This window comes from Phyllobates terribilis, unplaced genomic scaffold (assembly GCF_046119375.1).
Source record: "Phyllobates terribilis strain yellow unplaced genomic scaffold, ASM4611937v1 Scaffold_7__3_contigs__length_470593459, whole genome shotgun sequence".
Taxonomy (NCBI): Eukaryota; Metazoa; Chordata; class Amphibia; order Anura; family Dendrobatidae; genus Phyllobates; species Phyllobates terribilis.
Window position 1 is genome coordinate 183251392 of NW_027362767.1, and position 72089 is coordinate 183323480.

Genomic DNA, 72089 nt, shown 5'->3' on the forward strand with positions numbered 1-72089 from the left:
TTTAATCATCCTGATTAATAATGAATAAATTATTAACTACATAGTTTCCTAGAACTACAAGGACGTCACGATTTTGCAGAAAAAAAATTAAGTAAATGCGTGTAAAATTATGTGGTCATTGGAAACTGCATACACTGTAAAAATGTTTGTTATAATAACTGTTCACTTAAAAGGGCCCAAAATCATAATTATGTATGAAAAAAATGAAGACCATATTTATTTGTGTATGCCAATTCAACTCATATATAAATCTCCCCCTTATAGCAAATCCCCCTCATGTTCCATCCCATGGCTCCAATGCTGTCAGTCGAGCATGCGCCCTGCTGTCTCTAAAATCCTCCATAGACTGTTTGGCCGAGTATAAATGGTGAGCTGGCCTGAAGCACCAAGGAGAAGCCGTGTGCTGCTGGGAAATAAATGTGGGAAGAATAGGACGGTCCGCTCAGCCCTGTTAAGCGGGATACACGGAGGGGCTGAGGGAGAATAAAAAAAACTCACAAAAGATGCAAAAAAGAAATCTCCTGTTGGGCCTTTCTGTATATTAACAATAACTATACAGATCTGGAGCTTTGTGTAAAACGTTGTCATTGGGGGAATGATGTGTTAAATGCCCAAATGCAGACAAAGAACAGCAGACATAGAAAACTGTTTCAGATCCACATTGACAACCATGAATTATACCAGCTAGTTATAAGTTAGTAAAAGTTTAGAGTACTAGAAATGTCAATCTTAAAGCTGGAGGCAACATATTACAGAATGACGGTGAGACCTGGGGGTGACATGTAAGAAAGGATCTTGTATACTCACTGCTTTACATTCTGCAGCAGAAATAGAAGAAGAAGGATCGAAGCCTAAAAGAAAGATAGAAACAAGGTAACATGAGTGTTAAGAAAAGCATCCTCCATTCCCTGAGATCCCATGATACTGAGTGCACTCGCTTACTCTACATCCTCCATTCCCAGAGATCCCATGATATTGAGTGCACTAGCTTACTCTATATCCTCCATTCCCAGAGATCCCATGATATTGAGTGCACTCGCTTACTCTACATCCTCCATTCCCAGAGATCCCATGATATTGAGTGGACTCACTTACTCTACATCCTCCATTCCCAGAGATCCCATGATATTGAGTGCACTCGCTTACTCTACATCCTCCATTCCCAGAGATCCCATGATATTGAGTGCACTCGCTTACTCTACATCCTCCATTCCCAGAGATCCCATGATATTGAGTGGACTCACTTACTCTATATCCTCCATTCCCAGAGATCCCATGATATTGAGTGCACTCGCTTACTCTACATCCTCCATTCCCAGAGATCCCATGATATTGAGTGCACTAGCTTACTCTACATCCTCCATTCCCAGAGATCCCATGATATTGAGTGCACTAGCTTACTCTACATCCTCCATTCCCAGAGATCCTATGAAATTGAGTGCACTCGCTTACTCTGCATCCTCCATTCCCAGAGATCTCATGATATTGAGTGCACTCGCTTACTCTACATCCTCTATTCCCAGAGATCCCATGATATTGAGTGCACTCGCTTACTCTACATCCTCCATTCCCAGAGATCCCATGATATTGAGTGCACTAGCTTACTCTACATCCTCCATTCCCAGAGATCTCATGATATTGAGTGGACTCACTTACTCTACATCCTCCATTCCCAGAGATCCCATGATATTGAGTGCACTCGCTTACTCTACATCCTCCATTCCCAGAGATCCCATGATATTGAGTGCACTAGCTTACTCTATATCCTCCATTCCCAGAGATCCCATGATATTGAGTGCACTAGCTTACTCTACATCCTCCATTCCCAGAGATCCTATGAAATTGAGTGCACTCGCTTACTCTGCATCCTCCATTCCCAGAGATCTCATGATATTGAGTGCACTCGCTTACTCTACATCCTCTATTCCCAGAGATCCCATGATATTGAGTGCACTCGCTTACTCTACATCCTCCATTCCCAGAGATCCCATGATATTGAGTGCACTAGCTTACTCTACATCCTCCATTCCCAGAGATCCCATGATATTGAGTGCACTCGCTTACTCTACATCCTCCATTCCCAGAGATCCTATGAAATTGAGTGCACTCGCTTACTCTGCATCCTCCATTCCCAGAGATCTCATGATATTGAGTGCACTCGCTTACTCTATATCCTCCATTCCCAGAGATCCCATGATATTGAGTGCACTCGCTTACTCTACATCTTCCATTCTCAGAGATCCCATGATATTGAATGCACTCGCTTGCTCTACATCCTCCATTCCCAGAGATCCCATGATATTGAGTGCACTCGCTTACTCTACATCCTCCATTCCCAGAGATCCCATGATATTGAGTGCACTCGCTTACTCTACATCCTCCATTCCCAGAGATCTCATGATATTGAGTGCACTCGCTTACTCTACATCCTCCATTCCCAGAGATCCCATGATATTGAGTGCACTCGCTTACTCTACATCCTCCATTCCCAGAGATCCCATGATATTGAGTGCACTCGTTTACTCTACATCTTCCATTCTCAGAGATCCCATGATATTGAGTGCACTCGCTTACTCTACATCCTCCATTCCCAGAGATCCCATGATATTGAGTGCACTCGCTTACTCTACATCCTCCATTCCCAGAGATCCCATGATATTGAGTGCACTCGCTTACTCTACATCCTCCATTCCCAGAGATCTCATGATATTGAGTGCACTCGCTTACTCTACATCCTCCATTCCCAGAGATCCCATGATATTGAGTGCACTCGCTTACTCTACATCTTCCATTCCCAGAGATCCCATGATATTGAGTGCACTCGCTTACTCTACATCCTCCATTCCCAGAGATCCCATGATATTGAGTGCACTCGCTTATTCTACATCCTCCATTCCCAGAGATCCTATGAAATTGAGTGCACTCGCTTACTCTACATCCTCCATTCCCAGAGATCCCATGATATTGAGTGCACTCGCTTATTCTACATCCTCCATTCCCAGAGATCCTATGAAATTGAGTGCACTCGCTTACTCTGCATCCTCCATTCCCAGAGATCCCATGATATTGAGTGCACTCGCTAACTCTACAGATATGAAATGTGAGCAGATCTCCTGATCTTCTGGGACAGTAGGCAAGTAGCACAGTTTATAGTCTGTTCTGGTCACCGTCCAAACGAATGGAAGTGCCCGGTACTGCAGCTCGCACCATTCAAGGGAATAAAACCGCCATCGATTAACTCTTTACCGCCATCCACTATACATATACGGTGCAAGTCGGTAGCGGGTGTATGGAGCAGGCTCATTAGGTGAGCACACCCTTACCCCGGCAAATAATGGCTGTGACACACAGTCAGAACCTACCTCTAACAGCTGAGACTGTTAACCTATTAAATGCTGTGGTCAAACTCTGACAGTGTCATTAATATTGCGTCGGCATTGGGTGCGCATCATTATATGCCCCCATATAAAGTGATCGCAGGACGCTGATGAAGACCTCCATGCCCATCATCATGGAGCTCCTCTGAAACCCAGCCAGTCCGTTGTGGTAAAATAAATGGTGTCATTCAAAAGTACAACTTGTCCCATATAAACTCACACCCTCATAAGTCTATGGGGACAGAAAAAAGTTATGGCTCTTGGGAGAAGGGGAGGAAAATACAAAAACGCAAAAAATGGAAACTGGCCACGTCCAGAAGTGGTTAAACAATGCTTTTCTATAATAGGGATAGGACAAGAACGTTATAGTCCTGGAGAAGCCACACGCAGTTCTGCTACATCACTAAGCACACCTCTACTGCACACTGTGTATATGCTAGCACAATAAGAAGTTCCTTCTATGCACATATGTAACCTGAAAGATGGTTCCTATGGTCAGGACCTGCAGCATCTGTGCAGCGCTAGTGATGTGCAGGTCCCAGGACCTTCCTATTCTGCCCTGCACAGATCACACTGCTCAGTGTTGGGCAGGAGGAGAGAGAGCTGTGCTGCTGCATAGTTTCCTCACTACCCGGGAATGATGCTGTGTCCGCGTTCTCCGGCTTCTGAGCTATAAGACGCACCGACTTTTTTAAGCATGCTTTTTTTCTTGCTAAAACAATGCATCTTACGGTCCAGAAAATACAGCATACGTCTTATAGGGATTAGAAACAATGATATATCATGTGGCTTTAGAAAAATATATTAGTTTGTAAAAAAAAAAAAAAAGGTTGTCTTGTCACTGTAATTGTGCTTGGCTTATAGAATAACGTTATCATGTAATACAGGGGGTACGGAAAGCATTCAGACCCCTTTACATTTTTCACTCTTTGATTCATTGCAGCCATTTGGTAAATTCTAAAAAGTTTTTTTTTTCTCATTAAAGTACACTCTGCACCCCATCTTGTCTGAAAAAAACAGAAATGTAGAAATTTTTGCAAATTTATTAAAAAAGAAAAACTGAAATATCACATGGTCATAAGTATTCAGACCCTTTGCTCAGACACTCATATTTAAGTCACAAGCTGTCCATTTCCTTGTGATCCTCCTTGAGATGCTTCTACTCCTTCATTGGAGTCCAGCTGTGTTTAATTAAACTGATAGGACTTGATTTGGAAAGGCACACACCTGTCTATATAAGACCTCACAGCTCACAGTGCATGTCAGACCAAATGAGAATCATGAGCTCAAAGGAACTGCCCAAGGAGCTCAGAGACAGAATTGTGGCAAGGCACAGATCTGGCCAAGGTTACAAAAGAATTTCTGCATTACTTAAGGTTCCTAAGAGCATAGTGGCCTCCATAATCCTTAAATGGAAGAAGTTTGGAACCACCAGAAGTCTTCCTAGACCTGGCCGCCCAGCCAAACTGAGCAATCATGGGAGAAGAGTCTTGGTGAGAGAGGTAAAGAAGAACCCCAAGATCACTGTGGCTGAGCTCCAGAGATGCAGTAGGGAGATGGGAGAAAGTTCCACAAAGTCAACTTTCACTGCAGCCTTCCACCAGTCGGGCCTTTATGGCAGAGTGGCCCCACGGAAGTCTCTCCTCAGTGCAAGACATATGAAAGCCCGCATAGAGTTTGCTCAAAAACACATTAAGGACTCCCAGACTATGAGAAATAAGATTCTCTGGTCTGATGAGATGAAGATAGAACTTTTTGGTGAAAATTCTAAGCTGTATGTGTGGAGAAAACCAGGCACTGCTCATCACCTGCCCAATACAATCCCAATAGTGAAACATGGTGGTGGCAGCATCATGCTATGAGGGTGTTTTTCAGCGGTAGGGACAGGACGATTGGTTGCAATTGAAAGAAACATGAATGCGGCCAAGTACAGATATATCCTGGATGAAAACCTCTTTCAGAGTGCTCTGGACCTCAGAGTTGGCCGAAGGTTCACCTTCCAACAAGACAATGACCCTAAGCACACAGCTAAAATAACAAAGGAGTGGCTTCAGAACAACTCTGTGACCATTCTTGACTGGCCCAATTGAGCATCTCTGGAGAGACCTGAAAATGGCTGTCCACCAACGTTCACCATCCAACCTGACGGAACTGGAGAGGATCTGCAAGGAAGAATGGCAGAGGACCCCCAAATCCAGGTGTGAAAAACTTGTTGCATCATTCCCAAGAAGACTCATGGCTGTACTAGCTCAAAAGGGGGCTTCTACTCCATACTGAGGAAAGGGTCTGAATACTTATGACTATGTGATATTTCAGTTTTCCTTTTTAAATAAATTTGCAAAAATTTCCACATTTCTGTTTTTTTCAGACAAGATGGGGGCAGAGTGTACATTAATGAGAAAAAAATGAACTTTTTAGAATTTACCAAATGGCTTTAATGAAACAAAGAGTGAAAAATGTAAAGGGGTCTGAATACTTTCTGTACCCACTGTATATACTGAACGGTGATTGCTGCGACTGTAAATCCCAATAAGTAATGGGGAAATTATTGCTGATTTAATTTTATTCCCTAAAAAACGTACATGAGGAATCATCTCTATCATTGTGTCATCTAGAAGGTTCGCTCAGTGATCTCTGCCCTTACCTGCTCCTGATGGTCTTCTTCTTCTTGTTGGTGGTCTTCTCTCTACAGAACATGAAACATATCTCATCTCATGTAAATGTGCAGTAACAGGGGGGATTAGGATCTGTAAGAGGTTCCTTCTCAGGAGCGCGACAGACAAAGGAAAATCCCCAGTTTCTCTCTCCAACCCAAATACTTTCTAAGCAAAATGTGTCCATTTCCTCCATCACAGATAAAGGGGTCTTCCAGGATTAGAACACTGATGACCAATCATTAGGATCTGCCCCCAATACCAGGGAAGCAGACGTCCGAATCCAGATGGAGACCCCACTGATTGGCTGACCCTGACTGTTACCTAGTAGCGGCTGTGCAGATCGGGGGCTGCGGGGGCTACAATTTATTACAAGACATTAATTCCTCAGTCAGATGTCCGTGGAGCGCGGTCCAAGTACAGACCCCGATCACTGACCGGCCCAAACCTGACCGCCCCATAAGCAAACAGAAGACTAGTGTGAAATAATAAAAGAGCCATTGTTCACATGATAAATCATGTGCTGCAGAAATGAAGTGAGTGACTACCCACGTGACCGCTGCAGCTAATCACTGTCCTTGTGACATTTCCCATTTTTGGCCAAATTTCTTTATATTGGAAAACCACAGAAATGCGACTGATCTGGGTTATGGAGGGGATGAGAATAAATGATGTTGGCAACTACATTCTGTTTCTCTTATAGGAACACATCTATATCTTCTTCTATTACAGTAAATATCTGCACTTACAGAACTGCAATGTTACCGCTCTCTGTGTCCTCCTCCATTATCTGCTCGGGGGTCTCCTCTCTATAGGAAATTAAACAGATATTATTCAATATGTTAGGCGAGAACTTCATTCATAAAACTAATTGATTTCTACTATATACTGTTCAATACATACTATATACTGTATACATACACATATACACACTATATACATATACACTATATATACATATGCATTCTATATACTGTATACCTAAGTACTCTATATACTATATACATAGGCACACTAGCATACCATATACATACACACACTTAATACTGTATACACACATATATATATACACTATATACATATACACACATATATACACACTATATACATATACACTATATATACATATGCATTCTATATACTGTATACCTAAGTACTCTATATACTGTATACATATGCACACTATATATACATACGCATTCTATATACTGTATACCTAAGTACTCTATATACTGTATACATAGGCACACTAGCATACCATATACATACACACACTTAATACTGTATACACACATATATACACACTATATACTGTATACATACACATATACACACTATATACATATGCACACTATATATACATACGCATTCTATATACTGTATACATAAGTACTCTACATACTGTATACATAGGCACACTAGCATACCATATACATACACACACTTAATACTGTATACACACATATATATATATATACACTATATACATATACACACATATATACACACTATATACATATACACTATATATACATATGCATTCTATATACTGTATACCTAAGTACTCTATATACTGTATACATAGGCACACTAGCATACCATATACATACACACACTTAATACTGTATACACACATATATATACACTATATACATATACACACATATATACACACTATATACATATACACTATATATACATACGCATTCTATATACTGTATACATAAGTACTCTATATACTGTATACATAGGCACACTAGCATACCATATACATACACACACTTAATACTGTATACACACATATATACACACTATATACATATTGTAGCATCGACGTCTCTGCCCCGTTCTAGGCAGAGACGCCGTCCCTCTCACCTCCCCGCTCCTGGCGCGGCGTCCTCCAGCGCTGCTCTCCCCGCTGCTTCCGGCGCGCGCTCCTTCCCCGGCAGTGTGCTTAGGGCGCGCGCGCGCGCTCCCCCTCTCTTAAAGGGACCGAGCGCCGTCCTAAGGAGTCCCCGGCCAATTGCCGGAGGACCTCCCATATAAAGGGCACCTCCTCCAAAATGGAGGTGCCCGAGCAATGTTGTTTGCACCTGTGTCTCACCTGTGCTTCAGCCCTCAGGTCCTGTTGCCAGTTACCTGCCAGTTACCTGCCAGATTCCTGCCAGCTTGCTGCCTTTGTCCTGCCTGATATCCAGTCACCTGCCTGCTAGCCTGAGGTCCAACGGTCTGCCTTCCAACTCCTGTCAGTCTGTCTATGGACCAGCTTGCCCGCTCACCTGGGAGCGCACACCTGTTACCTGCCTGCTAGCCTACCTGGAGGCTCCGCCGTCACGTGCTGTGACCATCTGCCTTTCCAGAGACTCCTGCCCGCTCACCTGGGAGCGCCCACCTGTTACCTGCCTGCTAGCCTACCTGGAGGCTTCGCTGTCACGTGCTGTGACCACCTACCATTCCAGAGACTCTCGCTTGCTCACCTGGGAGCACACATCTACCATCTGCCTGCTAGCCTACCCGGAGGCTCTGCCATCACAGGTCGTACCTACCCTTTACCCAGAGACTGCCCCGGTCACTTGCCGTAACTCCCTGCCCGTTCATCCAGAGACTGCCCCGGTCACTTGCCGTAACTCCCTGCCCGTTTATCCAGAGACTGCCCCGGTCACTTTCCGTGACCTCCAGCCCGTCCACTCAGAGACTGTCCCGGTCACCTGCTGTGACTGCCTGCCCGTCATCCCTGATTGCCACCCGCTCCCTTACAAGGACCGCCCCCTTGTATAGTAGCTCAGAGGTTCCGCCTCCCAGACCCGTTACAGTTTGCTCGGGCCATGGAACCCGGTGGCACCCAAGCTCCCTCGCTCTCGGACCTGTGTCATGAACTGTCCCGCCAGAGGTCCCAACAGGAGTCCATCCTGGGTCACCTGCGGAATGTCAATTCTCGCCTGGACACTCTGACTGCTCCGCCAGCAACCTCCACCAGCGCTATGATTCGCAATCCGACAGCTCCGCTGTCCACCAACACTATGGTATCCTACCCCGGACCCCGGCTTTCTGCACCTCCTCGCTTCGGAGGCGACTCCGCTCAGGCTCGGGGCTTCATAAATCAGTGCACCCTGCACTTTGAACTCCTGTCCCACCAGTTTAACTCCGACCGGGCCAAAATTGCCTTCATCATGTCCCATCTCACCGGAGAGGCTCTGGCCTGGCTAAATCCTCTATGGGAGAGAGGAGACCCCCTGGTGTCCAACTTGCCTGCCTTTCTCACGGCCTTCCGGAAAGTCTTCGACGAACCCGGACGGAAGACCTCATCCGCATCGTCACTGCTACGCCTCCGTCAGGGAAGCCTCACCATGGGCCAATATGCCATACGGTTCCGTACCCTTGCCTCGGAGCTGGCCTGGGATAATGACGCTCTGGTTTCAGTCTTCTGGGAGGGTCTGTCCGGCCGTATTAAAGATGAACTTGCCGGTCGGGACATTCCTACCACCCTCGATGACCTGATAGCTCTTGCCACCCGGATTGACCTGCGGTTCCAGGAGCGTGCCAAAGAGGTCACCCGTGAGAGGAGGTTTCCACGCCTAGCTCCTACTTTTCAGCAACCCGTCACTCCCTCCGTCTCTCCTGAGCCTATGCAGGTCGACCAGACCAAGATGGTCGGTTCTCGCCAAGAATCTCGCCGAGCCGAGGGAAGCTGTTTCTATTGTGGCAGTAAGAAGCACTTCATCCGTTCCTGCCCGGAAAAGCCGGGAAACGCCAGTGTCTAGGACCACTCGGAGAGGTCGTCCTAGACAAAAGTAAGTCCTCTCCGTCTCTGACCTTACCGGTCTCTATTGCTTGGGGAGAAAACCGTCTCTTCGAACTCGCCCATCTGGATTCTGGAGCTGCTGGAAACCTCATCACCCAGTCTCTGGTAGAGAGATACCATATTCCCACCAAGTCCATGGCGGAGCCATTGTCAGTTGCTTCCGTGGATGGAAGACTTCTCTCGGAGACCATCCTGCTCGTCACCGAACCTATAACCCTACAGGTGGGAATGCTGCACTCTGAGGAGATCTCATTCCATGTGCTGTCCGGACTTTCTCACTCCTTGTTGCTAGGTCTACCTTGGCTCCAGACACATGAACTCGTATTGAACTGGCGGTCCGGTGAAGTACTCCGATGGGGTCCTGACTGCCATAGGACCTGCCTGGTTCCGGTCCGTCCACTTCGCCCTCAGCCTACTCCAGCTAACTTACCTGGTCTCCCGGCTCCCTACTGGCCCTATGCGGACGTCTTCGGTAAGAAGGAAGCTGAGACGTTGCCGCCCCATAGGCCATACGATTGCCCGATCGACCTGGTACCTGGCACCACTCCTCCCCGTGGGCGTATCTACCCGTTATCTGCAGCCGAGACCCGAGCCATGTCTGAGTACATTGAAGAGAATCTGGCTAGGGGATTTATCCGAAAATCTACCTCCCCGGCTGGAGCCGGATTCTTCTTTGTCAAAAAGAAAGACGGCTCGCTACGTCCCTGTATTGACTACAGAGGACTCAATCTCATTACGGTAAAAAACAAATATCCCCTGCCACTCATCTCCGAATTGTTTGACCGGCTCAAGGGCGCCAGGATCTTCTCCAAGCTGGATCTTCGAGGAGCATATAATCTGGTCCGTATCCGTCAAGGAGACGAGTGGAAGACGGCATTCAATACCCGGGACGGTCACTACGAGTACCTTGTGATGCCCTTCGGTCTCTGTAATGCTCCCGCGGTCTTTCAGGAACTAGTCAATGACATCTTCCGTGACCTCCTGTACTCCTGCGTAGTGGTATACCTGGACGATATCTTGGTCTTCTCTCCGGATCTCCCCACACACCGGAGGGATGTTCGTCAGGTCCTGCTTAGGCTTCGGCAGAACCACCTTTACGCCAAATACGAGAAGTGCCTCTTCGATCAGACCTCCCTTCCGTTCTTGGGCTATGTCATCTCCCAAACAGGTCTGCAAATGGATCCCGAGAAGCTCTCTTCCGTTCTAAAATGGCCTCGTCCTGAAGGTTTGAAGGCGATACAGCGATTCCTGGGCTTCGCTAATTATTATCGTCTTTTCATCCCACACTTCTCGTCTCGGACTGCTCCCATATCTGCACTTACCCGTAAGGGGGCTAACCCCAGGATATGGTCGCCTGAAGCCGAGGAGGCCTTCCTTTCCCTAAAGAAAGCCTTCGCCTCTGCTCCCGTCCTGCACCGTCCGGACTGTAATAAACAATTCTACCTGGAGGTTGATGCTTCCTCCTCCGGAGCCGGAGCGGTGCTCACCCAAAAGTCTTCTACCGGGAGAATGGTAACGTGCGGCTTCTTCTCCAAAATCTTCTCCTCGTCGGAGCGCAACTACTCCATTGGAGACCGGGAATTGCTAGCCATCAAATTGGCACTAGGAGAGTGGCGCTATCTGCTTGAAGGGGCTCTCTACCCGGTAATTATCTACACGGATCACAAAAACCTGGCATATCTCCAAAATGCCCAGAGGCTCAATCCTCGCCAGGCCCGGTGGTCGTTGTTTTTTGCCCGCTTTGACTTCACTCTTCATTTCCGTCCGGCGGACAAGAACGTCAAAGCTGATGCCTTGTCTCGGTCTTTCCTGTCCTCCGATCAAGAGGAGGAACCTACGCACATCATCGACTCCTCCAAGGTGATGAATGTGGCTCCCTTGGATCTAACTTGTCTTCCACCCGGTAAGACGTTCATAGCTGTGCCAGATCGGGAGAGGGTTCTTCGCTGGGGACATTCTTCTAAACTAGCTGGCCATGCTGGCCAAAAAAAGACCTTTCAACTTATTGCCCGGCATTACTGGTGGCCTACCCTACGTAAGGACGTGGTAGACTTCGTCGCGGCCTGTTCATCCTGTGCTCGTAACAAAGTTCCCCGACAACTACCTGCCGGCCATCTCCTGCCCCTTCCCGTACCTGCTGCTCCTTGGCAACACATCGCTATGGACTTTATCACCGACCTTCCAGTTTCTGCCGGTTGTACCGTCATTTGGGTTGTCGCTGACCGTTTTTCTAAGATGGCCCACTTCATTCCCCTGCCTGGTCTTCCGTCTGCACCCGAGTTGGCTAAAGACTTTATCCGCCACATCTTCCGTCTCCATGGTCTGCCCCTCCACATCGTGTCGGATCGTGGGGTTCAGTTCACCTCTCGTTTCTGGAGAGCCACTTGTAAGCTGCTGGACATTACCCTGGATTTCTCCTCCGCTTACCACCCTCAGTCCAATGGTCAAGTGGAGCAGATCAATCAGATCTTGTCCAGCTACCTCCGGCACTTCGTGGATGCTCACCACTCGGACTGGGTGGATCTTCTACCGTGGGCCGAGTTCTCTTATAACAACCATGAGAGCGAGTCCTCTTCCAAATCCCCGTTCTTTATAGTTGGTGGCCAACATCCCCGGATTCCACTTCCTGTCTCCGTTTCTGTGGACAACCCTGCTGCGGAGTCTCTTGTCAGCGAATTTTCTACTATTTGGGAGAGCACCAGGTCCGCTCTTCTTCTCTCCTCTGAGCGGATGAAGAGATATGCTGATAAGAGACGTCTGGATCCGCCCCAATTCCGTCCGGGAGACAAGGTTTGGCTCTCATCCAAAAATGTGCGGCTCAAAATACCCTCCTACAAGTTGGGTCCTCGATTCATCGGCCCCTTCGAAGTCCTCAGGCAAATTAACCCTGTGGCCTACAAATTAAAACTCCCGGCCACCCTACGGATCCCCAACTCCTTCCACGTATCTCTCCTCAAACCCGTTGTCTTTAACTCTTTTTCCAAAAATCCAGGTGCCCCTCCTGCTCCGGTTTCCGCTGATGACATCTTTGAGGTAGAGAGTATTCTGACCTCCAAGAGGGTAAGAGGAAAAACCTTTTTTCTGGTAGATTGGAAGGGGTTTGGTCCTGAGGAGAGAACTTGGGAACCCAGGGAGAACATCAACGCCCCGCTTCTCCTTGAAAAATTTCTTTCTGGCCTAAAAAAGAGGGGGCCTAAAGGGGGGGGTACTGTAGCATCGACGTCTCTGCCCCGTTCTAGGCAGAGACGCCGTCCCTCTCACCTGCCCGCTCCTGGCGCGGCGTCCTCCAGCGCTGCTCTCCCCGCTGCTTCCGGCGCACGCTCCTTCCCCGGCAGTGTGCTTAGGGCGCGCGCGCGCGCGCTCCCCCTCTCTTAAAGGGACCGGGCGCGCCGTCCTAAGGAGTCCCCGGCCAATTGCCGGAGGACCTCCCATATAAAGGGCACCTCCTCCAAAATGGAGGTGCCCGAGCAATGTTGTTTGCACCTGTGTCTCACCTGTGCTTCAGCCCTCAGGTCCCGTTGCCAGTTACCTGCCAGTTACCTGCCAGATTCCTGCCAGCTTGCTGCCTTTGTCCTGCCTGATATCCAGTCACCTGCCTGCTAGCCTGAGGTCCGACGGTCTGCCTTCCAACTCCTGTCAGTCTGTCTATGGACCAGCTTGCCCGCTCACCTGGGAGCGCACACCTGTTACCTGCCTGCTAGCCTACCTGGAGGCTCCGCCGTCACGTGCTGTGACCATCTGCCTTTCCAGAGACTCCTGCCCGCTCACCTGGGAGCGCCCACCTGTTACCTGCCTGCTAGCCTACCTGGAGGCTTCGCCGTCACGTGCTGTGACCACCTACCATTCCAGAGACTCTCGCTTGCTCACCTGGGAGCACACATCTACCATCTGCCTGCTAGCCTACCCGGAGGCTCTGCCATCACAGGTCGTACCTACCCTTTACCCAGAGACTGCCCCGGTCACTTGCCGTAACTCCCTGCCCGTTCATCCAGAGACTGCCCCGGTCACTTGCCGTAACTCCCTGCCCGTTTATCCAGAGACTGCCCCGGTCACTTTCCGTGACCTCCAGCCCGTCCACTCAGAGACTGTCCCGGTCACCTGCTGTGACTGCCTGCCCGTCATCCCTGATTGCCACCCGCTCCCTTACAAGGACCGCCCCCTTGTATAGTAGCTCAGAGGTTCTGCCTCCCAGACCCGTTACACATATACACACAGCGAACCACAGTGAGAGCCATTATCCACAAATGGTGAAAACATGGAACAGTGGTGAACCTTCCCAGGAGTGGCCAGCCAACCAAAATTACCCCAAGAGCGCAGCAACGACTCCTCCAAGGGGTCACAAAAGACCCCACAACAACATTCAAAGAACTGCAAGCCTCACTTAAGGTCAGTGTTCATGACTCAACCATAAGAAAGAAACTGGGCAAAAATGGCATGTATGGAAGAGTTCCAAGATGAAAATCACTGCTGAGCAAAAAGATCATAAAGGCTCCTCTCAGTTTTACAAGAAAACATCTTGATGATCGCCAAGGCTTTTGAGAGAATACTCTGTGGACTGACGAGACAAAAGTTGAACTTTTTGGAAGGTGTATGTCCCATTACATCTAGAGTAAATGTAACACAGCCTTGCAGAAAAGGAACATCATGCCAACAGTAAAATGTGGTGGTGGCAGTGTGCTGGTCTTGGGCTGTTTTGCTGCTTCAGGACCTGGAAGACTTGCTGTGGTAAATGGAACCATGAATTCTGCCGTCTACCAAAAAATCCAGAAAGAGAAAGTCCGGCCATCTGTTCGTGACCTCAAGCTGAAGCGCACTTGGGTAATGCAGCAGAACAATGATCCAAAACACACCAGCAAGTCCACCTCTGAATGGCTTAAGAAAAATAAAATTAAGACTTTGGAGTGGCCTAGGCAAAGTCTTGACCTTAATCCGATTGAGATGCCGTGGCATGACCTTAAAAAGGCGGTTCATGTTCCTAAACCCTCCAATGTGGCTGAATTGCAACAATTTTGCAAAGATGAGTGGGCCGACATTCCTGCAGAATGTTGTAAAAGACTCAATGGCAGCTATCACAATTGCTTGATTGCAGTTGTTGCTGCTAAGGGCGACATCAACCAGTTATTAGGCTTAGGGAGCAATCACTTTTCCACACAGGGCCCTGTAGGTTTGGATTTCTTTTTCACTTAATAATAAAGAGCTTCATTTAAAAACTGCATTTTGTGGTTACTTGTGTTATCTTTGTCTAATATTTCAATTTGTTTTGTGATCGGAAACATTTAAGTGAGACAAAGATGCAAAACAATAAGAAATCAGGAAGGGGCAAACACTTTGTCACACCAATGTATATATACACACTATATACTGTATACATAAGTACTCTATATACTGTATGCATAGGAACACTAGTGTACTGTATACATGCACACTATATACTGTATACATACACATATACACACTATATACTATATATATACATGCACTCACTCACTATATACTGTATACATAAGTACTCTATATACTGTATGCATAGGAACACTAGTGTACTGTATACATGCACACTATATACTGTATACATACACATATACACACTATATACATATACACACTATATACTATATATATACATGCACTCACTCACTATATACTGTATACATAAGTACTCTATATACTGTATGCATAGGAACACTAGTGTACTGTATACATGCACACTATATACTGTATACATACACATATACACATATATACATATACACACTATATACTATATATATACATGCACTCACTCACTATATACTGTATACATAAGTACTCTATATAATGTATGCATAGGAACACTAGTGTACTGTATACATGCACACTATATACTGTATACATACACAGATACACACTATATACATATACACACTATATACTATATATATACATGCACTCACTCACTATATACTGTATACATAAGTACTCTATATACTGTATACGTACACACACTATGTACATATACACACACACTATATACTACATATATACATACGCACACTATATACTACATACACACATATATAGGCCACACATATTCACACACTATATACTGTGTATATAGACGCACATACATTCATTCATTCAGCTTTGTTCTATCTGCCGCTCTTCACTTCCAAGACCCTTCTGTATACCCCCTCATCCCAGGACAGTGGTGGAGGGGTGACATCATGAAGAGGAGGGGGACGCAGTACGGATAGGACTGAAGGCTGTGCCTGTCCTGTCTGCACACTGCTGTCTTGTGGACCCTTCCCCTCCGCACACTTTTAGCTTCTGATCCGATGTTGGCAGGAAGATGAGAATGAAGTGACGAGACAGTGGAGGATGCGCAGCATAAACCGGAAGTAATGCTGTGCATCCTCTGCTCACTTTATGCAGCAGATGCAGATTTTGACACCCTTAACGCTGACCCATAATAATAATAATAATAATAATAATAATAATAATAATGATAAGCAGAATCAATTTTAGCCTATTGGTTAAACCCTCCACAACAGTCTAGGGTCTATCATGTGGCCCCTTGGAAAATGTAATTGTCCACCTCTGGGATAAAGAAATCAAAACAATTGATATAGGAGAGTATATATTCCATATGAGTGATATATCCCGGCCATTTCTACTCACAGTTGGAAGCAGGCCCTTGAATATAAATTCCTGTGAAAGCGGGCATGCTATTATTAAGCTGAGCCACTAGAAGTAACCAGGTGGATCGCCTGTGATGGTGACACTACTGGATAACTAGGGAGGAATAGAAAGCACTGGAGCAGCGGGTGTGAGCAATAAATAGTTGTGTCACTACAAATACTGTCCTCCACCAGTGACCCAGAGGAAACACAGCCTTGTATAATAGATCACGCTGGTCACATAGTGTTATATTTCCAGAAATAACATACGTACTGGATGGTTTCCGGGGATGGACGCCGGGGATTTTTCCCCCTTATGTTTGCTCTGAATGCCGGTGCTGCAGCCGTGATCTCTAGAATCCATCTTTTGGAGAAGTGAAGAAAAGAAAAGTAGTGATAAAGATTCCACAAGAGCGAATGTATCACAGCGACCTCAGACCCGCAATGATCCGACAAAGGTGACATAGCGGAGAGATCGCAACACTCAGGGGTATTGGGACTGCAGGGGGCGCCACTATCTAATAGCAGTTTCCTCTCCCTGCAGCTTCTTTCTCAGCCCAGGATGATGGAGGGGTGAGTAATGGGTTTTTTTTTACTGGACCCTTTAGTTTTTGATCCAGTCTAAGGCCCAAATTCATCAAAGTAATTTAACTGGAATTCTGCCATGAATTGCTTTGAAAAGTTGCAAAATTTTGGCACAAATTGGAGTTGAGCAAAAATTTTGCAACTTTTGGTGTTTTTACATCAGTTTCTCCCAGCACCGCCAAAATGGGGGTAGCTGTGACAGGACAGGGGTGCAGCAGGGGCGTCACACCACAGCTCGTCTAATACATGACAAGCGGTGGAATTCCCTCCTCCAGGAATCTTACTCCAGTCTGAGACTGCAGTAACATTTCTGGATTTTGGCACAGAGGTGCACGCCACTTGTCAGATGCTCCTGATTCATGAAGAGGCCGACAGCCCTTCATAGATCAGGAGAGTCTGACGCCACCGCGTCCCCTCATCAAGACCAGCTTCATGTTTCAGGGCCTTAGTTTTTCTTTCTTAATATAACTAATATAGTTTTTTTTGCTCTATTAACAAAAGTAACTGTTTCTGAAAGTTAAAATGAGTCCCGTCATTAAGGGGTTAAATGCCCTTAAGACCCCTGAGTAATGCGCTCACTATGATTACTTGGGGTATAAATTCAGATGAATAAAATGAATGTGAATCATGTGTCTTCTAAACCTTCTAGACGGAGAAATGACTTTCACACCCTGAATGACAATGATCAGTGTAGACAGATAGAAAGTATGTGCAGACAGGTGTAATATCATCTCTACCCGGAAAAAGCCACTTACGAAGTTTCCTCCATCAGGTTCAGTTGTTTCTCTTCCTTCTGTATTTTCTCCTCTATCAGTTGTTTGATTTCCCATCTGTTGTACCAGGAACATATATCATTATCTCATAGGTAAATGTAGAAATATCAGCAATTTGAAGAGCATTAGTGAACAAATTCCGCCCCTTCGCCTCCATCCAAAATACTTTGCCAACATTTTCCATCTACATCACACAAATGATACAATTTTGTCTTGGTGGAGCTACCACTAGAGGGCGCTCACTGTATATGGACAGACGAAACCTATAAGGCTGGTGGCATAAAGAGACCTCATGGTCCATCTGCCCGAATTAATGATTCATTAATTATATTAATTAATGATATAATGACTGGGAAATTTTCCAATTTTGAGCCTGAATTTTTTACTCCCCGTCTTCCAGGAATGATGACCTTATACTTTTTGGTCTACATAGTCATTTGAGGACTTGAGTTTTTGCGGATCGAGTTGTAGTTTTGAAGTATACAATCACTTTATGATATAATGTACTGAAAAACGGGAAAAAAATTCCAAAAGTGGCAAAATATTGAAAAAACCGCAATTGATTACAGCATTGATTATTTGGTAAAAATGACCTGGCGGTGTTATTCTTTAGATCAGTTAGAATACGGTGACGGCAATCTTATAAGGATTTTTTTGTAGAATTTAGTGGTTAGAAATCATTTAACACTTTGTAAATAAATCATTTGCTTTGTGACCCCATTTTCTGAGACCTGGAACTGTAGACCTGAGCTTTCCTTTTTATGGAAACCATTTTGGCACAAACAACGTTTCTTTTTATTTTTCCTGCATTTTTGATGTTCGGTGCAGCAGCTGAGAAAATGATATTCTTGTGTTTCCACTCTTTTCTTTTTGCTGTTTTACGTCTGGTTAAAATAATTTTATATCTTGACACATCGGACTTTTACGGACGCGGTGATATCAAATGTTTTTTCTAAAAAAAAATGTAAATATCAAAAGGGGGATGATTGAAAGTTTTTATTATTTTATACATATATATTTTTAAAAACGACTCTTGGAAAATGGCGACAAGGGGAATTTTTTTTCCCCAAATTTGTGAATTTTTTTTCAGCACTTAAATAATAAAGAAACTTTGGGTGTTTTGGTATCTCCATAATCATAATGACCTGGAGAATCATACACTAAGTAAAAAATTCCCCCAAATAATTGCATGGTGCCAGTCATTTTACATCCATGTAGAGAGGAGTGGGAATCAGAAGAACAGCACCAGAAACACCAAAAAGGAGAGCACTGGAGATGTAACCCGTCAATCATGTATCTGATGTTTTTATTGTGATGTAGAGGGCTGTTCTCATTCATTTACTGATGATTTTCTAACCACATACTGCACACTAAATGTCCTAAAAATAAATTGCAACAAAAAAATAGTAATTTTTTTTTTGTATGCGCCCTAACATGGTTCCTATAGAAACAAAAACTTGTCCAGCATAATACAAGGCTGCATAAAGCCCCAGGAAGAAGAAAGGCGAAACGCGCGTCGGGGTTAAAGGACACCCTGTCTGAGTTCCATAGCCAACAATACTATTTATTACAGAAGCACTCCCACCAAAATGTTTATCCCATTAATATATAGCAATCATCATGTTATATAGCACTGTGTACTTACAATTGCTCATTTTGACTTTCTACCCAGCTAATTCATCTCTTTTCCAATGGGTGTATGATATCACATGATTCAAAACTGACTAGCTGAATCCTTCTAAGCTCTATGTAGAAACAGGAGGTCAATTTTCCCTGTATGACTCATAAGTCACTGCAAAAGATCCTGGCAGGGGGGAGGAGGGAGCAGTGGGGGAGGGGGATGATTTCTGCAGGGAAAATTGACTTCATGTTCCTACATAGAGCAGAGAAAAGAGAAGAATTAACTGGGTAGAAAGGAAAAATGAGCAATTGTAAGTTCACAGTGCTGTATAGTATGATGACTGCAATATAGTAAGAAGATAGAAACCTTGATGGGAGGAGGATGAGAAGGAGGAGGAGGAAGAGGAGGAGGGTTTCTGTAAGGTAACGTTACCTAGTCGCACTGTCTTGTCTATACTCACTGCTATTGGGGGTTTTGGAATCGTTGGTGATCTCAGTAAATCTTTTAATATTTGTCTTCAAAAAAAAATATGACTTTAAATATTGATCTTCTCATGCAGCTTCTCTTATTATCCTGGGATTTTATACTTACACTTGGATTGTGATCTATTGCATATTTTGTGACGTGTCCTGCACTTACTGTGGTGTTTAGGATTATTTGCATGATCTGATCCTTAAAGGGGTTGTCCATCTCTGGAGGACATTTTTTTTCTTACTTGAATGCATCTTTTTTTGGCGAAAAATATTTTTGCCAATTGGGTTTCATTAAATGTTTGCACCGTTTGCCTTCTATAGCTTCTGTGTTGCAATATGTATTAGTGACTGCAAAAATGAGTTAACTGAAAATCTGTCAGTGAACTTCTAATGGTCAAATGGGAGCGTTTGCAACTTTATAATCTGTCTTTTTTCAGCTCCCCTCAGCCAATTTATGAACACAGACCAAATCAAAGTTGAATGTATAAGGAAACAGATCCTATAAAGCCAAATGGTGAAAAAATTGTAATGAAACCAAATTACAAAAATGGTGTTTAGCAACTAAATATATGGATGTAAAAAGTAATAAAAAATGTTCTCACAGGTGGAAAATGTATATTTTTATTTATTTTCAAATATATTGTATACCTGTGTAACCATGCCATACATCAGTGGGGGTCCGGGGCATTGAGGAGTCATCCCCCATCTCCTGGAATAACCCTTCATCTCCTGGATTGTTTGTCTTTATGATATTTTATCCATGGAGGAATAAATGTTATGTTTTATGGGGTTATCTTTGCTTTACTGGAATATTGAATTGAAAAGTCCGGGGCTCCTGGCAGATGTATTAACCTGCAGATATGGGGGTAACTTCTAGATTAACCCCATATATGCAGGTTCATAGAGGTTTTTCAGGTGACCGGTTCCCTTTACCATATCGGCTCATTTTTGTTTTTTTTCTCACTTCTATTTAATAAGTCAAATAACAATTCCTCTAATATCTGTAACCTATAAAAAACACTTTGGCATCTTTTTAAATAAAATAAGACACATGAGCGGCTCCCAGTAATGGCAGCTATCTGTGTATATACAGTATATATATATATATATATATATATATATATATATATATATATATACAGAGTGGGCCATTTATATGGATACACCTAAATTAAATGGGAATGGTTGGTGATATCAACTTCCTGTTTGTGGCACATTAGTATATGAGAGGGGAAAAACTTTTCCAGATGGGTGGTGACCATGGCGGCCATTTTGAAGTCGGCCATTTTGGATCCAGCTTTATTTTTTTCAATGGGAAGAGGGTCATGTGACACATCAAACGTATTGAGAATTTCATAAGATAAACAATGGTGTGCTCGGTTTTAACGTAACTTTATTCTTTCATGGGTTTTTTACAAGTTTATGACCACTTATAATGGTATAATGTATCTTGATGGTATGGTGTGGTATATGGGGGACAAAGATAGTGGGGCCGTTCTTCATCAATGGAAACCTCAATGCCACTGGATATCTGTAATTGCTCCATGATGATGTGTTGCCCTCTTTATGCACTGAAGATGGCACGTTCCCTGAGGTTTTCCAACAAGATGGTCACCACCACATTATGGGTGTCAGGTCCGAGCATTCCTACATGAACAGTTTCCTGGAAAGTGGATTGGTCGTCGTGGGCCAGTTGAATGGCCACCAAGGTCTCCCGATCTGACCCCCTTACACTTTTATCTTTGGGGTCATCTGAAGGCAATTGTCTATGCTGTGAAGATACGAGATGTGCAGCATCTGAAACAAGGGATACTGGAAGCCTGTGCTAGCATTTCTTCTGCGGTGTTGCTATCAGTGTGTGAAGAGTGGGAGAAGAGGGCGGCATTGACAATACAACACAATGGGCAGCACTTTGAACACATTTTATAAGTGGTCATGAACTTGTAAAAAACTTGTGAAAGAATAAAGTTACGTTAAAACCAAGCACACCATTGTTTTTCTTATGAAATTCTCAATAAGTTTCATGTGTCACATGACGCTCTTCCCATTGAAAACAATAAAGTTGGATCCAAAATGGCCAACTTCAAAATGGCCACCATGCTCACCACCCATCTGGAAAATATACTAATGTACCACAAACAGGAAGTTGATATCACCAACCATTCCCATTTAATTTAGGTGTATCCATATAAATGGCCCACCCTGAATATATATATATATACAGTACAGACCAAAAGTTTGGACACACCTTCTCATTTAAAGATTTTTCTGTATTTTCATGACTTTGAAAATTGTACATTCACACTGAAGGCATCAAAACTATGAATTAGCACATGTGGAATTATATACTTAGCAAAAAAGTGTGAAACAACTGAAAATATGTCTTATATTCTAGGTTCTTCAAAGTAGCCACCTTTTGCTTTGATGACTGCTTTGCACACTCTTGGCATTCTCTTGATGAGCTACAAGAGGTAGTCACCAGAAATTGTTTTCACTTCACAGGTGTGCCCTGTCAGGTTTAATAAGTGGGATTTCTTGCCTTATAAATGCGGTTGGGACCATCAGTTGTGTTGTGCAGAAGTCAGGTGGATACACAGCTGATAGTCCTACTGAATAGACTGTTAGAATTTGTATTATGGCAAGAAAAAAGCAGCTAAGTAAAGAAAAACGAGTGGCCATCATTACTTTAAGAAATGAAGGTCAGTCAGTCCGAAAAATTGGGCAAACTTTGAATGTGTCCCCAAGTGCAGTTGCAAAAACCATCAAGTGCTACAAAGAAACTGGCTCACATGAGGACCGCCCCAGGAAAGGAAGACCAAGAGTCACCTCTGCTTCTGAGGATAAGTTTATCCGAGTCACCAGCCTCAGAAATCGCAGGTTAACAGCAGCTCAGATTAGAGACCAGGTCAATGCCACACAGAGTTCTAGCAGCAGACACATCTCTACAACAACTGTTAAGAGGAAACTTTGTGCAGCAGGCCTTCATGGTAAAATAGCTGCTAGGAAACCGCTGCTAAGGACAGGCAACAAGCAGAAGAGACTCGTTTGGGCTAAAGAACACAAGGAATGGACATTAGACCAGTGGAAATCTGTGCTTTGGTCTGATGAGTCCAAATTTGAGATCTTTGGTTCCAACCACTGTGTCTTTGTGAGACGCAGAAAAGGTGAACGGATGGACTCTACATGCCTGGTTCCCACCGTGAAGCATGGAGGAGGAGGTGTGATGGTGTGGGGGTGCTTTGCTGGTGACACTTTTGGGGATTTATTCAAAATTGAAGGCATACTGAACCAGTATGGCTACCACAGCATCTTGCAGCGGCATGCTATTCCTTACGGTTTGCGTTTAGTTGGACCATCATTTATTTTTCAACAGGATAATGACCCCAAACACACCTCCAGGCTGTGTAAGGGCTATTTGACCAAGAAGGAGAGTGATGGGGTGCTACGCCAGATGACCTGGCCTCCACAGTCACCAGACCTGAACCCAATCGAGATGATTTGGGGTGAGCTGCACCGCAGAGTGAAGGCGAAAGGGCCAACAAGTGCTAAGCATCTCTGGGAACTCCTTCAAGATTGTTGGAAGACCATTTCCGGTGACTACCTCTTGAAGCTCATCAAGAGAATGCCAAGAGTGTGCAAAGCAGTCATTAAAGCAAAAGGTGGCTACTTTGAAGAACTTAGAATATAAGACATATTTTCAGTTGTTTCACACTTTTTTGTTAAGTATATAATTCCACATGTGTTAATTCATAGTTTTGAAGCCTTCAGTGTGAATGTACAATTTTCATAGTAATGAAAATACAGAAAAATCTTTAAATGAGAAGGTGTGTCCAAACTTTTGGTCTGTACTGTATATATATATATATATATATATATATACACTGCTCAAAAAAATAAAGGGAACACTTGAACAACAGAATATAACTCCAAGTAAATCAAACTTCTGTGAAATCAAACTGTCCACTTAGGAAGCAACACTGATTGACAATCAATTTCACATGCTGTTGTGCAAATGAAATAGACAATACATGGAAATTATTGGCAATTATCAAGACACCCTCAATAAAGGAGTGGTTCTGCCGGTGAGGACCACAGACCACATCTCAGTACCAATGCTTTCTGGCAGATGTTTTGGTCACTTTTGAATGTTGGTTGCGCTTTCACACTCATGGTAGCATGAGACGGACTCTACAACCCACAGAAGTTGCTCAGGTAGTGCAGCTCTTCCAGGATGGCACATCAATGCGAGCTGTGGCAAGAAGTTTTGCTGTGTCTGTCAGTGTAGTGTCCAGAGGCTGGAGGTGCTACCAGGAGACAGGCCAGTACACCAGGAGACGTGGAGGGGGCCGTAGGAGGGCTACAACCCAGCAGCAGGACCGCTACCTCCGCCTTTGTACAAGGAGGAACAGGAGGAGCACTGCCATAGCCCTGCAAAATGACCTCCAGCAAGCCACAAATGTGCATGTGTCTGCACAAACGGTTAGAAACCGACTCCATGAGGGTGGTATGAGGGCCCGACGTCCACAGATGGGGGTTGTGCTCACAGCCCAACACCGTGCAGGACGCTTGGCATTTGCCACAGAACACCAGGATTGGCAAAGTCACCACTGGCGCCCTGTGCTCTTCACAGATGAAAGCAGGTTCACACTGAGCACATGTGACAGACATGACAGAGTCTGGAGACGCCATGGAGAGCGATCTGCTGCCTGCAACATCCTTCAGCATGACCGGTTAGGCAGTGGGTCAGTAATGGTGTGGGGTGGCATTTCTTTGGAGGGCTGCACAGCCCTCCATGTGCTCGCCAGAGGTAGCCTGACTGCCATTAGGTACCGAGATGAGATCCTCAGACCCCTTGGGAGACCATATGCTGGTGAGGTTGGCCCTGGGTTCCTCCTAATGCAGGACAATGCCAGACCTCATGTGGCTGGAGTGTGTCAGCAGTTCCTGCAAGATGAAGGCATTGAAGCTATGGACTGGCCGCCCGTTCCCCAGACCTGAATCCGATTGAGCACATCTGGGACATCATGTCTCGCTCCATCCACCAACGTCATATTGCACCACAGACTGTCCAGGAGTTGGCGGATGCTTTAGTCCAGGTCTGGGAGGAGATCCCACAGGAGACCATCCGCAACCTCATCAGGAGCATGCCCAGGCATTGTAGGGAGGTCATACAGGCACGTGGAGGCCACACACAATACTCAGCCTCATCAGGAGCATGCCCAGGCGTTGTAGGGAGGTCATACAGGCACGTGGAGGCCACACACAATACTCAGCCTCATCAGGAGCATGCCCAGGCGTTGTAGGGAGGTCATACAGGCACGTGGAGGCCACACACAATACTCAGCCTCATCAGGAGCATGCCCAGGCGTTGTAGGGAGGTCATACAGGCACGTGGAGGCCACACACAATACTCAGCCTCATCAGGAGCATGCCCAGGCATTGTAGGGAGGTCATACAGGCACGTGGAGGCCACACACAATACTCAGCCTCATCAGGAGCATGCCCAGGTGTTGTAGGGAGGTCATACAGGCACGTGGACGCCACACACAATACTCAGCCTCATTTTGACTTGCTTTAAGGACATTACATCAAAGTTGGATCAGCCTGTAGTGTGTTTTTCCACTTTAATTTTGGGGGTGACTCCAAATCCAGGCCTCCATTGGTTAATAAATGTGATTTCCATTGATGGTTTTTGTGTGATTTTGTTGTCAGCACATTCAACTTTATACAGAACAAAGTATTCAATGAGAATATTTCATTCATTCAGATCTAGGATGTGTTATTTGAGTGTTCCCTTTATTTTCTTGAGCAGTGTATATATATATATATATATATATATATATATATATATATATATATATATATATATATATCAGGTTTTATATTATCTGTCCTGAATACAGTGAATCACACATTGGAGAGAAGGAAACATCTATATCATGATGTCGTCTATATATTAGATCAGTAATTCTCGGCACTTACATGGTCACAATGTTGTTCTGTATCAGTTCTTTCATCAGTTCCGTATGTGACACAAATTCTGTGTTCTCAGTGGTGTCATCACTATTGTACAAGAAAGGTTCATCAACTTGTGATAAATGGTCAGAATTTCAATAGTACAAGCAAATATAAGAAGCTTTGTCATGTATTTTATCATAGAAATCTGCTTCCTTCTCCACTTAGGAGCCACTTCTACCCCCCCCCCCAACCTCCTAAACTTGCTGTCCACTCTGAAGAAGAAAAACACAGATTAAATCTATCTTGATCAAAGCAAGACGGACAGTCCGCTCACTGTGGTGTCTGATCACACTGCCTATTGTAGTCTATGTAGAGGAGGAGTAGTGAAGGGCAGAGTGAGAAACAGGAAGAGAGAGACACAAAATTAATATGGAGTTTACTTAGTTTTATGTACTAAATGTCCAGCTGGGGTCTGTATGTTGGGGAGACGGGGCAAAAACTTAGAACAAGGATTAATTCTCATCGCCACACAATAGAAGAAAAAAGAATAGATTTACCTGTGGCCAAACATTTTTGTATCCCTGATCACAGCATCATGGACATGAAATTACTGGTATTAATAAGTAACTTCAAATCTCAGAAAGACAGAAAGATTTGGGAATACAAACTTATGACAACCTTTGACACACAGGAATGAATGTGTCGCATGGATTTATGTAATTCTACATCAACTAAGGAATGTGCTCCTCAGGCCTTGTGGGGGCATCACAACCATGGACCAGACCTCAATCACAGGACAATAAAACGTTCACACTCCTTATCTATGAACTTCTCCAATATGTACAGCCACAACTGTTTATCTCTCTCCCATAATGATAGTTCTGCTTCACGTCACTTGTCACATCTATTGCATTATTCTTGTGCCCTGTATAAATATGTGACTCTTCAGATTTTGTGTTATACTATGCCTGATGAAGAGACCTGAGTCGTCTGGAAAGCTTGCAATTTGTTACCATTTTTTCAGTTAGCCATTAAAAGGTATCAACCACTGAGGACTCTGAAATCTTCATATTTTTCTATCTACTGGCTAACACGGTACAAAGGTAGATCTTTCTCCAGTAGCACTTACAAAGTCAGTTCTATTTTCTCAAGGATGTTTTTCTTCTCTTGAATTTCTTTTTTCATGAAGTTCATGTACTTCTCCCTATTGTACATGGAAAATAGATCTGCTATTGAAACCTACAAATGGCAGTAATGATTAAGATGTTCAGCAGTATTAGTGATCGTGACAAATGTGGTCAATTCCTCCCCTTCTCCCTCCATTCTAGGTCTCTTCTGTGCCAACAGTTTTACATTTACTATATTCCATTGCTAAAAGGAATCTGTCAGCAGGTTGTTTGCTATTTAATATGGGAGCAGCCTGATGTAGGGTCAGAGACTGTTTGTATCCCATAAAATCTCCTATGGCATCTTTGTACTGTAAGATATGATCCATGACTGGCAGCCATGTGTATAGACAGATATTGTGAGCAGACAGTTTACAGTGTATTATCTCTACCTGAATAAGATTAATCAGTCGTTAGAGATAAGGAAACTTCTAGATCATTATGGCATCTGGAAGGTTCCCATATATTACAGCATTACATTTTTTCACTTACATATTTGTGATCTCTTCAATCATTTTGTGCTTCTGAATTAAAAATCCAGTGTCTGCCCTATAGTAGAAGGAAAACCCATCAATGTGAATATTAGGTAAGGGTTAAACTAGGACTTTTTTTAACACTAGTAATTGATTTGAACTATTAAAATAGATGTCCCCACGTAGTTCTCCCATATCCACAGTATAGGGAATAAGGTACTGATTGCGGGGTATCCGTCCCCCTGACCCTCCAGCTCTGAAATGCCCCTGTAGGACAAAGCCGAGGTGGTGCATGCGCACCCACTACCGGCGTTAGGGACAGGCAAACTAGGCATTAGACTAGAGCCCCCACTCTCCCAGGGGCCCCCAGTCTGTGGCGTGTCGGTAATAGCAGCACACCACACGGCCGCTATGGAGCCCGTGAGCCAGCGGGGCCCGGTGCCTGTGCTGCCACCCCCCCGCACCGTACATGCAACTGTATCGGCACCATTAATACCGATACAGCTGAAAGCAATGATGGAGGATAGACTGTCAGGTGACGCTCTCTCTCCCATCATTCCCCCTCTGCGTCTGACGCAGCGGGCACGATGATGTCACTTCATTGCACACCACGCTGCTGAGGAGATGCACTGCACACACCAGATTTTTAAAAAATCAGTGAGTACTATGGGCTCCATTATACTGTATGGGGGCTGCATTGTACTCTATGGGGTGGCTGCATTATGCTCTATGGGGTGGCTGCATTATACACTATGGGGTGGCTGCATTATACACTATGGGGCTGCATTATACTATATGGGGCTGCATTATAATCTATGGGGCTTCATTATACTCTATGGGGTGGCTGCATTATACTCTATGGGGCTGCATTATATTCTATGGGGCAGAATTATACTCTATGGGGCTGCATTATACTATATGGGGCTGCATTATACTCTATGGGGCTGCATTATACTATATGGGGCTGCATTATAATCTATGGGGCTTCATTATACTCTATGGGGTGGCGGCATTATACTCTATGGGGCTGCATTATACTCTATGGGGTGGTTGCATTATACTCTATGAGGGGAGCTGCATTATACTCTATGGGGTGTCTGCATTATACTCTATGGGATGTCTGCATTATACTCTAGGGGGCTGCATTATGGAAACATAGAAAGGTAGAGTTGGAGGGGGCCTCCACGGTCATCTGGTCCAACCTCCTGCTCAATACAGGATTCACTAAACCATCTCAGGCAGATGTCTGCCCGGCCTCTGTGTGAAGACTTCCATTGAAGGAGAACTCATCACCTCTCGTGGCCGCCTGTTCCACTCATTGATCATCCTCACTGTCAAAGATTTTACTCTATAGGGACTGCATTGTACTCTATGGGGCAACATTGTACTCTATGGGGCTGCTTTGTACTCTATAGGGCTGCATTATACTCTATGGGGCGGCATTTTACTTTATGGGGCAACATTGTACTCTATGGGGCTGCTTTGTACTCTATGGGGCTGCATTATACTCTATGAGGCAACATTATACTCTATGGGGCTGCATTATACTCTATAGGGTGGCAGTGTACTTTATGGGGCAGCATTGTACTCTATGGGGCTGCTTTGTACTATATGGGGCTGCATTATACTCTATGAGGCGACATTATACTCTATGGGGCAGCATTATACTCTGTAGGGCAGCATTATACTCCATGGTGAGGCATTATACTCTATGGTTCCGCATTGTACTCTATAGGGCGGCATTGTACTCTATGAGGCAGCATTGTACTCCATCGGGCCACAGTGTACGCTATCAAGGACTATGAGGAGTGTGTTATACTATATGTACTATTGAAACTGCAATATGCTATATGGGGGCAGCATTATACTCTATCAAGGACTATAGGCTATGTATTATACAGTATGTATTATATGGGGGCTGCATTATACTGTATGGGGGACTATGGGGGTACATTATACTATGTGGAGAACTATGGGGTGCATTATACTATGTGGAGGACTATGGGGTGCATTATACAATGTGGAGGACTATGGGGTGCATTATACTATGTGGAGGACAATGGGGTGCATTATACTATGTGGAGGACTATGGGGTGCATTATACTATGTGGAGGACTATGGGGTGCATTATACTATATGGAGGACCTTGGACTGCATTATACTATGTGGAGGACTATGGTGTGCATTATACTATGTGGAGGACAATGGGGTGCATTATACTATGTGGAGGACTATGGGGTGCATTATACTATGTGGAGAACTATGGGGTGCATTATACTATGTGGAGGACTATGGGGTGCATTATACTATGTGGAGGACTATGGGGTGCATTATACTATGTGGAGGACAATGGGGTGCATTATACTATGTGGAGGACTATGGGGTGCATTATACTATGTGGAGGACTATGGGGTGCATTATACTATGTGGAGGACTATGGGGTGCATTATACTATATGGAGGACCTTGGACTGCACTATACTACGTGGAGGACTATGGGGTGCATTATACTATGTGGAGGACAATGGGGTGCATTATACTATGTGGAGGACTATGGGGTGCATTATACTATGTGGAGGACTATGGGGTGCATTATACTATGTGGAGGACAATGGGGTGCATTATACTATGTGGAGGACTATGGGGCGCATTATACTATGTGGAGGACTATGGGGTGCATTATACTATATGGAGGACCTTGGACTGCATTATACTATGTGGAGGACTATGGTGTGCATTATACTATGTGGAGGACAATGGGGTTCATTATACTATGTGGAGGACTATGGGGTGCATTATACTATGTGGAGGACTATGGGGTGCATTATACTATGTGGAGGACTATGGGGTGCATTATACTATGTGGAGGACAATGGGGTGCATTATACTATATAGAGGAGTATGGGGTGCATTATACTATGTGGAGGACTATGGGGTGCATTATACTATGTGGAGGACTATGGGGTGCATTATACTATGTGGAGGACTATGGGGTGCATTATACTATGTGGAGGACTATGGGATGCATTATTCTATGTGGAGGACTATGGGGTGCATTATACTATGTGGAGGACAATGGGGTGCATTATACTATATAGAGGACTATGGGGTGCATTATACTATGTGGAGGACTATGGGGTGCATTATACTATGTGGAGGACTATGGGGTGCATTATACTATGTGGAGGACTATGGGGTGCATTATACTATGTGGAGGACTATGGGGTGCATTATACTATGTGGAGGACTATGGGGTGCATTATACTATGTGGAGGACTATGGGGTGCATTATACTATGTGGAGGACTATGGGGTGCATTATACTATATAGAGGACTATGGGGTGCATTATACTATGTGGAGGACTATGGGGTGCATTATACTATGTGGAGGACAATGGGGTGCATTATACTATATAGAGGACTATGGGGTGCATTATACTATGTGGAGGACTATGGGGTGCATTATACTATGTGGAGGACTATGGGGTGCATTATACTATGTGGAGGACTATGGGGTGCATTATACTATGTGGAGGACTATGGGGTGCATTATACTATGTGGAGGACTATGTGGTGCATTATACTATGTGGAGGACTATGGGGTGCATTATACTTTATGGAGGACTATGGGGTGCATTATACTATGTGGAGGACTATGGGGTGCATTATACTATGTGGAGGACTATGGGGTGCATTATACTATGTGGAGGACAATGGGGTGCATTATACTATATGGAGGACTATGGGGTGCATTATACTATGTGGAGGACTATGGGGTGCATTATACTATGTGGAGGACTATGGGGTGCATTATACTATGTGGAGGACTATGGGGTGCATTATACTATGTGGAGGACTATGGGGTGCATTATACTATGTGGAGGACTATGGGGTGCATTATACTATGTGGAGGACAATGGGGTGCATTATACTATATAGAGGACTATGGGGTGCATTATACTATGTGGAGGACTATGGGGTGCATTATACTATGTGGAGGACTATGGGGTGCATTATACTATGTGGAGGACTATGGGGTGCATTATACTATGTGGAGGACTATGGGGTGCATTATACTATGTGGGGGACTATGTGGTGCATTATACTATGTGGAGGACTATGGGGTGCATTATACTTTATGGAGGACTATGGGGTGCATTATACTAAGTGGAGGACTATGGGGTGCATTATACTATGTGGAGGACTATGGGGTGCATTATACTATGTGGAGGACTATGGGGTGCATTATACTATGTGGAGGACTATGGGGTGCATTATACTATGTGGAGGACTATGGGGTGCATTATACTTTATGGAGGACTATGTGGTGCATTATACTATGTGGAGGACTATGGGGTGCATTATACTTTATGGAGGACTATGGGGTGCATTATACTATGTGGAGGACTATGGGGTGCATTATACTATGTGGAGGACAATGGGGTGCATTATACTATATAGAGGACTATGGGGTGCATTATACTATGTGGAGGACTATGGGGTGCATTATACTATGTGGAGGACTATGGCGTGCATTATACTATGTGGAGGACTATGGGGTGCATTATTCTATGTGGAGGACTATGGGGTGCATTATACTATGTGGAGGACTATGGGGTGCATTATACTAAACGTGCCTAATCATCGAGTGATTGGATTGTTTATGCCGACACAAAAATCATTGTTCTCAGCAGCACATCATGAAAGCTGCAGATCTGCTGCTGATAACATGATGTGTATGGGGACAGATTGATCTAGAAGTGATTGTTCTGTGCCCATCATTCTTCCTCGGTGGTGTAAAGAGGTCGGGAAACAAGCACCGAACAACTTCAGTATTGTCCATCACGCTTGTTTAACGGCCTGAACTAATCGCATGTAAATGCAATGTAAATGCTTCTGTGGATGGGGCAATATGTCAGCATTTGGGGCCCCACTTTAAACTTTTGCCAGGGCCCCACTTTGTCTAACACCGGTACTGTGCGCACCCCACCACTATACAATGAGAGGAAAGACTTTTACCTGGGATTTACACTTGCAGCTGAAACACAAACAACAGTTTACAATTAGATTTACTGAAGTATTTAATAAAAGCCGCTCGGTTGCAGCAGACGACTTATTTTTAGGCCGTATTCACATGTCATTTTATTTCTCATCTTCACAAAACCAAACCAAATAATTTTCAATAGGACGATGCATCCGATTTTCATCTTTTTTTTGGGGTTCATGTGGCCATTTTTGCCATTTGTATGTCATCCATTCTCTTATATGAAAAAAAACAGCTGATGGAAATATCCCAAGTGTTTCCTAGTAGTCAGTCAATGGGTGAGTGTGATCCACAATTCACCCCAAAGCTGACATGTTACCAGCTCCATAGAATATAAGGGCCAGTGATAAAAGCTGTTCTCCCTCCTGTGACGTTCTGCCTGTGGTTGAGCGTCATAGAAGACAGTGATTTCTACTATATACCGCCATACTGCTGTATATGGCATAAGAGATCAGATGATCGCAGATTCAAGTCACCTGAGGGGACTAACAAATAGAGAAAAAAGGGAAGAAAAAAAGTTTTTAAAAAAGAAAAAAAAAAAATTCTAATCACCCCCTCTTCTAATCACCCCCTCTTCTAATCAAGCCCCCTCTTTTAATCACCCCCTCTTCTAATCACCCCCTCTTCTAATCACCCCCTCTTCTAATCAAGCCCCCTTTTCTAATCACCCCCTCTTCTAATCACCCCCTCTTCTAATCACCCCCTCTTCTAATCAAGCCCCCTTTTCTAATCACCCCCTCTTCTAATCACCCCCTCTTCTAATCACCCCTTCTTCAAATCACCCCCTCTTCTAATCACCCCCTCTTCTAATCACCCCCTCTTCTAATCACCCCCTGTTCTAATCAAGCCCCCTCTTCTAATCACCCCCTCTTCTAATCACCCCCTCTTCTAATCACCCCCTCTTCAAATCACCCCCTCTTCTAATCACCCCCTCTTCTAATCACCCCCTCTTCAAATCACCCCCTCTTCTAATCAAGCCCCCTCTTCTAATCACCCCCTCTTCTAATCACCCCCTCTTCTAATCAATCACCCCCTCTTCTAATCAAGCCCCCTCTTCTAATCACCCCCTCTTCTAATCACCCCCTCTTCTAATCACCCCCTCTTCTAATCAATCACCCCCTCTTCTAATCAAGCCCCCTCTTCTAATCACCCCCTCTTCAAATCACCCCCTCTTCTAATCACCCCCTCTTCTAATCACCCCCTCTTCTAATCACCCCCTCTTCTAATCAAGCCCCCTCTTCTAATCAAGCCCCCTCTTCAAATCACCCCCTCTTCAAATCACCCCCTCTTCTAATCACCCCCTCTTCTAATCAAGCCCCCTCTTCTAATCAAGCCCTCTTCTAATCAAGCCCCCTCTTCTAATCAAGCCCCCTCTTCTAATCACCCCCTCTTCAAATCACCCCCTCTTCTAATCGCCCCCTCTTCTAATCACCCCCTCTTCTAATCACCCCCTCTTCTAATCGCCCCCTCTTCTAATCACCCCCTCTTCAAATCACCCCCTCTTCTAATCACCCCCTCTTCAAATCACCCCCTCTTCTAATCACCCCCTCTTCTAATCACCCCCTGTTCTAATCAAGCCCCCTTTTCTAATCACCCCCTCTTCAAATCACCCCCTCTTCTAATCACCCCCTCTTCTAATCAAGCCCCCTCTTCTAATCACCCCCTCTTCAAATCACCCCCTCTTCTAATCAAGCCCCCTCTTCTAATCACCCCCTCTTCTAATCAATCACCCCCTCTTCTAATCAAGCCCCCTCTTCTAATCACCCCCTCTTCAAATCACCCCCTCTTCTAATCACCCCCTCTTCTAATCACCCCCTCTTCTAATCGCCCCCTCTTCTAATCACCCCCTCCTCTAATCACCCCCTCCTCTAATCAAGCCCCCTCTTCTAATCACCCCCTCTTTTAATGAAGCCCCCTCTTCTCCAGTTAACATTGAAGAAAAAAAATACACACATCTGGTATCAACGTGTTCAGAAAAGTCCGATCTATGAAAATATAACATAAATTGACCTAATATGTAAAGACTGTAAAGCAAAGAAGAAATCAAAATGGCAAAATTGCGTGTTTTTGATTGCTACAACTCCAGAGAAATGTATCAAGAAGCAATCGAAGCGTCGTAACTACCCCAAAATAGTATCAATAAAAACATCAGGTCACCATGCAAAAAACAAGCCCTCACATAGCTCCATCCACCAAAAAATAAAAAGGTTACAGGTATTCAAAACTGGCGACTCAAGCTAATTATTTATTTTTTAGTAATTTATTTTCACCACTTAAATAAAAAAACTATATAAGTTTGGTATCGTTGTACTCGTACTGACCTGATGGGTCGGGGCATTTGCCCGTGCATAAAGAACAGACATCAGACAGCAGAAAGTCATTATTATATTATAGATACGTATAGAGGCAGAATTACAATCACTATCCTGAATTACAGGACTTCTCTGATTTTGGACTTACATAAATTGCTCTTGGATTTTTGCTCGATATTCTTTAAATATAAATAACTGCAAAATCCTGAATGGAGAAATAGAGAAGTTTCCTTATAAATAGCCGGATCTTATATAGCAATTGTATCAATAGTAAATATTGCCATAACGAGCTAATTAACAAATAGAAGGTTTTCTTATTAAAAGTGTATTAAAAACGTATGGGATATGAGAATTGGGAAGTAGAGGAAGCTTGTCATAAGAAATCAGAACGTTATATACATAGGAAATAGGAAATAATAAGGACCGATCAGGAGTATAAGACGCGTATACTCACTCTGAACTCCTCTACAACCCTCAGAGGAGTTCCGGGGGAGCGGCTGCTTATATATCCTTCATGATGTCATAATGTCCAGGCAGAGGTCACCATGGCGCCGATCCTGTGATGTCACAGCATTCTAGAATGTGCTTAGAACAAGCCCTGCAGCCAATGAGATCCAATATAATCATGTATAATAAAGTCTATGGAGGGTTTATAAATGTATGTAAATGATCTGATACAGCAAATTGTTATAAATTATAAGACCCCCCACACACCCATGACCACATATACACAGAAGAGTCTTATAATCCAATGCTTTTCTTATATTGTTATTATACATATACACCATATGGACATAATTATAGGGATGCAGAATTGTATAACATTTCATTATAAATGCTTAGGCATTATTCATCCATGAAGTATAATGCACAGCCCATAGTCTTCCATAAAGTATAATGCACAGCCCATAGTCATCCGTAAAGTATAATGTACGACCCATAGTCCTCCATAAAGTACAATGCATAGCCCATAGTCATCCATAAAGTATAATGCACAGCACATAGTCTTCCATAAAGTATAATGCACAGCCCATAGTCTTCCATAATGTATAATGCACAGCCCATAGTCATCCATAAAGTATAATGTACGACCCATAGTCCTCCATAAAGTACAATGCACGGCCCATAGTCATCCATAAGTATAATGCACAGCACATAGATATCTATAAAGTATAATGTTCATCCGATAGTCACCCATAAAGTATAATATACAGCCCATAGTCCTCCAAAAAGTATAATGCACAACCCATAATCACCGATAAAGTATAATGCATAGGCCGTAGTCATCCATAAAGTATTAGGCGTAGCCTTTAGTCACGCATAACGTAAAATGCACAGCCCATAGTCACCCATAAAGTATAATGCACAGCCCATAGTCACCCATAAAGTATAATGTACAGCCCATAGTCATCCATAAATTGTAATGCACAGCCCATAGTCACCCATAAAGTATAATGTACAGCCCATAGTCAACCATAAAGTATAATGTACAGCCCATAATCACCCATAAAGTATAATGCACATCCCATAGTCACCCATAAAGTATAATGCATACCCCATAGTCACCTATAAAGTATAATACACAGCCCATAGTCCTCCATAAAGTATAATGCACAGCCCATAGTCATCCATAAAGTATAATGTACAGCCCATAGTCATCCATAAATTGTAATGCACAGCCCATAGTCACCCATAAAGTATAATGTACAGCCCATAGTCAACCATAAAGTATAATGTACAGCCCATAATCACCCATAAAGTATAATGCACATCCCATAGTCACCCATAAAGTATAATGCATACCCCATAGTCACCTATAAAGTATAATACACAGCCCATAGTCCTCCATAAAGTATAATGCACAGCCCATAGTCATCCATAAAGTATAATGTACAGCCCATAGTCATCTATAAAGTATAATGCACAGCCTATAGTCACCCATAAAGTATAATGTACAGCCCATAGTCACCCATAAAGTATAATGCACAGCCCATAGTCATACATAAAGTATAATGTACAGCCCATAGTCATTCATAAAGTATATTGCATAGCTCATAGTCATCCATAAAGTATAATGCATAGCCCATAGTGTAACATCCCTGGCGGCGTGCTGGCATGGCTTACCACCTCCCACCATGCAAGACCGCCATCATACCTATCAGTCCAGGCTGCACACTTTGCTCCAGTACCTGCTGTGTGCATGTCTCTTGTCTGATTGCTTAGGGCGGCGGCGCGGTTACTGCCTGTTTCTTATAGTTACTGTGTGCACAGTCCTAATGCGTCCCCAGACTATTGCTGTGAGTCACTGGATACTTAAACCCCCTCCACCCAGTAGGAGGTGCCTGAGCAACACTTTCTTTTAGTGTGTTCTGTACAACTGAGTTGCCAGGTCCTGTCCTGTATCTTGTCTGTTTCCGCCACACTGGGGGCTGTATACCCAGGCCTGTTACCTGTATCTGTGACTTCTAGTCTGTTCCGCCACCCTGGCGGCTGTATACCCAGGCCCGTTATCTGTATTTGTGACTTCTAGTCTGTTTCCGCCACCCTGGGGGCTGAGCTCCCAGGCTCGTTCCTGTATCTTGTTCCTGGTTCAGTTCCTGTCTGAACAGTGTCCTAGCCCGTTACTTGTTTGTCACTATGTCCGTATCTTCCCTTTTCCTGCAGTGTCTGAACCTTCACCTAACTCCAACTCGTTGTCTCTGTACTTCTGTTTGTGAGTTTAGTGTCCACTCGCTACTTCATTTTAAGTACCTTGTGTGTATCTTGCTCTGCTTGTCTACCGCACTTGTGGGTTTTGCTCTGCTCTGCTTGTCTACCGCACCTGCGGGTTTTGCTCTGCTCTGCTTGTTTACCACACCTGTGGGTTTTGCTCTGCTCTGCTTGTCTACCGCACTTGCGGGTTTTGCTCTGCTCTGCTTGTCTACCGCAACAGCGGGTTTTGCTCTGCTCTGCTTGTCTACCGCACCTGCGGGTTTTGCTCTGCTCTGCTTGTCTATCACACTTACGGGTTTTGCTCTGCTATGCTTGTCGACCGTACTTGCGGGTTTTGCTCTGCTCTGCTTGTCTACCGCACCTGCGGGTTTTGCTCTGCTCGGCTTGCCTACTGCACATGCGGGTTTTGCTCTGCTCTGCTTGTCTACCGCACCTGCGGATTTTGCTCTGCTCAGCTTGTCTACCGCACCTGCGGGTTTAGCTCTGCTCTGCTTGTCTACCGCACCTGCAGCTCTGTTTCTGTATCCCATTCTGTACTGGTCCCTATCCTGCAGGTTTTGCTCTGCTGCACCTGCGGGTTTTGCTCTGCTCTGCTTGTCTACCGCACCTGCTGGTTTTGCTCTGCTCTGCTTGTCTACCGCACCTGCGGCTCTGTTCCTGTATCCCAGTCTGTACTAGTCCCTATCCTGCCTGCGTTCCTACCTGCCAGTACCCACCTGTCTGCATACCAGCCGTGCCTGCCAGTACCCACCTGTCTGCATACCAGCCGTGCCTGCCAGTACCCACCTGTCTGTATGCCAGCCTAACCTGCCTGTTCCTGCATTCCCCGGTGTGGGTCAACAGCTGTGACCAGGGTCTGACCTGGAGTAGCACCTGATCCCTCTGCTCGGTTCCTCCCTAGATCACAAAGTATAATGCACAGCCCATAGTCACCCATAAAGTATAATGCACAGCCTATAGTCACCCATAAAGTATAATGCATAGCCCATAGTCACCTACAAAGTATAATGCACAGCCCATAGTCATCCATAAAGTATAACGCACAGCACATACTCATCCATAAAGTATAATGCATAGCCCATAGCCACCTATAAAGTATAATGCACAGCCCATAGTCACTTATAAAGTACAATGTACAGCCCATAGTCATCCATAAAGTATAATGCACAGCACATATTCAGCTATAAAGCATAATGCATAGCCCATAGTCACCCATAAAGTATAATGCGCAGCCCTTAGTCACCCATAAAGTATAATGCACAGCACATAGTCATCCATAAAGTATAATGCATAGCCCATAGTCACCTATAAAGTATAATGCACAGCCCATAGTCACTTAAAAAGTACAATGTACAGCCCATAGTCATCCATAATGTATAATGCACAGCACATGGTCATCTATAAAGCATAATGCACAGCCCATAGTCCCCCATAAAGTATAATGCACAGCCCATAGTCACCCATAAAGTATAATGCACAGCACATAGTCATCCATAAAGTATAATGCATAGCCCATAGTCACCTATAAAGTATAATGCACAGCCCATAGTCACTTATAAAGTATAATGCACAGCCCATAGTCATCCATAAAGTATAATGCACCTCATAGTCATCCATAAAGTATAATATACAGCCCATAGTAATCCATAAAGTATAATGCACAGCTCATTGTCATCCATAAAGTATAATGCACAGCACATAGTCATCCATGAAGTATAATGCACAGCCCATAGTCATCCATAAAGTATAATGTACGACCCATAGTCATCTATAAAGTAAAATGCACGGCCCATAGTCATTCATAAAGTATAATGCACAGCACACAGATATCTATAAAGTATAATGTTCATCCGATAGTCACCCATAAAGTATAATTTACAGCCCATAGACCTCCAAAAAGTATAATGCACAGCCCATAATCACGGATAAAGTATAATGCATAGCCCATAGTCATCCATAAAGTATAATGCATAGCCTTTAGTCACGCATAACGTATAATGCACAGCCTATCATCACCAATAAATTATAATGCACAGAGCATAGTCACCCATAAAGTATAATGTACAGCCCATAGTCATCCATAAATTGTAATGTACAGCCCATAGTCTTCCATAAAGTATAATGCACAGCCCATAGTCACCTATAAAGTATAATGCACAGCCCATAGTCCTCCATAAAGTATAATGTACAGCCCATAGTCATCTATAAAGTATAATGCACAGCCTATAGTCACCCATAAAGTATAATGCACAGCCCATAGCCACCTATAAAGTATAATGCACAGTCCATAGTCCTCCATAAAGAATAATGTACAGCCCATAGTCATCCATTAAGTATAATGTATAGCCCATAGTCACCCATAAAGTATAATGTACAGCCATAGTCATCCATAAAGAATAATACACAGCACATAGTCATCCATTAAGTATGATGCATAGCCCACAGTCATCCATGAAGCATAATGCACAGCCCATAGTCCTCCATAAAGTATAATACACAGCCCATAGTCACTTATAAAGTATAATTATGTGAAAGTTTGTGACGCCACCTGTGGTGTCCGGTGAGGATCACCAGCGCTGCGGCAGCCCACTGAGGCCGGAGTTAAGGCAGCTTGGGTGGTATAGCTGCCCACAGGTGGACCTAGGCCTCAGGGCAGCGTGGATGAAGGGATGCAGGACAGGGGAAACCCAGCCGGGACTGAAGAAGGACAGGCAAACACACACAGTTCACTTCAGTACCTTTTACTGATTGAAGTCATTCCGGAGCACTGTAGGGTGAAGGGTGCATATCAGGATTCTCCCCAGTGAGCGGGTATAGGGCCTCCTGTTTCCTGCCTTTGTGTAGTAAGTTTCTGACCTGCCTGGAGCTAGGCCTAACTTTGTCTCTGTCCTCCACCGTCTGACTTTGTGGTAGGGCCTTCTCTTGGAGTACACGCTCCCAGCTTGCGGGGCCTCCGTGACTCCTGGCTCTGGTACGTATCAGTTCTTGGGTGCTCCTGGCACCTGAAGTCTTCCATTGGTCTCCGGTTGTCTCTACAGGGGGGTATACGGCCCTTAGATGTGGACCCGGTGTCCGGTAAATGTTTTCTGGGGTGAGCTTGTACAGCTACTCTGCCCCCAATGCTACTCACTCCTCTAGCCTTCGGCCTGATCGAGGCCCTCACTAGACTATACACACTAGCGGCAGCTTGCCACGCTTCACAGCTCTTATGGCGTCGGCACGCCTTAGGCTGTAACTGAGCTCCCTGAGTCTAGCTTGCAGGAGCCTCGTGCTCCACTGCTGAACTATTAGCTGTGTTCTCTAGACTCCTCACAGACTGAGCTCGACTCTGTATTCAGACCTGTACTTGCTGAGCTCTCCAGAGGAACTGACTGCCTAGCTCCACCTTCCCTATATATATCCCTATCCGGGTTCCCTCTGGTGGTCTGAGGTGGAAGGTGGAGGTGTATGTATGCTATGAGGGCCTCTTGTGGAAGCATCCGTCCATGCACCCCTCTAGGATCTGTGGCACTCATGGGCAGCAGGGGTGCCACATATACAGCCAAGGCATCTTTCAACCTTCCTGTTAGCCCCTCACAAAATTGACTTTTAAGGGTTGAGTCATTCCATTTGGAATCCGTTGCCCATCTACGGAATTCCGAACTGTACGTTTCCACTGACCGAATCCGCTGCTGAAGGCGACGTAGCTTAGACTAAGCCAAGGCGACTCGGTCAGGGTCATCATAGATCAGGGCATGAGCTCCAAAAAACCCCTCCACAGATTGGAGACAAACTGAATCCTGCGGTAACGAAAACGCCCATGACTGAGGATCTCCCTGCAGTAGAGAGATCACAATGCCAACCCGTTGCTCCTCATTACCGGAAGAGTAGGGACGAAGCTTGAAATACAATTTGCATGCCTCCTAAAATACAAAAAATCTGTCCCTAACTCCTGAACACTGTCCAGGAGGGCAACCTTGAGTTCAGGCTGGACAGGCCTACCTGCCCCCACATTGGCAGCCTGTAACCGCTGATACTGTTGCTGAACCTCACAGTGGAGGTCATTCACCTCCAGAGACAGACAGTGGAACTGCTCTGCGAGCTTTGCAACTGATCCTATACCAAAAGGGAAAAAAACAAACAAGGTGCAAGCCCAAAAACACACAGAGAAAAAAAAAATTACAGTTTTTTCTTTTCAAAACGTGCTCGGCCGTTTATAATGTCACGCCAGGTGAGAGTGCAACACAGAGAGTAACGCCAGGTGTGAGTACAACACAGAGGGGAAAGGGGAAGGGAGCCCAGACACCAGGGAAACGGGGGGAGTAGTGACCTCCTAATCTGGACTAGAATCACTCTGACTCCGCTAAATGTTCCTATACAGCTTCCGCAGCTGTCGCCGAACACGTGCCTCGCCCTGCTGTCCCTGGCGAAAGGCTACAACTAGGGGTGGAAGGAGATGAGCACTAGTCAATCTCCGCTAGCAACTAAAGACAAAAGGGAAAGACAAAACAAGGGAATAATGGCTTAGCTTTAGATGAACTCCAATAGTGCACACTGCCTCAAAACTCCAGAGAGGACGTCGTGCTGATACAGCCAAGATCCAGGAAGGAATGAGTATAACCGGTGACGCCCACCTGGAGAGACCAGGTATATATACACCCAGACCAGAGGGAGGTTGTCGCTGGGTCCTAAAGAAGGCCTCCTATCTAGGAAGCTGTATGCAATGCCAAACGTGGAGATCTCCTACAAGCCACCGCAGGGCGGCTGTCTGTCACCTCCGACACACCCGTGATAGTCAATCACCTGAAGAAGTGGCTTGAAGACCCGGACATGGTTGGTGCTGAACTACTCTGGTTTGTGGACGGATCTTTAAAATATATTTTTCTGAAATGATGAGACCTCTCCTTCCTGCTTTCCATTATTACTATGCACTACAAGGGTCGTGGGACCCCATATAATCAATCATTTATGGTACATCTTTCCATATATGGATGTGCTATGCAAGATCAGATCACCTTAGATATTCAAAAATGATACAGTCTAATATATTATATTCATTTATTATTGTGTCGGGGTCGTAGCGACATTCCACTCGTCCTCCAGTCACTCCATATTAAGGCTATGAGCATGGGTCAACCATTCAAAGAATGAGTCAGACAACAAGCTGGTTCAAACTCAGAGCATGCTCAGAAAGCTACTGGCAAGCCACGATCTCAGCAATGTTCTGTCTTTATTTCCGCATGCACAAACTTAAATACACTACATAATGGGGAGGGGAAAGGGAGTGTTCGGGGCGGGGTAAGCCATAAATGTCTAGTATCCAGCCACTCCTGATTGGTCCACGACTCCTTAACTCAGTCTCTGGGCAGACAACCGTCAGTTGATGTTTTGGTTTCATTTCTCTGAAACAGGTGCTGGCTGATACCGGCGCCATCTTAGGATAAGTTTCGATCTAAGTAACACGTAGCAAGGAAAGCTTATTGTTATGAGACACAAAATGGTGGTTAGTACATAAGCAAAGCGTATAAAAGTATAAAAGTGGAAAAATATATATTCTTTCTTACCCTGACATTACCCCCTAAACACTAAGCTTTCCCTTGCTTCGGGGCCTTTGAGACTGTCCATGTGTGGGGGAGAGGGGAGGGGGATTTCTTCACCCAATCATCTTAGAAGCTGCCCCCTTATGGGACGCCCCCAAACAATTGAGCCCTACCCTAAATGACACATGGAGTTCTCCCAACTGACCCTAAACTAGATCTCTCAATTGGACTCTGTCATGGGGGGTCTGGTCAGGCTTGTTCAAAGGAGTGTATTTCTCCATATCTTCCTTACTGGTATCATCATGTAACAGAGATGTGGTTTCTTGATTCAAAAAAGGTCCCGGAGGTTGGAACAGCATTGTTTATAGCTTTCCTGTATAGGGGACTATGCAGCATACCATGTCATTCCTGTGCAATTCACTATGTCACAGTAATCAAATCGATACGTCTGGATTTTTGCGTGAGTATCTACCCAGAATGTGGTAGCTGTCCACCCTGGGACAGACAGTAAGCATATGGAATGGATATAGAAGAAGGTAGTCATCTTTTATAGGCTCGTTCTGTCTCTCTTGCAGTGGGAGGCGTGAATCCAGGTGCTCTTGCCCTCAAGCTTCAGAGCTGTAGGAGCAGTCAGGATCACAGTGTAGGGGCCCTCAAATCTGGGTTGGAGACAGTCTTTCCGGACAAACTTCTTTACGTACACCAGGTCGCCTGCGGTGAAATCATGTACCGCATCACCTGTGGATTCTGGGAGAGAAGCAGACACTGCAGAGCGGGTGTTAGTCAATTCTTTAGACAGAGCAATCACAAATTTTACTACTCTATCATGTGTTTCAGACAACTTTTGGGGCCTAATTTCTCCTATTTTAGGTGGGGTCCCAAACAAAATTTCATAGGGAGTTAGCCCATGTTTAGCTTGTGGGGTGTGTCTGATATGATACAATACTATAGGGAGTAGGTCGGGCCAGGGGAGGGGATGATCTTGGGTCATTTTCAAGAGCTGGGTCTTGAGTGTGGAATTCATCCTTTCCACTTTGCCTGAACTGGCAGGATGGTATGGAGTGTGGAGGCCCAAATCTGTTCCCAACATGTTCCAAAGTTCTTTGTAGATATTTGCTGTGAAAGCTGGTCCTTGATCCGATTCTATGACTTGGGGAACTCCAAATCTGCAGGCAATTTCAGTGATCAGTTTCTTGGCTGTGACTTTAGCAGTCATGTTGACAACCGGGTAGGCCTCGGGCCAGGCTGAGAACATATTCACGGCTACCAAAACGTACTCATATTTCCCTACTTTAGGCATTTGGATATGGTCGTCTTGTATTCTCTGCCAAGGGTAGTCTGGTTTAGCCAGGTGTTGGAGAGGGACCCATGCCGTACACGTTGGGTTGCAGGTAGCGCAGACAGAGCAGGATTTTGAGTATGCAGTCACAGTGGAAGAGATTCCGGGTGCAAAGTACAGTTTCTTGATACATGCCAAGGCTTGATTCTTTCCTCTGTGTGTAGGCCCGTGAGCCCATGTTGCCACGGCTGAGTACATGCGCCTGGGCAAGCAAGGTTTTCCGTCCACTTGATAAAGAGTTGAGTCGACCTTTAAATCTTTGCGACCTGCCAGCACGGCTCCTGCCGCTTTCCATTGCTTGACTTCTTCAGTGGGGGTCTTCCTTTGTTCCTCACACAATTTTTCTTCAGGCATCCTGACCCCCCTGGATTCCACTCGTGTCTCCGCTGGACTTGTATGGTCTTCCGCCGGCTGTTCTTTGGCACTTGCTCTAGTGAGCGCCACAGCTACGGTTTGCAGGGTCTCCCCCATCTCTTCTTCCTTTTCCTGCCACTTTGATGACACATTCTCCACTGCTGCAATCTTGGCTGCTTGGTCAGCTAGGTGGTTGCCCCTGGCTTCCCTGGAATCTAGTCTTCCATGAGCCTTGACCTTGATAACAGCAACCTGAATGGGTAGTTCCAGGGCCTTCATTAGGGCCTTAATCCATGAGGCATGTTTCACTGGTGTACCTGCAGCTGTGATGAATCCTCTAGACTTCCACAAGAGTCCAAAATCATTGCAAATTCCATGTCCATACCTAGAATCGGTATATATGTTTGCCGTTGTTCCAGCTGCCAGGTGGCAGGCTTCTGTGAGAGCTACAAGTTCAGCTTCTTGTGCAGACATGTATGGTGGTAGAGCTTCAGCCTTGAGGACTGTTAGGTCTGTTGTGACAGCATATCCCGTGTGGAACTTCCCTTGAGGGTTTGCGAAACGGGATCCATCAGTCCATAGATGCAAGGCAGGGTGTGCGAGCGGATGTGCCACCATATTCTCTGGAGCAGAAGTCTCTTCCTGCAAAATTTTTATACAATCATGAGGTTCCACCAATGGACCTTCACCCTGTTCATCTTCCCCCCTAGAAGGTGGAAGCAAAGTGGCAGGGTTGATAGTCAGACATCTGGTAAATGTTATATTGGAGGGCAACAATAGGGAACACTGCAGCCGCAGGTGTCTTTGGTTGGTTAGATGTTTAGGAGATGTTTGTTGCAGAACAGCCGAGAGATCATGGCCAGCCTGTATAACTAGATCATGTCCAAGGACGATATCAGCTGACTTGTCAAGGAGGATGTGAGCAGCGTGGACCGCCTTAAGGCACGTGGGGGCAGTGCGAGCGACAGGGTCCAGGCGGGCTGAGTAGTAGCCTAAAGGCCGATACTTATGATCATAGCGTTGTGCTAGAACTCCAGAGGCATGACCTTCCGATTCAGAGACAAAGAGGTGAAATGGCTGAGTATAGTCTGGTAAGCCCAAGGCCGGGGCAGAGACAACAGCCTGTTTAAGGCGGTCAAAACATAGTCTGCGTTGGTGAGAGACACGTGGATCTTCAGCATGAAGCCAGACGGAACCTTCGTCCTTAAGACAGTCATACAGGGGTTGCATAAGCTTTGAGGCATCCGGGATCCATTGCCTGCAGTAAGTGATGAGGCCAAGGAAAGTCTGCATAGCGGAGTAGGTGGTTGGGAAGGTGATATCCATGATGGCTTGTTTTCTTTCTTCAGTCAGATGTCTAGCACCTTGTGATATACAATGTCCGAGGAAAATGACCTTGGGCAGACACCATTGGACTTTGCCTTTCGAGACCTTACAGTTAGCTGAGTGAAGAAACCAGAGAAGGGATGTTGACATCTCTGGCAAATTCTCTTCAGTGCCGCAGAGTAAAAGATCATCCACATATTGTAGAAGAGTGACCTGAGGGTTCTCTTGAACCCATGGCTCCAGAATAGACTTCATAGAATGAATGAATTGGTTAGGAGAGTTCTGGGCTCCTTGTGGAGTCCTGGTCCATGTAAGCTGTGCTCCTTGAAAGGTAAAGGCAAAAAGAAACCACGAATCTTCATGCAAGGGTATACTGAAGAAGGCGTTGGCCAGATCTAACACCGTAAACAAGGTGGCCGTTGGAGGCACCTGAGACAAGAGGGTGTTTGGGTTGGGTACCACTGGAGTTTCTAAAATGGTAGCTGCATTGACGGCTCTGAGATCCTGAACCAACCGGTATCTTGGAGGCTCTCCCGGAGCGGTTTTCTTTTTTACAGGAAAGAGTGGTGTATTGCATGGAGATACACATCTGACAAGGACTCCTGACTCCAGGAGGGAAGCGATTTGGGTACCCAAGCTTTGTTCTTGTGCCGCCTTGAGGGGGTATTGTGGCAACCGTGGGTACCTGTGTCCAGGCTTGAGGTGTACTTGGACCGGTTGAACCTGCAGGAGGCCAACGTCCTCTGGCCCGCTGGACCACAGAGAGTGAGGGAACTGTGAGGAAGAAATGACAGATGTGGCCGCCCCAGTGTCCACTAGAAACTTCAATGGTTGATGGTCCACCTGTAAAGTGACGGTCCCACAGGCGGCCGTGGGGTGCGTAGCCGGGAAAGTGGACACTGGTTGACCGGGCCGTCATTGGCATGGGTGAGATGGTTCACGGGAAGGTCCATGATTGCGTGGACCGTCATGAAACGAGCGGTCATGGTATTGTCTGCGGGTTGGACAGTCTCTGAGAATGTGATTAGGGCTACCACATTCCCAACACAGTATGCGTCCTTCAGAATCACGAGATTGTCTCTTGTCTCTAGGTGGCCCCCTGTCATTTCTTCTGTCTTGCTTTCTATATGTGGGAGGAGTATCATCACCTGTGCCTTTAACCATTACCCACTTGATTCCATGTTGGTTGCCAGGGGGTGGGTAGATTTCTTAAGCTTGATATACCATGGCAGGAGCGGCTTTCTTCTTTGGCTTAGTATCCTTTTCCATTTTTAGCATGGCTTTTTGGAAAGCTTTGACAATGTCCACCGCGTCGTTAAAAGAAGAAGAACGGATCTCGGGGCGTACCCTCAGAACCTCATCTCTGAGGGCGTCTTGTAGGCCATCTACTAGGGCCTGAACCAACAGGGCGGCCTGCGTCTTGACGTGAGGACTGTATCCGAGATCCTCAAAATGCATGCTGAGTCTTGCAGCATATCTTTCCACAGATTCATCAGGGTCTTGTTGAACATCTTGTACAGACCCAGCTTGATCTGACAAGCGATCCTGAGCCCAGGCTTTTAACTGTTTCATGTATTCTAGGCCGGATTCATACGTACTAAGGGATCCTGCTTTTGTGGAATCCATGGCCTTTTTGATAGTAGGCAAGAAATATTCCTTGGCCTTCACAGATGTGATACCTGCCAAATCAGCCCAGGTTGCACCATAAATGGCTCTGGTTGTGTCCAAGCGTCTAGCATACTGCATGGGAGATTTATCGGGATCAGGAAGCTTTGAGACCAGAGTGTCTACTTGTACTGGGGTAAAGGGTTGATATTTGATCATCCCTAAAGGTCCAGGAACTTGTTGAGGACCGGGCAGCGTCGCATGTTCCTTGGTGGTGTTTGGGGTGGCCGCTAGGGAGGATTCTTCAGGCAACAGAACCGCATTAGGTATCGGTGTCGGGGAGGAGGTTGCCACTAGTAGCTTAAAGGCCAAAGGCATAGCAGCATGAACTGCTGGACTACGGACACATACAATGCGTATTGAGTCCAATCCATGGGGGAGGGTCTCCATGCCTTCCTTGAGGGCTAGTATGTGTTCCTCCATGCACGGCCCGAGTGGGTAGCCGAAAATTCCAGAAGATATAAGTGGTATCGCTAAAGTGCGTCTGGGCATATCCTGATGACTCAATTTTCCTGCATGAAGGAGTACTGAACGGATGGTAGATGTGAGAGTGGAACGTGACTCTTCGGGGTTCTGGGGGTCATAAATAGGACCCACTGCATGTATGATGACATCAGCGGGCAGTCTACCCGCACGGGTGACTAAGGTCTGGCCTTTTGAAAGCTCTCCGTTTTCGGCTAAGTGAGCCTGGCATTCTGCAGCCAGAGTGGAACCAGCAGCAAGGGCAATTTTACGAGCCAATCCTCCAACATGGCTCATACGGGTGTTTGCAGGGTTGACTATGGCCCCCACCCGATGTGTAAGGATGTAACCATAGCCTATTGACAGAGTGACAGGGCGTCCTGATGGGTCTACTAGATTCCGGGAGCGGCAGGGGTCCCAGACTTCTGAGGGGCTGGGGGGGTGGTGTTCTTTCAGCAGTTGCTTGGAGCAAGGGCCGGAGTATAGGTAATGGATGTGGGGTGGAGGATGCCATAGGAGACGTATGGGATAAAGGGGGGGGGGCTGGAGTATCTTGAGCCCATCCCTCATCTGGCTCCGTATCGTCTTGAGTAACAGTATGTTGGCGGAGGGAGAGCAGTCTGGCCTGAAATTCTGAGGAGTTGAGGAGGATATCCCCAGGATTATGGGCGACCCCTATGGGGAACAGAGGGAGCGCCTCAGCATCGTGGACTGGAGCAGAGGGTATCACATTAGTTTCAGATGGGTGCTCTGGGCCTGCGGGCTTTTCCACCCGTGCTGGCGGCTGGTAATAAGCACCGGACGGATCTAGTAGTGGATATAGGCCGGATTGGGGCTTTCCGGGCCTCCCACAACAAGTAAAAGGTGTAGTAAGATGGCCGTTGGAGGGAGGAGTTGGAGTGGGAGTGGGATTGTTCTTGGAGGCAGGAAAAGGTGTAGTAAGATGGCCGTTGGAGGGAGGAGTTGGAGTGGGAGTGGGATTGTTCTTGGGGGCAGGCTGGGCATCGTGCCATGGGCGGCCCCCCCCCACAGACACAGCAGAACTTCGCCCAGGGCGGGTTCTGCTGTCAGCACATACGACACGTCCATCCTTCCGATGATTTAGCGTCGGCGCCATTATAGGGTGGTGGCTGAGGGCTCGGTGTAGTGACAGGCATCAACGGGGTTACGGCCAATTTAGGGTCACATAACAAATCACATTCTGCAGCTTTCATGTATCAGAACAAAGGCTCGGCATTCTCTGTTCCTCCCCCCCGCACCATCTACTTCTGGTGCCGGAATCCTTCATCACTCAACTTCCCTTTTTTTTTTGTTACGCATTCCTTCTACACTGAAGGCTGAAGTCTGCCCGTACTGGGTAAACTTATCATTTTATACAAATTCCTAACATTCTTAACAGCCTCCTTGCTTTCCCGTGACTCTACTAATTGGATGACTCCCACTGCACCATCCGGCATCTTGCCAGGTCTTTCAGATTTGAACATACGCAACATTTTCTTATAGAATGCAATGATCTGTCGCGACTCAGATCACTGGTGCAGTCCACAGGTCGCCACCCCTCAGTGTAGAGCACACCTCAATACACTGATGAGATAGAGAGACACCTCAATCTATCTCCTTTCCTAACCTTGAATGGCGACTTTACAGTGCGACTCACCACGGCACCCTGATTACAGGTCACCACCCGTCAGTGTAGAGCACACCTCAATACACTGATGAGATAGAGAGACACCTCAATCTATCTCCTTTCCTAACCTTCAGTGTAGAGCACACCTCAATACACTGATTAGATAGAGAGACACCTCAATCTATCTCCTTTCCTAACCTTCAGTGTAGAGCACACCTCAATACACTGATGAGATAGAGAGACACCTCAATCTATCTCCTTTCCTAACCTTGACTTTACAGCAGTCTCTGTGGTAGACGAAGAGCACTCCTCAATTCGTCACAGATTCTTTCTCCCTTACACTTCAATTCAAGGATGGCTTGGAATCGTCTATCAGTCACGGGAGGCAACTATCTAAGAAAAGTACAGTGACTGGGGGAGGAGGAGGTGGTGTGCACACGAGAACGCGCAGGCATGCGACGTCACTCGGTCTCACAGTTGCTGGTTCAGGACGTGGTGCGGGACGCCCAAGGTCTCACCACTCGACCGGTCACCCACCCAGATCCAACCTGACAATCCCACAGGAACCGCTGCGGCTGACACACAGGCAAGTGAAATATATAAAATATATCTCAACTTACCGTGTTCAATGGAGGTTGATCAGGCCTCAAATTCAGTCCCTGCGGTCACCACCAGGGAAGTCAGCAATATGGGTCCGAGAGGGCGGCGTACCGCTAGCCACGCCCCACGTTGGGCGCCATTTGTCGGGGTCGTAGCGACATTCCACTCGTCCTCCAGTCACTCCAAATTAAGGCTATGAGCATGGGTCAACCATTCAAAGAATGAGTCAGACAACAAGCTGGTTCAAACTCAGAGCATGCTCAGAAGGCTACTGGCAAGCCACGATCTCAGCAATGTTCTGTCTTTATTTCCGCATGCACAAACTTAAATACACTACATAATGGGGAGGGGAAAGGGAGTGTTCGGGGCGGGGTAAGCCATAAATGTCTAGTATCCAGCCACTCCTGATTGGTCCACGACTCCTTAACTCAGTCTCTGGGCAGACAACAGTCAGTTGATGTTTTGGTTTCATTTCTCTGAAACAGGTGCTGGCTAATACCGGCGCCATCTTAGGATAAGTTTCGATCTAAGTAACACGTAGCAAGGAAAGCTTATTGTTATGAGACACAAAATGGTGGTTAGTACATAAGCAAAGCGTATAAAAGTATAAAAGTGGAAAAATATATATTCTTTCTTACCCTGACAATTGTATTAATATTTTAGGAATGAATGTGCTGGTGTGAGGAACTGGCCACTTACTAAATATTTTTCCAGCATCGAGCACCCATTTTTGTCAATATTATTAATGTGTTTTATTAGAGATTTGCTGGCTGTGTTTTATTAATGTTCTGCTTGCTCGTCAGTTTATGTACACTAATTTTACTTGTAAAGTGTCCAACTTTCCACTAATCTCATCAGTATCTCAGGAGCCTCTAACCATTGTTCCAAAAGTGAATAAGCCCATGGGGCGAGTGTTGATTGTGGACACAGTGGAGCCGTCACCACAGAAGATCTCACATGCAGTCTCAGGTGAAGGCTCTTGGAATATTCTTCATTGTTTCAGCTAAAGTAAATGCTTAAAGGGGAGGGTGTCATCACTTCTGACCTTTGGAGGGGGGCTGTCCCCAGGGAGGAAAACGGACACATGTTTTAGTGTGGGAGTGTGTGGAAGGAAATCAAAGGAATAGGATGGAGACTGTGGCTCTGGACCATGAATGGATCGATGGGATATGGAGATCAGTACCGACTGGGCTGGATAAGCGTGCTACAGTGTGGATATGTCATCTGGATTTGATGAACTTTCGTAAGGACTGTTGCTACTGGATATCTGTGCTTTCGCCGTTTTATCTGTTGTCTGGATGATCGTGGACTGTAGCTACAGAATCTACTGGCTGGAGATATGAAATCTGTGGGCCAATCAAAAATTGGGAGACAGTGAGTATGGCCTGATACAAAGCCAGTGGAACTACTGATCCCAGGTTGGGAACTTAAGGACTGAGAGAACTGTATTTGGCCATTTACCAGGAAATGCGGTATTACCATGGATGTGATTAATAAAATATTGTTGCATCGTTAACCTGCCTAGGTGATTACTTACAACTGGTAAATACTGATATTGTAAAACCTGTGACCCCAGAGATCCATGAATCTGCTGGTGTCATAGAGGGAGATTGTTATGATCTGCAACATGAACTAAGGAAAGACAGGGGAAGGCTGTCCCTACAGTAAGACTAAGCTGAATCCCTACGATGTAGCGGGCTGCCTGTTCCTAGCGAACAGACCCGCCTTAGTCCTCGGCTAGTCTGAACGAAGACCTATAGCATAAAGGGACGGGTCCCTAAAAGAACTAAGGACTGGGACCAAAATGGACACCTCCTAAACAGAGAAGTAGTTGCAGAACACAAAAAGACAAACTGACAAAAGGTACTAGAGGTCCCAGAAGGACCAAGAAGTGACAGAGAAAGGCACTGAAGCACCTGGCTAGAGAAACAGTCAAACACTGAAGTCCAGCACAGCCAAAAGGGCGGAGCTGGAATAGAAAGGCAGATGGTCACGTGACCGCAAAACACAAGATGGAAAAAAGATAAATAGGAGGGTTCTAACAGAGATATCTGTATATCACCAGATAACTGTGTATAAATTACAGTAGTGCTCCAAAGTTTTACAATTTTTGCTTTCTTGGCCTTGTTTCAAAGAATATGAATGATAACCAAAAAACTTTTTCTCCACTCTGGTTATTGGTTAGGTGAAGCCATTTATTGTCAAACTACTGTGTTTCTCTTTTTAAATCTTAATGACAACCAAAAACATACAAATGACCCTGATCAAAAGTTCACATACCCTGGTGATTTTGGCCTGATAACATGCACAGAATTTGACACAAATGGGTTTGAATGGCTACTAAAGGTAATATCCTCACCTGTGACCTGTTTGATTGTAGTCAGTGTGTGTGCATAAAAACTGAGTGAGTTTCTGGGATCCAGACAGACTCTTGCAACTTTCATCCAGCCACGTTTCTGGATTGTGAGTCATGGGGAAAGCGAAAGAATTGTCAACTGATCTACGGAAAAAGATAGTTGAACTGTATAACACAGGAAATGGATACAAAAAGATATCCAAGGAATTGGTAATGCCAGTCAGCAGCGTTCAAACTGTGATTAACAAATGGAAAATCAGGGGCTCTGTAAAAACCAAACAATGGTCACGTAGACCAACAAAAACTTCAGCCACAACTGCCAGGAAAATTGTTCAGGATGCAAAGAAAAACCTACAAATAACATCAGCTGAAATTCAGGACTCTCTGAAAACTAGCAGTGTGGCTGTTTCAAGATACACAAAAAGGAGGCACTTGAAGAAAAGTGGGCTGCATGGTCAAGTCACCAGAAGAAAGCCATTACTTTAAATTGGAGTGATGAGACCAAAATTGAACTTTTTGGCCACAACAAGAAACGTTACATTTGGAGAAAGGTCAACAAGGCCTATGATGAAAGGAACACCATTCCTACTGGAAAGCACGGAGGTGGATCGCTGATGTTTTGGGGATGTGTGAACTACAAAGGAACAGAAAACTTGGTAAAAGTTGAAGGAAAGATGAATGCAGCACGTTATCAGCAAATACTGGAGGCAAATTTGCACTCATCAGCCCGGAAGCTGCGCATGGGACGTACTTGGACGTTCCAACATGACAACGATCCAAAACACAAGGTCAAGTCGACCTGTCATTGGCTACAGCAGAACAAAGTGAAGGTTCTGGAGTGGCCATCTCAGTCTACTAACCTCAATATCATTGAGCCACTCTGGGGAGATCTCAAGTGTGCAGTTCATGCTAGAAAGCTCAGAAATTTACAGGAACTGGAGGCTTTTTGCCAAGAAGAATGGGCAGCTTTACCACCTGAGAAAATAAAGAACCTCATCCACAACTACCACAAAAGACTTCAAGCTGTCATTGATGTTAAAGGGAGCAATACACGGTATTAAGAACTGGGGTATGTGAACTTTTGATCAGGGTCATTTGGATGTTTTTGGTTGTCATTAACAATTAAAAAGAGAAAACACAGTAGTTTGACAATAAATGGCTTCACCCAACCAATAACCACGAGTGGAGAAGACGTTTTTTTGTTATCATTCATATTCTCTGAAACAAGGCCAAGAAAGGAAAAATTCTGCCGGGGTATGTAAACTTTTGAACACAACTGTACATGTCCCCTATTATCCCACATATAACTATAGGATTTCTCTATTCCTAATGTAGATGAAACCTATTGGCAGATATTATTTAGTGATTGCCGTAAAAATGTGATAATTTGAGCAATTTGTGACTTTTATCTGCTACTCACGTCACGTTACTACAACTATGGATGGAGCTTAGCTGAGACGGTCCGGCCCTACCCACTAACATACAATTGAAACTGTATTACTCTTTTCAGAACAATTATTGTTATATATGGGACATATGTTTTATGGGGAGGGGTAAGAAACAGCAATTTGTAATGGCAGTGGCCTTAATTTTTTTAAATTTTGTTTCATTTTTTAAAAATGTGCCCACCATAAGGACATAAAAGAGGGGCATTTCACCATCTAAATACATGCTTCTGATTGCTGATTTCCCCTGTAACTAGGGCTGGATATGAGCAGTTTCAGCCTTCAGCCTCCGCTGCACAGCTGATCTGTGTCGTGTTCGTTGTATATTACAATACAATGTATCAGTTTGTGTTATGTGTTTCTTGCCTTTTTCTGACTGTTTTGATGGTCGGCAGATCTTGGTAATAAACCATATTTCTAGGGAGTCTGGCCGGGTCTGACAGCGGCTCTCCGCTCCGGCAGCTGCACGATCACCACCTGAACCCACACGGTAAAGGATGGAAGTTTACAAAGAAGCAACGATTAGTGTTAATGACGTAATAAATGATTGATCACTTGGGTCACTTATCATTAATTCTTCAATATTTGTCACATTTGTTAGTTGTAATCTCTGCAACCAATGAGGTAAATTAAATGTTCTTTGGTAAAAAAAAAAGACACGTGAGGAATAAATATACACAATATTTCCCATAATATGACTGAGTATATCTTTGGGGACTGTTCACAAGTAGCGTTTTTTTCAGCTGCGTTTTACAGTACCAGCTTGGTGAATGAGATTTTTAAAGTCTCATTCACATGCTGCGGTTTTTTTCTTGCGTTTTTTTTTAAATCTGCAGTATGTTAATTCTTTCAGGGGTTTTGCAGCATTATTCACCCATTCAAATGAATAAACAAAAACCCACAAGAATAAACACTGCAAAAAGACAGCAAATAAGTGTGGATTGTACGCAGTGTTTTTCCTGCGTACAACCTGGTTTTTAATGCAGAAAAAAATGCTGCAAAAATGAAACGTGTGCACATTCCCTTATCCTGGTTGTGTTGTAATTGGAAATAAAAGAGAACGGACAAAAAAGCATATTGTTAGGCAGCATGTATTTGTGTAGAGCCACCCCTTGAAGATTCCATCACAAGATTCCATGATGACATCACAGGTCATGGTTGGCCATTATGACATCACAGCTCACAGTCACTATATATACAATGTACACAGGGTCACGGCTGCCTTTGTTGGCTTCATAGCGACTGAGCGCACTTGCAGTTTCTCGCTATTCTATAGTGACTGATCGCACTTGCAGTTTCTTGCTATTCCATAGTGACTGAGCGCACTTGCAGTTTCTCGCTATCCTATATAGCGATTGATCGCACTTGCAGTTTCTATGGCTGAATTACTTTTGGACAATCTTCAAGTAGAAGCTCTATGGGAGATTCTTACCACCAATCGCCCTGAGATTGTGCTTCTACCACCCGATGGCGTCCTCAGCTTCACTCACCGGCTGGTGATGGAGCTCGTAAGGGACTGCCTGACCAAATACCACCGAGGTCATCTCACTTCAGAGTATCTGACGGATTTACCTCAGAACATAAGGACATTACTACAGCAGGTAAGCGGCGGACGCTCCGCATAAAACTTCTCAATAATGGATAATAATGCTGGGATAGAAGCAGGGGCAGATTAAGAGTAGCCGGGGCCCTGGGCAGTTTAGGAGCCGTGGGCCACCAGCACCCGATGTATCACATGACATGTCACAAGATTGCCTTTGATAGATCATGTGATAAGTCACGCGATTAACATGCAGGTGCTCGGGTGCACTACAAATAACATAGCGCTATACATAATAGAGCCGGGGTGGGAAAGTAATATTACTGAGGGGCCACTGAGAGATGTGACTGTTGTGGAGGCCGAACCGATAGGCTGAAATGAATTCTGCTCAATATTAACATATTAATAATTATTTTATATTATTAACTGTAACACTTAATATTGAGCAGAATTATGTGTGTTGACATCCCCCTATATATTGTATAAGCCCAAACACAGCCCTTTATATACTGTATAAGCCCCCACATAGCCCTCTACATACAGTTAGAGCCCACACACAGTCCCCTATAAACAGTAAGAGCCCATACATTGCCCCAATGTACAGTATGAGCCCACTCACAGTTTCCTATATAGAGCATGAGCCCTCGCATAGCCCCTATATACAGCATGAGCCTCCACATAGTCCAATATATACAGCTGAGGTCTCGCATAGCCCCTATATTCAGGATGAGCCCTCACATAGCCCCCTATATACAGCATGAACCTCCACATACTTTATCTATTGCTTGGCAGCATGTATTTGTGCAGAGCCGCCTCTATAAGATTCCAGCACAAGATTCCATGATGACATCACGGTCGGCCATATGACATCACAGTCACTATTTATACAATGTACACAGGGTCACGTCTACCATTGTTGGCTCCATAGTGACTGAGAATTTGCAGTTTATCTCTATGGCTGAATTACTTCTGGACAATGTTCAGGCAGAAGCAGCAGGTAAATGGCGGACGCTCCGCTCAAATCTTCTCCACAATAATGGATAATAACAGTGGGATAGAAGCTCCTTCTTTCTTCCAATGTAAAACAGGACAAGACCCCAGATATGTAGTCATTGTATCTGCAGAGAGGAGCAGGCGTCACATACAATGGCCGCCTCCATTGTGACTTTTCTCATCTCAGAATTTTAATTTTTGTCCTTTTCTTCCTTATAGGCTGAAAAAAGATCTCAATATGGAGTTTCGTCTTTTCTTAAAGAACTGGCCGAAAAAGTCCTGTATGTACTGGAAGGTCCGGCCCGCTCATCGGAACGCCCGGTAAGGATCCATCATCTTCTCTAGAACACACCCTTGTTTTCTGATCTTCTCCAGATCACCAGTCAGATATCAGAAGATCTGGTGTTAGATCTTATTGGCCTCCCTGTCAGCCCCTGGCAAGCACAGGAGGTAATATGGCCGCCGGTCTCTGCTGCTCCATCGTCTCTGATGGCAGTCTGTACTCTGCTGATGTAGTCACAGCTCAGTGGTGGGAAGTCTGTATTTCCGCCTCTGTCTCCCTCTATTATCTATATTAATGTTTTTGCAATGTTACCTCATCTTAATCCATCTTATCTGAGAAAAGTCCTCATGATGGCGGCTGATCTGTAGAGTTACAGTTGGTGCGTCTGTAAATGCAGGTTTAGTCTTTCCTGATTTATGGATTTGGTGATTTAGTGGAAGGTTCTTCATGTTAATTCTATATATTCTATCTATCAGGAGACACCAGAAGGCGACACCGAAGACGAGCAAAATGTGACCCCAGAGACCCCTGACCCTAATACGAGTCAGCCGGGGCCGAGCAGCGATCTGACTACAGGTGAGCCGATCACACGACCTTCTACAGGAAATATCCGGAGATTATAGAGAAGAGGGGACAATGTCACATTTACTCTTTCCACTCTGTGTAATACAGGGATGTCAAACTCAAACATACAGAGGGCCAAAATGAAAAACTTGGAAAAAGTCACGGGCCAACCATAATATACAGTATACTGGGTCCCACAACGTCCTCCACAAAGAATAATAGGCCCCACATAGTCCTCCATACACTATAATAGGCACCACATAGTTCTCCATACAGAATAATGGGCCCCACATAGTCCTCAATACAGTATACTGGGCCCCACATACTCCTCCATACAAAATAATGTCCCCACATAGTCCTCCATACAAAATAATGGCCCCACATAATCCTCCATACACTATAATAGGCACCACATAGTTCTCCATACAGAATAATGGGCCCCACATAGTCCTCCATACAGAATAATGGCCCCACATAGTCCTCAATACAGAATAATGGGCCCCACATAGTCCTCCATACAGAATACTGGGTCCCACATAGTCCTCAATACAGTATACTGGGCCCCACATAGTCCTCCATACAAAATAATGGACCCACATAGTCCTCCATACACTATAATAGGCACTACATAGTTCTCCATACAGAATAATGGGCCCCACATAGTCCTCCATACAGAATAATGGCCCCACATAGTCCTCAATACAGAATAATGGGCCCCACATAGTCCTCCATACAGAATATTGGGCCCCACATAGTCCTCAATACAGTATACTGGGCCCCACATAGTCCTCCATACAAAATAATGGCCCCACATAGTCCTCCATACACTATAATAGGCACCACATAGTCCTCCATACAGAATAATGGCCCCACATAGTCCTCCATACAGTATAATGGGCCCCACATAGTTCTCCATACAGAATAATGGCCCCACATAGTCCTCCATACAGAATAATGGCCCCACATAGTCCTCCATACAGAATAATGGCCCCACATAGTCCTCCATACAGAATAATGGGCCCCACATACGCCTCCATACACTATAATGGGCCCCACATAGTCCTCCATACAGAATAATGTCCCCACATAGTCCTCCATACAGAATAATAGCCCCACATAGTCGCCCATACAGAATAATGGCCCCACATAATCCTCCATACAGAATAATGGCCCCACATAGTCCTCCATATACTATAATAGGCACCACATAGTCCTCCATACAGAATGATGGCCCCACATAGTCCCCCATACAGTATAATGGCCCCACATAGTCCTCCATACAGTATAATGGCCCCACATAGTTCTCCATACAGTATAATGGGCGCCACATAGTTCTCCATACAGTATTATGTGCCCCACATAGTCCTCCATACAGTATAATGGTTCCCACATAGTCCTCCATACAGAATAATGAGCCCCACATAGTCCTCCAAACAGAATAATGGTTCCCACATAGTCCTCCATACAGAATAATGAGCCCCACATAGTCCTCCAAACAGAATAATGGCCCCACATAGTCATCCATGCAGAATAATGAGTCCCACATAGTCCTCCAAACAGAATAATGGCCCCACATAGTCATCCATGCAGAATAATGAGCCCCACATAGTCCTCCATACAGAATAATGAGCCCCACATAGTCCTCCAAACAGAATAATGGCCCCACATAGTCCTCCATGCAGAATAATGGCCCCACATAGTCCTCCATACAGAATAATGGTCCCACATAGTTCTCCATACAGTATAATGGCCCCACATAGTCCTCCATGCAGAATAATGGACCCTACATAGTTCTCCAAACAGAATAATGGTCCCACATAATCCTCCATCTAGTATAATGGCCCCACATAGTGGTGATGGCTCTGTGGCTCTGGTGTTGCGGGCAAATAAAATGACCCCGTGGGCCAGAGTTTGACCCGTATTGTGTAATGGGAACCTGGCAGCACATGTTACATATGGGAGTAGTGGGAGGACTGTACAGGACATTTTTTCACATTTTTTTTTCCAGAAATCCAATGTGCCAGTCAGGAGAAAACTGACATAGAAATCATATACAAATTACAAATCAGGATGGAAGTGCACTGGGGGCGTGGAGGAAGTCTGAGTGCAGGGGCACGCCCCCAGTGCACTTCCAGGCTAATTTGCATATGGCTCCTATGCTTCAGCTCTCTTCCCATCAATCACATGTACAGCGAGGGTGATGGTTCCTCACCCATGTGGTGATTGGGGTCCTCCATCATTTACATTACACTTATCTATGGATGCCCCGCACGTTCCCATATAACGAGTATTAATCCCATTTACAGACGTCTTGTCATTTCCCCGTTATATTGCTGTATTATGTGTGTAGGATTAATATCCTCTAATACATTTTATTTCTTCATCATTTTATCACTATTTTAGAAACAACTGAGCTGTTGGATCCTGACAGTGTGATCTTAGAGATCCCGGAGATCCAAGAACCTGCCGGGGTAAGTATTATAGAGGGAGATGTCTGTGTGTCACCAGATCACGGGGTGTGAATGACCCGTCCAGTATTATCCCCATATAACCAGGGGACGCCTCTATTATTAGAGGAGATGACACTATTGCATTAGATAATAGCATTTATATTATAGGGAATCCGTCAGCAGGTTTCTGCTCACCTATCGGATCAGTGACATCAGCTGGGACATAATATAGGGGGAGACGTTTCTGCATCTGGAGATTTTCTCCAGCAGCTTCTAGATCTTAATATCACTTCTTCTTCTTCTTCTTCTTCTTCTTCTTCTTCTTCTTCTTCTTCTTCTTTTCTAGAACTTGATGGAATCATTGATCCCGGCGAGAAAGCCGCGCATGAGCGACTACGAAACATCTAAGCTGATCAGCAGCGGATCTTTTGGGTGAGATTTCAGTTGGCATAATCCACATTTCTCAGGGTTCCCTATGACAAGGCTTCAGCCTCTGTGCTCTGCCATTCAGTGTTATCATAGGGACATGATCTGAGTCCACACCACTGTCCACATCTAATTGTCACTATTCAGCTCAGTTATAAACAGTTAAGCAAACTGACCTGTAACAAATTAAATTGTTAAGGAAAAGGAATAAAATAATCTAATATATTACACTAGTCTGTAGCAGACCCTCATCTGTCATTACACTGCCTCCTCCATCAGAGCCTCCCATAGGTGACAATGTGACCTGGGTGAGGGTCTGGCAGACATGGCATTGTGCAGACCTCCCAGAGGTGACAATGTGATCTGGGTGAGGGTCTGGCAGACGTGGCATTGTGCAGACCTCCCAGAGGTGATAATGTGACCTGGGTGAGGGTCTGGCAGACGTGGCATTGTGCAGACCTCCCATAGGTGATAATGTGACCTGGGTGAGGGTCTGGCAGACATGGCATTGTGCAGACTTCCCATAGGTGATAATGTGACCTGGGTGAGGGTCTGGCAGACGTGGCATTGTGCAGACTTCCCAGAGGTGATAATGTGACCTGGGTGAGGGTCTGGCAGACGTGGCATTGTGCAGACTTCCCATAGGTGATAATGTGACCTGGGTGAGGGTCTGGCAGACGTGGCATTGTGCAGACCTCCCATAGGTGATAATGTGACCTGGGTGAGGGTCTGGCAGACGTGGCATTGTGCAGACCCTCCCTTAGATGATCTATATAGTGTTATTTCAAGTATTTCTAGATGTGGATTTCTAGTGACGGACGGATTTCTAGTATTAAACATTAGTACAGAAGATCATATAATGACTTCTATAGACGCAGACTGTTAATAAGGATTCACTATAAACCATGGTTTCTCCTTCTCTCCAGGTCTGTCTATTTAGTTCACCATAAAGACTCACAGAAGATCTTCGCTATGAAGAAAATTGCCAAGAGGGACCTGGATACTCCAAAAGCTGTGGAAGGGGCCTATCTGGAGAGGGACATCCTGACATTCGCTGACTGTCCCTTTGTGACCTCCATGCTCTGCTCCTTCCCTACTAGATCTCACCTGTGTATGGTCATGGAGTATGTAGGAGGTAGGACATGTACATGTATTATATTCAGCCCATGTCTACTGACATCTTATCAGCGCTCATATCATTAGGACTTGTCCCCGTGGACGGTTACATCCCCGCAGAGCATTTACTATAGATATTATGGAAAGTCATTGATGTGTGTGATCTCCCTGTATGTCCGCACTGAGCACGTCAGTATCTCCAGCTGTAGACGAGATGAGACATCACTCTATTACTGACATGGACGACATCTCACCATGACCTCAGACTAATATTCTGTGCTCTATACATTATATCTGTATATATTCTCTCCTGCCCCAATGTTTCCGCTCACTTCTCATGATCCATCGTGGTGATCGGCTGTATAAACCCCTCACCGCTCATATTTCCTTTCTTCTATAGGTGGAGACTGTGGGACCCTCCTAAGCACCAGGGGTCGTTTATCTGTCCCCTTGGCCCGCCTGTACTTTGCAGAAGCGCTTCTTGCTGTGGAATACCTGCACAGCTATGGTGTGTTGCACAGAGACCTGAAACCAGAGAAGTAAGTGACCTCTGTAGTATAATAAAGGGGGGACATTTATCATTTATTACTACACGGCCTGTGAGACTAAAACCATCTTCTCTTTCACAGCCTCCTGATTACACCGGCTGGACACATTAAAGTCGCCGATTTTGGGATTTCAAAAGTTGGTGTCATGATACCAGAAACCAACACCCACAAGGAATCATTGGAGGACATGGCCAGAGAGTTCCAGGACCATGAGGTTGGCATCACTTACAGGAGCTTAGCTCGTTCTTCACAAATCTCATCACACTATTGTCTCTTCTCTACGTTCTTCATTCCTTGAGAACTTTTCCAGTGATATTTTATCTTCTGTCATTGTGTTTTTATGTCGAGAACTTGTCATAATAATAATTTCATTGATTCTCATCTTTATCTTGTGTCGGTTTCCAGGACTGTGGCACCCCGCTTTACATGGCCCCAGAAATCATCCTGAAGAAAGGCTATGGAAGACCTGCCGACTGGTGGTCAATGGGGATCATCCTGCATGAGTTTCTGGTGGGATATGTACCATTTCATGGGGACTCCCTATCTGAGCTTTATAAAAATATTGTCACTGGTAAGTAGAATAATCCGATCATTGCTTTGACTGGTTACATGAATTTAGTTATTTCCTCTACTTTATCTTACAGTCCAAAACAGAGGTTTTAATTTCTGTAATTTTCTATATAACAGGAGACATCATTTGGGATTGGGATCGCGCTCCTCCCACCGATGCTGAGGACCTCATCAATGACCTGCTCAGAACCAATCCTCTACAAAGACTTGGGACAGGTAACTGATATACTGTATTAGTATTAACATTCATTTTTTACAACGTGGACTCATCACTCCTGTCCATGAGGATCAGCACTTCTCTATCTGCTTGCTTATTTCTAGTTCTCTGTACTATGACTTTCAGACTATTTCCTTTGGTTATGTCATTAGTTTAGATTAAGATAAACTGTTCAGATATGAAGCAATCTCTGACAATGTCTGCTCAACTTTTGGTTTTCTTTTTCCAGGAGGAGCATTTGAGATCAAGAGTTATCCATTCCTGTGTGACTTAGAATTTGAAAACCTTCCAAGTCAGAAGCCAGAGTACGTTCCTCGGCTTGTGTCAGAGGTGGACACCAGCTTATTTATCAGTAAGTAGAAGGAGCCGTCATCTAGACCAAGCAGCTGTTTGTCTCGTTTTCCTTAATACGTGACAATCGTCACGTTAGTGGTAAATGGTGACTGTGTTATACTGACAACCGCTAATAACACATCATTACCTATGTCTTGTAGATCACGCTGATACAGACAAGCCTATTGTCTCAGAGGAGGAGGACACGAGTGAGGATAATGAGAGTCTGTTCTTCCAAAATTTTACATCATCCTCTGAAAGGCTTTCTAAAGTAAGTATGTGATCAATAAATCCAGAATATGTAAAAAAGACCTCTAAAAGTAAAAAATAGAAATTTATATCTTATTTTTCTCTGTTTTTAGCTCTCTACCAGCACTATCAAGTCCCCTCCAGAGTGTACCCCGGCATCCAGCAGAAACATCTCAGAAATGTGAGTAGATTATGGGGTCATTATTGGGAGCTCCAGGCTAATATATGTGCACAGCACCAAATATAGGACATAAATATCATAGTATCAAGTACAGCATCCACCGCCCCATGATCAGCGGTCATTGTGCTTTTGGCTTCAGAATCCGCTGGAGATAACAGCCCATAATTGCTGCCGGTCAGGTATTGTTAGTTTTGCCCACACTGCAGGAGATATGTAGTATTACATGCCGGCCATTGTTGGTAGTTGTTTTGCGCTCTGCTCCATAGAAGGTAGTTTTGAGCAGGAGACTTCTCCACTATGACTTTCATATGTCCTATTAGGCCTCATAGTCGGGGTTCTTCTAGTGAGACAATCCCTTTTATACTGAATTTACTTGTGATTTACACGTTTTTCTTCTTCCAAACAGGCAGAAAGGATCTTTTCCTGAATCTGCTGGAGACGATGCTATAAGCAGCTTGCCGTCCTCGTCCCCATTGTCAGGTATGTACATGTCTATAGCACAAGCAATGTGAATGTTGTCATCAAGGGTGGAATATTTCCACATGGTTTTTCTGTAATAGATCTCCTATGTTATCCATGTTTCATGGATCCCACTTATGTTGCCCATGGACCCATACTGTGTCTCTATCTCTGTAACTTTGTACAGTATTATCATGGATTCTGTGATACGTTGTAGCATCCAGTAACCTCCGCCATCATAATAAGACATAGTCTCCTATAGTAAAATATCGCTCATTAGGGATGCACCACATGGCGGCACACAGGGTGCTCACTGATCCATATTAGTGACACATCTAATGCCCCTCAGATGAGGTCATGTCCGGTATATAGGACTTATTCTGCCCTATTATGTAATAGCAGATTATCAGGACTATAGGGGACAGGACTAGGACAATCCTACTATATACAGGAGAGATACAAAGCAGATCCCATAACAATATGTCCTTAGTGAATTGTTCTTTTTTCTTCTTTCTCATCCGAATTTCCAGCTGACGACGAAAAATCAGAAAATGGCAAAAAGGGGAAAAAGAGACGAGGTAAGTGTGAGAATCATCTCCATGGTGTGTGATGTCGTCAGTGAGAATAATTCATGTGGAGCAGATGTCATCTGTCGGTGATGGGATTGTCACATGTATGATGGCTGACGATGATCCCTGACCTCTGTGTGATGAGATTCCTCTGCCGTCCGGCCACAGTGACCGCACAGTAGTGTCACGTCATATGGAGTCCCATCACTTACATTATATTTCCTTCTCTTCTCATAGGTTCCATCTTCCGCCGGATCTTATCATCCTGCCGGCGTGGATTATCCAGGGCAGCTCGCGTATTTGCGTGTTGTCACCGTTCCCCTAGAGACATCTAAAAGACGGGAACCTCCGCATCCAGCGCCCTGAAGTCCAGCAGATCCACCATCACTGCTGGAGCTGTACAGAAGGACCTTCACCATCTACCTGTGGCCTTCTGACTCTTACATCTCTGCCCGGACATGTCTCAGTATCACCTCTGTCACCAGGCTCCGCGGTATTCATACTGCTCGCAGACGTGGCGGTTACTGATCACCTGCTATCTGACCCCGGCTGACCTCCTGACTATGATTTTCTCTACTGATTCGGTTCCTGGTTTTGTCCCTCCCTTCTATCCTATTATTAATAAAAAAAATTACAATTATTATTAATGAATCTTTTTTCATCCATCAAACTTTAAAGTACACTCTGCCCCCATCTTGACCAAAAAAAACAGAAATGTAGACATTTTTGCAAATTTATTAAAAAAGAAAAACTGAAATATCACATGGTCATAAGTATTCAGACCCGTTGCTCAGACACTCATATGTAAGTCACCTGCCGTCCATTTCCTTGTGATCCTCCTTGAGATGGTTCTACTCCTTCATTGGAGTCCAGCTGTGTTTAATGAAACTGATAGGACTTGATTTGGAAAGGCACACACGTTAAAGGGGTTGTCCACTACTTCATATTCTCCCCCCATGTATCCCCCCGAGGCCCCTAAGACTTCTAGTGAATACCTTGCGCTGCTGATACTGCCTGTGGGTGGCGCTATCACTGGCCGCTCACAGGCATCACGTGACCCCCGGCTGCAGCTGATGTCACGAGAAGTCCTGGCAGCAGCCGGAGGTCACGATCTTCCTGGTTCCAGGGTGGTTGCCAGGCTGTGGGCGGGGTTACCCCGCACGTCACACCCAGCGATGCCTGTGAGCAGCCACCAATAGCGCCGCTCACAGGCATTATCAGAAACAGAAGGTATTTACAATAAGTCTTAGGGGCCACGGGGGGAAACATTGGGGGGGGGATAAAGTAGTGGACAACTTCTTTAAGTAATTAAGTATTTAACTTTTTAGAATTTGAGTGAAAAATGTAAAGGGGTCTGAATACTTTCCGTACCCACTGTATATAGTATATATACACATACATACATATACATACACAGTGGGGGTAAATAATTATTTGATCCCTTGCTGTTTTTGTAAGTTTGCCCACTGACAAAGACATGAACAGTCTATAATTTTAAGGGTAGGTTAATTTTAAACATTGAGAGATAGAATGTGATTTTTTGGGGATATTCTATAAATTAGATAAATGTATTTGCATTTTGTAGTGAGAAATAAGTATTTGATCCCCTACAAACCGTTATGAGTTCTGTCTCCTACAGACCAGTTAGACGCTCCTAAACAACTTGTTACCTGCATTAAAGACAGTTGTCTTACATAGTCACCTGTATAAAAGACTCCTGTCCCCAAACTCAATTAATCAGTCAGACTCTAACCTCTACAACATGGGCAAGACCAAAGAGCTTTCTAAGGCTGTCAGGGACAAGATCATAGACCTGCACAAAGCTGGAATGGGCTACAAAACCATAAGTAATGTTACAGATCCGGGTGGTGGAACCTCTGTGCCGCGGTGCAAGGAGGGACCAGAGGGGCGTAACTAGGTATCAACTCGGACTGACCAAGATCGCACGACGGCTCAATCGACTCCGTGAACCAGGGAAGTACCGAGCAGAGGGACCAGGTGCTACTCTGGGCCTGTCCTTGTATGAGAGCAGGTGACTCCCACGGGTAACTGGCAGGAGCCTCCGGGTAGGCACGGCAGGTAACTGGTAGGAGCCTCCAGGTAGGCTGACTGATAGGCACGGCAGGTAACTGGTAGGAGCCTCCAGGTAGGCTGACTGATAGGCACAGCAGGTAACTGGTAGGAGCCTCCAGGTAGGCTGGCTGATAGGCACAGCAGGTAACTGGTAGGAGCCTCCAGTTAGGCTGGCTGGTAGGCACGGCAGGTAACTAGTATGTTCTCTGGGTAGGCAGGCAAGCCAGGCCCATAGACAGACCTACGGGTTTGGATCGTAGGCAGACCGTCGGGCTGGAGAGTACACTTGGCTGGCGGAGACAGGTAGTCAGGCTGGCGGACAGGACTGGTAGTCAGGCTGGCGGACTGGACTGGTAGTCAGGCTGGCGGACTGGACTGGTAGTCAGGCTGGCGGACAGGACTGGTAGTCAGGCTGGCGGACTGGACTGGTAGTCAGACTAGCAGCGGGACCTGAGGGCTGAAGCAGAGTTTAGGACACAAAGCTACAACCTTGCACTGGCATCTCCATTTTAGAGGATGTGCCTTTTATATGAGAAGTCCTCCGGCCATTGGCCGGGGACTCCATAGGACGGCGCGCGCGGCCCCTTTAAGAGGGAGGAAGCGTGCGCGCGAGCCCTAAGCACAGTGCCCGGGAAGCTGCGTGCGCCGGCAGCAGCAGGAGAGCCGGAAGACGCCGGGCCGGGAGCGCGGAGGTAAGGGGGACAGCGTCTCTGCCTGTCAGGGGGCAGAGACGCCGATACTACAAGTAAGACGCTGGGTGAGAAGGAGACAACTGTTGGTGCAATAGTAAGAAAACGGAAAAAAACAAAATGACTGTCAATCGACATCGATCTGGGGCACCATGCAAAATCTCACCTTGTGGGGTATCCTTAATCATGAGGAAGGTGAGAGATCAGCCTAAAACTACATGGGGGGAACTTGTTAATGATAACAAGGCAGCTTGGACCACAGTCACCAAGAAAACCATTGGTAACACATTACTCCTTAAAGATTTAAAATTCTGCAGTGCCCGCAAGGTCCTCCTGCTCAAGAAGGCACATGTGCAGGCCCATCTGAAGCTTGCAAATGAACACCTGGATGATTCTGTGAGTTATTGGGAGAATCTGCTGTGGTCAGATGAGACAAAAATTGAGCTCTTTGGCATTAACTCAACTCGTGTTTGGAAGAAGAAGAAGGATGAGTACAACCCTAAGAACATCATCCCAATTGTGAAGGGACATGACGACTGCACCGTACTGAAGGGGTCATGTATCGTGAGATTTTGGCCAACAACCTCCTTCTCTCTGTAAGAGCATTGAAGATGGGTCGTGGCTGGATCTTCCAGCAAGACAATGACCCAAAACATACAGCCAAGGCAACAAAGGAGTGGCTCAAAAAGAAGTACAGTAAGGTCATGGAGTGGCCTAGCCAGTCTCCAGACCTTAATCCCATAGAAAACTTATGGAGGGAGTTGAAGCTCCAAGCTGCCAAGCGACAGCCTCAAAATCATAATGATTTACAGATGATCTGCAAAGAGGAGTGGACCAAAATTCCTCCTGACATGAGCGCAAACCTCATCATCAACTACAAAAAACGTCTGACTGCTGTGCTTGCCAATAAGGGTTTTGCTACAAAGTATTAAGTGTTGTTTGCCAGAGGGGTCAAATACTTATTTCCCACTGCAAAACACAAAAAAAATTATCTAATTTATACAATGTGATTTTCTTGATTTTTTTTGGATATTCTATTATAGGCTTCATAAACCACACTTTCAAAGGAAACAAAACACAGCCTTCTCTGGAACAAAGTAACAAAACAGGAAAATGAACAGTCCATATAGTACTGCGGGTTCGCCAGCTCACAATCAGTGTCTTTTAGCACAGACACGCTGGAGGTCTCCACACCTCCAGCCACAGACTTTGAATGAGACACTCGGTCTCCATTTTATATACACACCCTGGGGAGGGGATATGTGAGCAGCCAATCCCACCAGTCTCTTATAACTGCTCGAAAAAATCATCCCTGATACGCCCTATTAAACCTCTCAGCACTATGTGTGCTAAAGCATGCATTCCCAGTTTTACATCACTGAAGCTGCCAACCTCAAAGATACATATCTCCCCTCAAAGACATGTCCGGTGGCCATCTTACATACCTCCCCTCTGCACAAAGCTGGGGGTCTTAGCACCTTCCGCTAACATACAGTGGACCCTTGACAACGCGTCAGCATTGCCATGCAGCTTCCCAGGTCTATGCTCTACCTGGAAGCTGAATTCCTGAAGAGCTAGGAACCACCTGGTCAATCAAGCATTGCTCCCCTTCTTCTCGCTCATCCTTAGTGGGGCATGGTCTGATACCAGCCTAAACTTCCTGCCTAAGAAGTAGTATCTTAGAGTGTCTAGCGCCCACTTGATGGCCAAACATTCCTTCTCCACTATGGAGTAATTTCTCTCACAAGACGTCAGCTTCCGGCTTAAATACATTATGGGGTGCTCTTCGCCGTTCATCTCTTGTGAAAGGACAGCACCCAGCCCGACATCTGACGCGTCCGTCTGGACCACAAACTGCTTCGAGAAATCTGGTGCCACCAACACCGGCTGTTTCCACAGGGCTTGATTGAGTTCCTGGAAGGCCGTCTCGGTTTCTGGAGACCACATAGCCATAGCCGATTTTGTCCCCTTAACGAGGTCTGTGAATGGGGCAGCTGTCATGGCAAAGTTAGGGATGAACCGGCAGTAGTATCCCACGATGCCCAGGAACACTCTGACCTGCTTTTTAGTGAGAGGTTGTGGCCAACCCCGGATCGCGTCAATTTTATTTATTTGGTGCTTTATCATTTATTCTGCCACCTCGACTTCCTCCACGCCGGTTTCAGTCTTCGACATCAGACATAGAGCTTCCACCGGCTCCCTATCCCGCCCCGGCTTAATGAGGTTGACATGGTACAACTGATAGGACTTCCTTCTCCCAGGTTGGTGGACCCTATAGCTGATGTCGTCAAGCTTTTCAACCACTTCATAGGGGCCCTGCCACTTGGCCAGGAACTTGCTCTCCACCGTAGGTACCAGCACTAGTACCCGATCCCCAGGGTTGAAGTGTCTCACCCTCACTGATCTATTGTACACCCTCGACTGTGCCTCTTGTGCTTTGAGGTGTTCTTTCACAATGGGCATCATCTCGGCAATCCTCTCTTGCATCTGGGCTACATGTTTGATCACACTCCTGTAGGGTGTAGACTCCGCCTCTCAGATCTCCTTTGCTATGTCCAGGAGTCCGCAGGGGTGTTGGCCATATAACAGATCAAACGGGAAGAACCCAGTAGAGGCCTGTGGGACTTCTCTGATGGAGAATAGAAGGTATGGCAGTAGACAGTCCCAGTCCCAGCCGTCTTTCTCCACGACCTTCTTTAATAGTAACTCCCCATTTACAGCAAAGTACGGATATCGGCTGTCAGCCCCCGGCTTTTGAGCAACACCATTCAAGACAGTGACATTATCAAATGCCCCTTTTAGAGTCAAGTCTCTGAGCTAGGCGGTTCCAAAGTTTCCCACAAGTCCCAAAACAAAGCAAAGTCCTGCCCAATTATAACAGAGTGCAACAGGTCCTTGACTACGCCCACCTCATGAAACTAGGCGCCACAGTTTGTGTATATGACCACTCGGGCCACAGGGTAGTCATTAGCGTCCCCATGGATAGAGAGAATAACAAAAATAAGGATGTGGAGGAGGGGATAACGAAGGAAGGAGGAGAAAAGCCCAAGCAGATAATTAATAAGAATAAGGAAAGAAAAAAAGATGGGTGGCAGTATAACTTTATTACCGCTTTCAATCGTAGTAATACGGAGATAAGAAACATTTTAAATAAATACTGGTACTTGTTGAAAAAGGATACATTTTTGAAAAAACTTCTACCAGATAGACCCAATATTACCTTTCGTAGGGGCCAAACAGTGAAGGGTATAATTGCCCCTAGTAATCTCAGAATGACCAAAGATGGGGAACAGGAATGTATTAAGAAAAAAGAAAAAACTAGGACAAATAAAACGGATGCTTTCAAATCGGGGGTCCATCGATGTGGCTCCCGAAAATGTTGTACCTGCAAAATCATCAATCATATGACTCAGTACATTACATCGTACAGTACGGGTGAAACTATAGCAATCACACAAAAATTAACATGTGATAGTGATTTTGTAATATATGTCATTACCTGTACCTGTGGCCTGCAATACGTGGGTCGGACCATCCAGTCCCTCCGATCCCGTATGAATGGCCACAGGCACAATACCAAAAATGGGTTTTTAAAACAGAGCTTATCTCGGCACTTATGTTTGAAGCATAATAAAATATTTAATATTTCCGTGACCCCGTTGGAGCAAATACCTGAGAATTGTACTAATAGGGTACAAAATTTAAACCGGAAAGAATCATATTGGATCTTCCGTCTGGGTACATTATACCCAGATGGATTAAATGATATTATAGAGGGTATTTGACATGCAAATGTCAACAGGTATGCATGTGCATGCATATATATATATATATTTTTTCGTGTGTATATATGCATGTGTGCATGTATGTGTATATGTGTGTATGTATGTATATGTATATATGTGTATGTGTATATATATATATATATATATATATATATATATATATATATTTTTTTTTTTTTTTCTACTAAATTGTATTTGATAATGGTTTTAATATGAAGAAAGAAAAGGTTTTAAATTTTGTCATAATGTACATTTTTGCAGGATTTTACATTTCTGTATGAAATCAAACTTTTAGTATGTTCAATAACATTTTAGAAGACATTTTATATATGGTAAAATTATAATTATATTTATAGTGTTTTTAGAAAAGAAAATACTTTCTGTGTGAAGGAAGGAAGGAAAGGAGAAAAAAAAAAAAAAAAGAAAATTTTGTGTAAAATTTTTTTTTTTTTTTTTTTTTTTTAAACTGTATGAAAGTCATTTAGTATATGGGTTTTGTTAGATTCCTCAGAGTGCAAAATCCTGCATATCTGAGTATCTGGGTGTGTCTGAAAAACAGATCTTTCAGTCTCCACCCAAAATGACAAGCAAGGATATCTGCTATAAAAAGTGTGTAGATAGATCTGTTTATATGCATGATGTTATACCTGAGGAAGACTCAAAGAAGTCGAAACCGGTTGTATTTTAGTTTGAAATAAAAATTCTTTGAATCCGAATATCAAGTTCCATCATCATCCTTCAGGAGC